Source organism: Ambystoma mexicanum, chromosome 3q (assembly GCF_040938575.1).
Source record: "Ambystoma mexicanum isolate Mex_15411 chromosome 3q, UKY_AmexF1_1, whole genome shotgun sequence".
NCBI lineage: Eukaryota > Metazoa > Chordata > Amphibia > Caudata > Ambystomatidae > Ambystoma > Ambystoma mexicanum.
The window spans coordinates 138,672,252-138,744,340 of record NC_090926.1 but is presented as its reverse complement, the minus strand read 5'-3'; the positions used below and the strand labels follow the sequence as shown (position 1 = coordinate 138,744,340).

The following is a 72,089-nucleotide window of genomic DNA, read 5'->3' as shown; positions in this document are numbered from 1 at the left end:
CCCTCTAGCGCCCCTGCGAGGGCCGGGCCAGCCTCTCACGAATCTGGTCCCTCTTATTCCATCTCATGCTGGCTTCAGAGCCTAGCCTTTCTTTGCCTTTGTTATTCTGAATGCAGAGCTGGACTCTGTTCCTTTCTCGTTTAACATTTGCTGCAAAGCCTGATCTATTTGATTCTCTCATATGTTACTAGGACGGCAGAGCATGGGTCCTCTGCCCTGTTACATTATTCAAAGAGCCCCTCTGGCCTTTTTTGCCTCTCCCTTGTATCACTGCTTGCTTGCTTAATACATACCTCCTTGCTTGAACACTCAACACATTCTCCCTAACACAGCAAAGACAGCTTCAGTCTCTCTTAACTTCTATTTGTTTTGTATCTTGAATTGGCCTCTTATTTCCGCTTTTCTGTCTGCAGGGGCAATGCATTTGCCAGTCACTGCCATGATGGTTCTACCTGGCCATAAGAGGGCAACAGCTAGCCAATATTGGAAGAACATGGGCATATTATGCCAGATATTATGCCTTTTTTTCTAACAGTAGTTCAGTGGATGAAGAAACGCGAGAGCACACATATTGCTTATAAAGGAAGGGGATGATGTCACACTTGGTTAAGACATTCTGATCACGCCAGGAGCCAATTTCCAACTGCAATTAAGCGATTTACCTTTTAGACTTCTGGCTTTAAATAACGTTAGTATCACCTGGAAAGCACAGAGGTTGCTCAACAGGGTTCCTGGAGCACGAGGGGTACCCTACTTGTGGGCATGGATGATTGGAAGGCATTCTTGCCCTATTTTGGAGCCTGGCCCCTACAGCCATGATGGGGGGAGGAGCCTATTACCTTTGGTTGTACGTACCCTTTGAGGGTGGGCAGACATTGCCTCCTGCTTTAGCCCACTACCAGCTCTGCTTTGCAACTTTATCACACATACCTGTCAGGTGGTATTTAACTCAATGCTACTAATGTTATAAGCCTCAGAAGTCTGGAATCCTTTGCCACATCAACTAGGGTACAGGTTTGCCACCTGAGATTTACCCATGTCTGACTCGGCATCTGTCGGCCTGTGGGGAAGACACACACAGAAAGAGCAGGGCACAGTGCCCTTGTAGGTTTTTCACACTTCTTCCTCGGGGTGGGCACAATTCACTCCGCAGAGAAAGTGGCACATGCTGGGCAACATTCTCCTACTTTGACAATGTCACCCAAAGAGCGGAATTGGCCATTTGAAATACCTTGGTCGACTTATTATTGCGCAATCCACACTGATGGGTTTCAGCACCTGCTTAACGCGAGATGGCAATTAAGGGCATTTGCCAATGCACTCAAGAAGCACAGGACACCCTCTTACCAGCGACATGCTATGCTCACTCATTCTGATCACGAATTGGCATTTATCTGGGGTCATGGTAAATGTATTTATTTATTTATTACATGTGTAGCATCACGCAAAACCCCCAAGCATCAAGGCGCAAAGTAAACTGCATGGAGTGGACCACTTCCATTGGCGCACATTTTTACTTTTCTGCCACAAAATGGAAGATTTTAGCGTAAAAGGCAGGTGAATTCACATTGATTTTCCACTTTGGAAGAGCGTAAATACCTCACGCAATTAGCGATTGCTGGCGGAATTGACAATGGCTTCCTCTGGACTCTGCCCGCTTTTACCAAGTTTCATTTCCAAGCAGATCCCAGAGGAATCCCTTTCCTTATTTCCAGCATGAGAATCAATGCTGGCAGTAAGGCTGCATTTGTCTGGTGGAGCGGGAAATACAGGGGGTCCTGGTGTGTCCACTCGGCTCCCGAACTCCATCCAGAAAATGCACGAAAATATAGGCAATTAGAAAAAGCGACAGTAATAGTGTTTTCCACCACTTTTTCTGAACCAATTGACCTGGAAAATACTGTGGTGCATCGGAAGCTGAATGCATTCACTCTGCCTGTTATCCCACCGGAAGATTAAGTCAGGTGCTGAACACAGGTGTTACATATTCCTGTGCACAATCTTCATTTGGAGAATTAATTAACTGAGCTACCTTACAAATGATATCTCCTCTGGGGCTTTACCGTGTTAACCCCTTAACTGCCATGGGTATTTCCCCCCAGTGCCAAGGCCTGTTTTGGTGATTTCGGTATGTCGCAATTCAATCCCTTGTAACTTCTTTGTTACATGAGATCTCGGCCAAAGTTGGCCTCTTTTTTCCCACATTCAGGCGGTCGTAACGCCACCCAGGAATCCTAGTTTGCTGTAGGGGGGTGAGAGAAAATAACCAAAAAGGAGAACATTTGTTTTTTTTTCAGAAAATGCCAATAAAATGTTGTACCAAGAAGCCTGTGGTGTTTTCCTTGTAAGAGCTAGGAACAAATGGTTTGCTGTGCTGGATTCGCCATTTTCCAGGCTTTCAAGAATGAACAGATTGAGTGGAAACCAAAATAACATATTTTGATATGCTAATCAGCCGTTTTGTGAGAGGTAGGCGATTTTTGTGTTTTTTGTCTAATAGGACATGCGTGGACGGAATGGAAGAAAAGGTTAGAAAAGCTGAATAGGAAGCCAGAAAGGCATACATTTCTGAAAAGTAGACAATATTCCACGTTTAGGAAGGGGTGATTTGCACAGGTCAGGCAACAACTATGTAGGGAAAGATTCCATAGTTAGGGGGGAAATTGGGAAAATGACAGAAAAAAAACTCAATTTCCGCACATTTCACTCTGGTCACCCACCGAAACACACAGCCACCAACACATGGCCTACCTTCCCGCGTTCCCACAGGTTTCCAGATGAAAATGGTACCTCACATGTGTGGGTTCACCCACCTGGGTGCAAAGGGAAAAGCCTAAAACACTGGTAACCCCAAGTCTTTTCGCACAGCAGATTTTCAGGAATTTTGCTCATGTGGACAACCTACAGATTTGGGCCTAGGGTGTCGAAGCCACGAAGGAAACAGGGAACACCATGCATTTCCGAAAAGAAGACACCCGTGGGAATCCACAGAGGTCTGACTTGCACGAATCGCCCCATAATTTATGACCCACAATCCCTGAGAAAGTCTGAAATTCAGTGGAAAAAACACAATTTGCACTTTGGGATTGTGGGTAATACATTCTGGGGCGATTCAATCAAGTCAGACCTCTGTGGATTCCCACGGTGTCTTCTTTTCAGAAATGCATGGGGTACTCTGTTTTCCTTTGTGGCTTCGACACCCTAGGCCCAAATCTGTAGGTTGTCTCCTCAAACCCTTTGGGGGTTAGCCTTTTCCCTTTGCACCCAGGTAGGTGCACCCACACATGTGAGGTACCGTTTACATCGGGACACCTGTGGGAACGCGGGAAGGTAGGACATGTGGTGTTGGCGGCGTGTTTCGGGGGATGGCAAGAGGGAAATGTCTGAAAATTGTTGTTTTTTCACCAAATTTCAGACTTTGCCAGGGATTGACCTCTGTGGATTCCCATGGGTGACCTCTTTTTGGAAATGCATGGGGTTCCCTGTTTTCCTTTGTGGCTTCAACACCCTAGGCCCAAATCTGTATGTTTTCCACATAAGCAAAATCTGCTCTGCCGAAAGGCTTGGGGTTACCAGTGGGTTAGCCTTTTCCCTTTGCGCCCAGGTAGGTGCACCCACACATGTGACGTACCGTTTTTGTCGGGACACCTGTGGGATCGCAGGATGGTAGGACATGTGGTGTTGGCGGCGTATTTCAGTGGGTGGCCAGAGTGAAATGTCTGAAAATTGTGGTTTTTTTACACCAAATTTCAGAGACATTTCCCTCTGGCCACCCACCGAAACACGCCGCCAACAACAGATGTCCTACATTCCCGCTTTCCCACAGGTGTCCCGACGAAAACGGTACCTCACATGTGTGGATGCACCTACCTCGGCGCAAAGGGAAAAGGCTAACCCACTGATAACCCCAAGCCTTTCGGCAAAGCAGATTTTGCTCATGTGGACAACCTACAGATTTGGGCCTAGGGTGTCGAAGCCACCAAGGAAAACAAAGAACCCCATGCATTTCCGAAAAGAAGACACCCGTGGGCACCCCCCTTTCCACTAAAAACATCCATGGTGGTTTAGTGACCCCCACACCCACACCCACCCAAAACAAGTTATCGTTTTTTTTAATTTTTGTTTTTGTTTTGCCTCTTTCCTAGGGGAAGATTGTGCTAGCAATCTGCCCCCAAGGAGGGCTACATGAGATGCCCCCCATCCATTTGGGGTGGGGGGAGGGGGCCACCCCCCCTTTCCACTAAAAACATCCATGGTGGTTCAATGGCACCCCACACCCACCCAAAACAAATTATAATTATTTTTTTTTTGCCCCTTTCCTAGGGGCAGATGGGCACATGGGTGTGGCCATCTGCCCCCGGGGAGGGCAAAACGTACTGCCCCCAGGCTTGGGGGGTGGCTCTGCCAATATTTGCAGTGGCCTCCCCACCACCCCAAATGGATGGGGGCATCTCATGTACCCCTTCCTAGGGACAGAAATCTACCCCCAGGGAAGACTACATAAGGTTCCCCCATCCACTTAGGGTGGGGGGAGAGGGCCACCGCCGCTTTCAAACACAAAAACTCCTGGTGGTCTAGTGGGCCCCCCACCCCACCCAAAACAAGTTATAATATATATATTTTTGTTTTGCCCTTCCCTAGGGGCAGATGAGCACATGTGTGTGGCCATCTGCCCCCAGAGGGGGTCAAAACATACTGCCCCAGGTTTGGGAGGGGTGGCTCTGCCAATATTTGCAGTGGCCTCTCCCCCCCACCCCAAATGGATGGAGGGCATCTCATGTACCTCTTCCTAGGGGCAGAAATCTGCCCCCAGGGAGGGCTACATAAAGTGCCCCCCATCCACTTAGGGTGGGGGGAGAGGGCCACCCCCCTTGCAAAAATCCCTGGTGGCTAGTGGACCCACCCACACCCACCCCACCCAAAACTAAGTTTTAAAAAAAACTCTTTTTTTCTTTTTGTTTGCCCCCCTTCTCTGGGGGCAGATGATCACCCATCTGCCACCATGGTATTGCCCCCATGCTTTGGGGGCTAGAGGGGAGAGGGCAGCTTACTTAGTAAGCAGTCCCTCCCCCCACTTCAAAAACAGATCCCTGCACGACACACCAGACACATATTCTGGGGGGGATAAATGACATTACATCCCCCCCACTTAAAATTGTGGGGGGGATTTGTCCCCCTTGTCGCCCCCATGTCCTACGCCCATGGTTTCGCTAGGAGTCAAGGTGCGAGAAAGATAGGCGATGGGGTGCTCTAACTTGTCATCCAACTCATGTTTCAGGACTGCCCCGAAGGCGTAGTTGGAGGGATCAGTTTCCACAAGAAAGGGTTGATCAATGTCAGGTTGGGCCAAAATGGGGGCTTGTGTGAACTCCGACTTCAACCGTTGAAAGGCCTTGTCTTGGGCTGCTGTCCAGGGAAAGGGAGTATCCTTTTTCAACAATGTAATGATCGGATGTACAGTCTCCGAAAAGGAGGGTATACATTTCCGGTAGAAGTTAGCAAGCCCCAGGAAGGATTGAATTTGTTTTACAGTAGTTGGAACAGGCCAGGATAGAATGGAATCTACTTTCGAGGGGTCCATTCCAATTCCTTTTGGGCTAAGGACAAATCCAAGATAGTGAACAGTAGATACGTGGAAAAGGCATTTCTCGGGTTTAGCCAGGAGTTCATGTTCACGTAGACGTTGTAAAACTGCCTTTACATGCTCTTCATGCTTCAGATGGTCCTTAGAGTATATCAGTATGTCGACCAGATATACAATGACGAAGAGGTATGCAATGACGAAGAGGAACTGCATATCGGAAAACACCCGGTCCATAAAACGTTGGAAGACCGCTGGGGCATTGGCAAGTCCGAAGGGCATAACCAAGTATTCAAAATGACCAAAGGGTGTTCTAAAGGCTGTTTTCCATTCGTCACCTTCCTTTATACGGATAAAATGGTAGGCACCTCTGAGATCTAATTTTGTGAACACTACAGCTCCTCTTACTGCTTCCAAGATATCCGAGCTGAGGGGCAACAGGTAGAGGTCCTTGAGGGTGTATTGATTAAGGCCACAGTAATCTAGACAGGGCCTAAGCTGCTTGGTATCCTTCTTGGGAACGAAAAACAACAAAGCTCCCGCCGGGGACTTGGATGGTCGTATGGTACCATTTTCCAAGTTAGTATCCAGGCATTCTCGGAGGGCTCTTTTCTCAGGTTCTGATAGAATGAACATCCTCCCAAAAGGAATCACCGCTGAGGATTCAGTATCAATGGTGCAGTCCTCAGGTCTGTGAGGGGGAAGAGCTTGAACTATGGCGGTCGAAAATACATCTGTATAAGTGTTACACTTCGGGCTTCCCCGCGGGCCTCCTTGCAGAATACAACTTCTTTACAAGCTCCTCTGTGGACCAGATACAGGTTGCCATGGCGCCTGTACAAACTACGACGGACTCCAGGTCAGCTGACACGTCCTGTACGTGGAAGACGTACGGCAAGACACGCCCCCTTACGACTATAAAACCACTGTCTTTCAAGGGGCTCGTTGATGCTAATTAGCGTTACAAGCTCAAGCGGTTACGTCCGTTACTTCTTCGTGTCTTCTCCACACGATTCCTCATCTGATTTCCTGGTTCTGACCCTTGCCTGACTACTGGATTGGCTTGCCTCCTCCTTTATTCCTGTCGTGCTCGTCTGGTTTTTTGACTCGGAACATTACTGGATCCGGCTCCCTTCTGTCTCTTGCGGTACTTCATTCCAGGTTGCCGCTTCTGCACACGGAACCAAAGCTGAGGACTTGCTGTCAACTATCCGGAACTTTTCTACATCTACTCTGGATGCATGTGTGCTCAGGTACATACTTAATTGGCAAATCCCGTCTCTGCTACTATTTTCTCTCCACGACTTGTTTGGATATTTGTCTCCTGTTGGATTCTGGGACATTGAGTGACTATCTTGTGAACTTGTCTTCAAGTGCATATAAACGCTCTGCTGAAACTGCACCAACCCGGCACTAGTGCGACCCTTGTGCCGTTCGGGGCTACTTCCCTATATTAACATTCCTGTTTGTTATTTTCTCCTTTCGTTGTCTTCTGTGTCCTGGATTCCTTTCCTCAAATTATCCTTATTCAGGTTAGTTGTTAACAATTCAATATACATATATAAGTTGGGACTGATACTTTAAAAGGCTCTTTAGAACATTCCCACTCATTGTGTTATATTTCTTGTAGATCCACCCCGAGGAAGCTCCACTCTAATACTTACCTAGGTAGTTTCCCATTAAATTCAACTGTTCTGATTACTTGCCTTAACTTCAACACTGTCTAATATCTTTGTATTCCTTTGCAGCATTGGTATTGGCGGTGTGTGTTCTCCACGCTCTTTTATTCAATTGACTCCTCTGTCTGTCCCAACTGAAACAGCAGAGAGGTACATTGTAGAAAAGAGCCCCTCTTTGAGGAAGCCTGAGTCTTGTACTCAGGGGAGCTGGGATGGAAGGCTGAATATCGATTCTTGTACCATCATCATCTCCAAGGTCACTCCTCCGCATCTTCGGCCTATTTCTGAGTGGTGAGTAACAATAAGCCTGATAGGCCCTGGGAATTTGGATGATATTAGAGACAGTGAGTGGGCCTTGCTGGTTTGCTTGCCAGTCTTCAGAGGATCTTGACAAGGAGTCTAGGTATAAACAGTGGGACATACAATGTTCTGAACCAAGAAACAGGGATCCTGCTGCCCAGTTGATGTAGGGGTTATGCTTCTGGAACCAAGGCATGCCTAGAACCATTGGGTATGATGTCGAATTTGGTTCTCTCTTGATGGTGGTTTATAGAAAGCAGGATCTCTTTGGTTTGAAGGGTTATGGGTCCTGAAGAGAGGGGTCTCCCATCAATAGCCTCTACAGGTTGCATGATCTCTCGAGTTTCATATGGAATATTATGAGTAGTGACCCAATCATGATCTATGAATATCCCCATGGCCCCGCAATCCACTAATGCCAAAATGCGGTAAGATTCTTTCATGGAAGGCGATAGAAAGGCCTGCAGAATCACAAGGTTGTTTTGTCCAGGAGAGTTCAAGGATGGAATAGATGTGGAGCAAACATCTCTCTCCCGAAACTGTGCTCCATCTAGGATTGGGAGCTGGCATTTCCTGAACGCTGTGGAGGAGCAATAGGACACTCTCTCACGAGATGTTTATCAGAGGCACAATACATGCACAGACCAGTGTGAATCCGTTGCATCCTCTCTTGCGGGGTTATGGGTCCACAGAAGGCTCCAAGTTGCATGGGTTCTGGGTCCGTGGTCGGAGAAGCTGAAGGCTCAGGTCTAGAAGGATAGTCAGTAGTGGTCTTTTGGAAGGGTGACTTAAATTTCTTCTTCTCCGCCTTTCTTTCCTGGATACGAAAGTCGACTTGCAAGGAAAGATCCATGAGAGTCTGGAAGGAACTTGGGCGAGCTACCCTGGCTAGCTCGTCCTTTATCTCTTCATTCAATCCTCTTCGAAAGAGGGTGACGCTGGCCTCTGGAGACCAGTCTGCTTCCTTGGCAAGTTATTTAAAGCGGGTCATATAGGTAAGCATATCCTGGGATCCTTGATGAAATTCTAGTAAACATTCTTGAGCACTGTAAACCTGCTCTGGGCGATCAAACATGGCCTTTAGCGCCTGCACGAAGCCATCATAATCATCCAGGAGGGCATCGCCTGAATTAACTAAAGGAGTTGCCCAGGTCAAGGCATTACCAGTGAGGTGTGAGATCATAAACCTTTGCTCTGGGAGTGGAGAAGTAGTAGGGCTTAAAGGTGAAGTGCACTAAACATGAATCGAGGAAGGCACGAAGGGTCTTCGAAGAACCATAATATTTATCCACTACTCCTCCCAATAACACGCTTTCTTTGGTTGCAGTGTCACGTGACAAGACCAGCTGTTTCAATGCAGCATTCTCAGCCTTAAGGTTTTGCACTTCTGTTGTTAACTCCTGCATGCCTCGCATGAGGTCTTGAACTGCGGCCTCCATTTCAGTAACTGTATCAATTTGTGGCGTTTCAATCTGTCACAAGTCTCTCCCCTTCTCACCTGTCTGTATTGTTTACTCGTGATCTTTGGAGATGTCTTCTTTCGCACAGTTCGGGATTTATATAACCCTGTGCGTAGATCCTCGGATTCCAGTGTGAGGTTCCTAACCCAACTCCAGGATACGTTCAGATGTCGGAGACCAGGAAATAACGAGGTTCGCACTCGGAGACCCGAATGTGATAGAAATCCAGGATATGCAAGGTAAGCATAAGGGGAAGGAAGGAAGAAGAGGAATTCAGGGAACCGGGAACCAGGAATCAAAAGTAAGTGCTGAATGAGCTCCGGTAACACACGTCCGACTACTGCAAGCGGTAGCGTTGCGACGTGCAGAGCCATGGGGGCGTGTCTGCTTTGTAGAACGTAGAGCATGTAACGCAGAGACTGGCAAACAGCGTTCTGTGCTCAGCGCCCATGTTGGGAGGACTACTGAATTCACTCCCCTATGGGTCAGGGACCACGAAGTCCAGAAGGGGTGCAAACGGCAGTTCATGACAGACAGGGGGTCTGGGAGAGAGAGTGCAGAGCGAGACACGGGGGGTGAGGTAGGGCAGAGGAGACACACACCATAGCGGGGGGCAGTGGGGGACACACAAACCATAGCGGGGCAGCGGGGAGACCCACGCCATAGCGGGGGTCAGAGGGGACACACTATAGCGGGGGCAGAGGGGACACTCACACACCATATCGGGGGGCAGAGGGGACACACACCATGGCAGAGGGGACACACACACACCATAGCAGGGGGCTGAGGACACACACACAATAGCGAAATCATTTATGAAATACAATTTTCAAATGGAGCCGAGAAGACCCACAGTGGTTTCAAATTGCTCCGTGGAACATTTTCTCTGGGAAAAGGGTTGGAGTATCCCCGATATGCAACATTTGTATGACAATAGGTCCGTGGTTCAAGGCTCTGGCGGTGACATGGTGATAAGCACTTCTCATGTGAACGGAGATGAGGCGACCAGGGCAGATGATTAAAGTTCAGCTGGTGGTCTTAAATGTTTCAAAGAACTAACTTTGTGCTGTGGGAATTGGGGGGGGTTGTTGTGACTTCAAGTTGTAATTGAGGGCAGTGTGGGAAGGTTCGTGGACCCCATTATTGAACGCAATGTATGCTTTTCTATAAGGGTTCAAAGCGCTTTGTGTGAGGAGATTTTTTTCATGTCGCACAATCACGAATACTAAGTATTTGTATGGTATAAAAGTTCTCAATTTAAGGGCGTTTCTTTGACAGCGCCTTTTCATGCATTTCTGTTGCGCAATTGGTTTCAATTTGCTGTCCCAGCTGCTTATGGGGCCCTGAAAAAAAAAAAAAAACACACTTCTTGCACCGGTGTACACTGACTATTTTTGTAACATTTCGGTGAGTTTTTCGAGGCGACCCCCGATCTGAGGAATGCATGGACCTATTAATGTGGAACATTGTGGACGGATTGAAGCAGCAACAGCGTTAACGCCAGAGAGGGGCAGCCAGTAGGAGCATGTATCCCGTACTTGGCGACAGTTTTAAAGCAATCAGACTGATCAGTAGAAAAGTAATTGTGTGGAACTAGAAAGGGGGGAGGGAAGGAATCACACCCCCCACGAAAAAGGGGGCATCTGTATGCTGAACAGCTATGGTGCCTTAAGGCAGTGGTCTTCAAACTGGGGGGGCCCGAAGGACAGCCACCCCCTCAGGTGATTGACAGCTCTAGGGCTGTCAATGAATGGGATTTTGCATAAAAAGCAAAGCCTTGGGACTACAGGCAGAGTCGACCACTGGAACAAGACATCAGACGAAGAGGAAGAACAGAGGCGCCATCAGCACCTTCCAGGGCCGCAGAAGCACCGGTGAAGCCTTGCAGCTGTACTAACCCAATTTCCGTTTCGACAGGGAAGATCAATGCAGGACGACTTCCTTCCTTGGGCTGGTGGGACCAACTAGCCTTGAGAACAGCTTCATTTTGGCTCATCCTCTCCCCCCCGACTTAGGACTTTCCTAGGCTGCAGAATCCCAATGCCTGTGCACCCCTGACCATCAAGTGCATCGTCTTCCAGAGAACGAATCCGGCCACGAATCTGGCCAAAACATTGTGGTCACCCTTGTGGATCTACAGAAGCAGGAAATCTTCATCCAGAGTCCTCTCGCCAGAGTCCAGGACTGAGGGTAAATCTAAGCGAAGCTATTCGTTCTTACTTGATGCTGAGAAAAAAGTGCCAAAACCACAAAAATACTCAATTGTGTGGAATCCATTGCTGCCGAGTCCCTCTGAACAGTGCTGCCACAGAAGCCCACCAGACATCCTCCCTTTCGTAATCCGTAACAATGACCAGGAACAAGGGTCTGCATCAGGAAGGCATCTAGCTGGAGACGCTTCTTCAATTCTAAGGTACTGTGTGGCTTGGGGTATAACTACCTTTTGCCATTTGTGGCGCTTGCTGCCCTGAGAAGTACTATTGTCACCCATCCACCTCAACTCACCTGTGCAGGCCTTCCAGCTTGTACTCAGGTAGGCTCCTCTTGAGCTCCTGTGATTTTTCAAAGAATGGACTGTTTGATTAATATTTTTTAAGAAAAGCTGCATCAGAACTGGAACTGTCCAATTGACTTTGGCGGTCCTGGTTTCCAAAGGCTGCTCTTCTGAACCCTATTGGCTTTGGCAGTGCTGGTTCTCTTACAGGTTTTAATTGTTGACACCATTATGGTTGGGACAAAAAGACTGCCTACATCCCTTTGGGATAAAACTATCTATTGAACCAGTTGAAAGTGTGTTCTACTTGGACTCTAACTATTTTCCCTCACAATCTCAATTTTGTAATGGTGACCAAATAAGTGCCAATACTGGCCTTGATTAATGTGCTGGAACATGTTTAGCATAGAAAGAAATGACACACCTGCATTACTGGTTCTTGTTTAAAAGAATTCTATCTTCCATTGAATGTTACTAGTAGCTGCTACTCTTTTAAATAATGCTTCATATATATATATGTGTGTGTGTGTTTGCTTGGTGCCTTGTGTTTACCGATTTCATTGTGCTACTCTACAGCTCACATTAAGCCTTCTAAGATAAGCCTGGCTGCCCAGCTACTCTACTGGCTTATGTACTGGCTTGTGTAGTACAGGCCTACATTAAGAGTTGGGCCCCTAAAACCAAGAGATAAGGCTTGTAAGGTCCCACACCAGTTGGGCTTTATCAAATCTTATCCAACTGGCAGGGGAGGGGGCACAAAGCTATTTAAAACAGAATTCCGTTGACTGTTTTTAATAGAAAATATAAGCATTTAATTGAAAATATAAGCATGTGTGGCTGGGGGGGGCAGAAACTATATTTTTACTCGGGGGAGTGGTGGGGGGAGAAATCAGCATAAAAATGTTTGAAGATCACTGCCTTTAGGGAATAAAGTGACCTCCCACTTTTAAATATCAAAGCAATTAAGAGAACTCCTTTCACGCCCAGGTCGGAAAAACGTCTGCTACTGTGCCAGTCCTGTGTTATACAAGGCTGCTGAAAAATCCCAAAAGCAAAAATAGCTCCAAGCTCCACAACATCGAATGAGAATGGACTGGTTCCAAAATTCGAGGAAATAAATGAAGAAAAAAAAAGCATAAAAAGCATTCATCCCAGATCATAAACCATGATAAAAAATAAAAAAAGATATTTACAAATGAATGACAATGATCACTACTAGCCCTGGCAAGCATTCAATAAATAAGTTATAAAGTTTACAGGCAAACTATCTTCAATTAACTGCTGTGGTACAATGGTTGAAAAAACAAAGCGCTTTGAAGGGGCAATAAAAACCCTCCAGGAACCTAATCAATCTATACAGAGAATGCGACACAAGTATAACTAGAACATGTAGTAATCTGTCTGAGTCCTTGAAACTTACATTTGTATTTATTAAATCATGTAGTGACTTCCTCAAAGTGTTGAGCATAAACTAGATGTAGATGTAGAGCACAAGTCATGGATGGAATTAGAACACTGTCCCCTGCGGCTAAAAGCTGGCACAACTTCACCCTACTGTGAACTGGGGTAAACAAGCTCTCTCTGTTCTTTAAAATAAACGGTGTAAAAGCAATACAACAGCTCTGCCTGACGGGTATAGCATCCGTAACTTCCAGCAGTGTAAAAATAATATTCAAAAGCATTACAATACAAAATGACAGTCTTTGAATGCCAGACAGTCTGCTTTTTATGAGGGCAGCTTTACAGAACCTCTTTAGGGGTGCTATGACCTTGAGAACAGTACCTGTCCTGTACACTTTTCACATTACACAAATCTCAAACTTATACATATACTGTAAACAATCTTTCCCAGCTTGAACGAGGTGGAAAAGGTGTGGCGGGGGGACGAGGGGTTGAGGCTCTCTGTTAATGCAAAACTCTTTCAGTTGCTGGACAATTAATGGATGCCACTTAGAGAGTGGCGTTCTGTGTTTTTACTTATTTTAGTTGGCTGGTGTTCAATGGCTTAAGTGAAAGCAATGATCAGGCCGCAATGTTAAGAGAAATAAATAGATTGGGGGTGGGAGGGTGCATCTGTCCACTGTTGGTTAGAGAAGCCGTGGAGGGTCGAAGTGCTCTTCCAAACTAGCAATCAAAATATGTTAATATAACGGTGCCAGCAAGATAGCAATTATGTTTTTCGCTTTTTAAAAATAAAAAATAAACATGTTATTTATAACAAGATAGTCACTCTGCAGCAGTGGTCTTCAAACTTTTTTGACCCCCCGAACCACTCCCCCCAACCCCCCAAGAAACATTTACCTGGCTTGGGCACCCCTATACACATGGACTCCAAAACGTTTATCGCACGCTGGTGTAGAAACAACAAGTACTTTCAAAAACATTGTTTGCAATAACTCAAATTAGATTAGAGGACAAATATTTGTAAACATAGCATTCAGAATTGTTCACTGCAATACAGAGGACTTGACTAAAAGTAATGTGATATTTCGTTCCCACAAAAGAAAAGCCAATATTGCTGTCCTACAGTATTGTTTGATATGCAACTGATGTAACAATTTGTTTCTTAAGTGCAACAACTTTGAGATTACTATCAATGCAGTCACTTGCAAGTTGGATAACTAGTGTGATGGATGGGCTTGTCTTTCAGCAGTCAGCCTGTAACTATTGGGTTCAGTTTTTCCACCTCCAGCTTTGATCGATATTTAGTCTTTAGGGCTGCAAGTACTGAGAATTCAATCTCGCAAAGGTATTAGGTGATGAAAGGTAACATTACATTGACTGCACATTTAGACAAAGTTGGAAACGCTGCAGACACATTTGGCCAAAATCCACCCAAAGACAATTTTCTGAATTGGCTCTCCAGTAGGCGATCGCTCTGAAGCTCCATTAGTTCCTCCTGGAGGTGTATTGGGAGTGGGCCCCTATGTCTGCTGGGAAAGGCTGACCCACCCAGTCATTGAAATTACAATTGCCCTCTGGTTTCCCATTTGTTCAGCAACACATGAAAGATCATACTCTGTCTCCTCAAGAGCATCTGCCAATAATGGAAACGCATAGTTAATACCGACATCAACCCTCCACCTTTAAACTCCAGCTTTTTCTTGAATACTGATTGTTTTGCGTTCATAGCAAATGTGGTTTCTGTGCCTTGCAGGGAGAGGTTTAGAAAATGTAGATTTTCAAAGATGTCGCCATGGTAAACTAGCAGTACAAGCCAGCATGAATCACACAGAGGCTCTTCTTGCATCTTGTCTCACTTTGTTCCGTTCATAAATGAGATTTGAAACCTTTCCCCTGGATAGCCACATGACCTCAGAATGACACAAAGCATCAGGTTCAGCTCCCATTTCAGCACATAATGTGGCAAACAGACAGGCTCTTTTGGGGGTGAATCTTTATAAAATGTACAATCTTTACAACAGAAGTCAGCACCTCCGAGTTAATTCCCCATATTGCGCACAGGCAAAGCTTCCCGGTGTATCATGCAGTGTGTCCACAATACATGTAGAGCTACTGCCAACACTTTTGACTTTAACCCAGCTCTAGCAGCACACATTGAAGGAGCAGCATCCATGCACATACCAGCACACGCCTCCCACTTTAAGCAGTGGGAACTTTTGTTAACAATGTCAGAGTCCAGATGCAGTTGCTCTGCCCTGAACTAGTTTACAAAATCGTTCAATCAGTACCTTGCATACTTATTTATTTATTTATTTTATTTGAAGCGCGCACCAGACCCGAAGGCATTAGGGCGCGGGAACAAGAATACTTTAGGCTTACAAGTTGCTTATAGTTACCTAGGTTACAAAGGCAAAAATGCAGATTAGTACAAATACAGCAGGTAATACATATGCATTACAAATGAATATTCAATACAATAGGTAGTCGAAGTGCAGTGCAGGTGCGGGTCACGCACAAAGGTAAAAAAGTCCAATTTGTTTGCTAGGTCAACTAGGTCGTGTGGCTGGGCTATCGGTCATTTTCTTTAAGCCACTTAATCACATTTGTTCTAAAATGTGGGTATGATTGGTCCATCCTTAATGAGGGTAGGAGAGAGTTCCACAACTGGGCAGCTTTGACGGAGAAGCTGTTTCCTCCAGTTGTGGTCATTTTAAACAGGGGAACTGATAAGCAGTTTGTATAGGCAGCTCCCGTGGGTCTAGGTGTTACTCTTCTTTTAAATCTCTCTGTTAGGTAGCTTGGTGCTAGGTTGTTGAGACACTTGAAAGTTAGAGAAGCAGTTTTTAATTTGATTTTGTCGACTGTGGAAAGCCAGTTAGATTGTCTTCTAGTCGATGATATATGAGCTCTCTTGGAGATTCCTAGTGCCGCTCTAAGGGCATTGTTTTGCAGTATTTGGATTTTTTACGCAATCAAGTGAGCTTCTTTTTAAAGGTCAGTGGCCTCATCCAACTGTAGGGCAGATTGCCTGTTTCGTAGTGAAAAAAATGCACCTGCTTTCAATCTTATACGCAAGCTCCTAATTTTAAGCTTACAGTTTGTACCGAATGCTCTCTGTGGCTGCAAGTTAATAGGTTCATTGAGGTTGCCCAATGGTTGGAAAAATGAGAGTATATGAAAATTACCTTTGGGTTGCACCTTTGGATTCTGAATAGTCTATATATCAAACAAATAGGCAGGGTATCATTAATTGTTTTTTAATGTTAACATCACATTAAATGACATGCATTGTTGATTCAAATAGTTTTCACAGTATTTAGTTCAAGATAGATAGTTTAATTGTTGATCCTTAGTGATACTCCATATTAAGAGAATTGCATAAGAGATTGTCCAAGAAGTTCATTTTTAAGTTCTTAATGTTGCTTCACATTAAGTGATTATGTCGCCTTTATGGGTATTGGTACTTAATGTTGCTTTACATTAAAAAATTACTTGTTTGATCCTTGATGTTGATTGGCATCAGGATAGTTCCAATTTTCGATGGCAGTTGTTGATTTTTGATAGGTATATTTGTAGTTTAAAGGTTTCCTCTTATGGGTAAATTGGCGTAAGTTAATTAAAGTTTGATTTCCCACAGACTGCCTGTTTAAACTGCAATATCAATTCTGTACTGATATCGGAGGACAGGTCAGTAATGCGGTGGAAAATTGTGGTGTCAGAAATAAGGATACTTTTGCATTTCTCTGCTGCATAATCACCAAGCATTACCCGGTTCACAGCGAGACTCTGTAAAAGGCTTTGTTTTTGCCCAGATAGTATGCAATGTGGTAAAAAGTTTCCAAAGCATTTGCAGGTACTGAGCCACATTTTGAAAAGTGTCTTTTTGCTTTTTTTATGCCTTGCAGCTGCCATACAAAGAAATCCCTGGTCTTCTTTGCTAAATCGGCATGTTTTGTTTCCAAATGCCGCCTTAATTTTGTTGGCTTCAGGCTGTCAGTTGCTAATGTAACCACACACTGCGGCTTAACTTCTCCAGCAACTGCGATCCATGTAATTCCCAAAGTCCAAATAAGAGTCCTGATATTTCTGTATTTTTGCATTTCTTTTGTCTGTTTCCACCTCTCCGTTTCGTTTGAGATTCCTATCTTCTTTGGGCACTAGGAAACAATTCATCTGAATCTCTGAAAACATTGCAAACCTGTACGTCAAATTAGTTTAAAAAATACATTTAAAGTTTTAAAAAATAAAAATGTCTAAAAAAAGCGAACTTATTTTTTTAAAGAGTTAAAATGGCAAACACCACATGCAAAGATGTTACACAAACCATGTGAAAAGGTTGGAGGGAAAAAAATCCCCATGCAAAAATGGGTCCGAAATACTGCGTGGGAAAAAAATAAGAGAAAAAGTCCCCAAAAGTTTTAAACAATGGCAATCGCCACATGCAAAGATTCAAAAGGAACCATGTGAAAAGCTCTGGGGGCATGGGGTGTGAAGAGAAGCCCCTAGAAAAGAAACGGGTCAAAAATACTAAAATACTGGTTGGATTAAAAAAAAGTCTCAGAAGACTCCCTGTTCAGATCGTGAAGTCCTAGCTTGAATTTCTTTTTGAACTGTGGTCCTGGAATAGGCCACAGACCACAGATGCAGCGAAGACCACACTTGGATGCACATTGAGCAGGGCCGATAAAAACCTTCAGCACTTCTACTCAACCAATGGTTTAACATCTTTATTTGTCATTTTCAAAACAAGTACATGCAAGATATTACAACACAAAGTAAACATATAATTTAAAAAAAGTTGCTTATCTTAGAATATACATCTATAAAATGTCAACCATGCCCCAACATTTTATTTATAAACTGAATATATACTCATCGGGACAACAATAACAAATCTTATTAACATTAATTCAACTATAAAAGTATTGTCCATATTACCAAACATTTAGACAAAAGACAAACAAAAAAAAAGACAAAAAAACAAACACTTACACACACAAACAAACAAAAACTATACCTCACCTTTGCCATTATCTGACCACTCAGATCAATGAGTCAATCATTCGGATGAATAGATCCAATAAGCTTCTTCCTTAACCTTCCTCTGAAACATGACCAATTCAAAATCAGATAATATCAGTGTATCATTAATCCAATCCTCAACTTGCGGTTTCTTCCTGGATTTCCACACTTTCTGTTTCACTGCTATTACTAAAATCCGGTCTATCCAAGACCCATACAGCCGAACCGTTAAACAACGTCCACTACTTGCTAACATTAAGACCTGCAACGTTCCTCTTGGGAATTTGATAGACAAGATCATATCCAGTCTGTCTAACACCTCACACCAAAAGGTTAGGACTCTGGGACAATACCACAGCACATGAAGTAACGTCCCCTTCTCTTTTCCACATCCCCAACATATATCATCAGCTACTAACGCTAATTTACACATGCGCTCAGGTGTCCAATATAATCGTCCCAATATTTTTTGGTGAATAAGTCGCAGTTTGAGATCCAGTTTACTCCTGTGCCCAATCCGCCACACATGCCTCCAAACTTCATCAGTGATAATAAAACTTAAGTCCACTTCCCATTTCCATTTCAGGTTACTCCATGATTCAAACATTGAATCATTCTCTGGCATGAGTTTCAAGTACGTAGAGACTCTACGCGGTGACAAACAAAAATATGGTCCATCCTGCAGGTTCCTTCTCCATTGGTGCAGATAACATACTAAAAACCCGGGTCAAGAGACATTCTAATTCCCCAAACCTACTTCTTTCCCTCCCACCTAAATGGAAACGCCTTTGAAGCTCCTCACAGGACATCAAGTGTCCATCCCGCATTAAATCCCCTAATGTCAAAATCCCCTTTGAAATCCAGCTACGCCAGTACAGAGTTTTGTTCCCCAGCTGTAATGCAGGATTATGCCAAATAGATGATCTGTGATTAAAAAAACACATTCCCACTAAAATTAATTAGCCACCATGACATCAAGTTTTTAGACACCTTGACAACTGGTAATTTAACAGTCCCTTTAGGAAGCTTTGCCATTGAATAGAGACTGTAACAAAGCATCTCTCCCAATTGCCAACCAGAATGGTTCCTGTGCCGTGCCCGCTCTCACATATAGAGCTGCCTTCTTCAGAATGAATCCCCTGTAGTAATTTTCCAAGTTTGGGTATCCAAACCTCCCTCTTTCATGCCTTGTGGTAAAATAAACTTTGGAATTTTAGGAGCCTTTTTCTCTCCCCAGAAAAAATCTTGAAAAACCTGATCAATTTCATAGGGAAAATAAATCCTTACCTGCCTGCGTGACTGGGTCAAGTGCTTCACTGGATTTTTCTTGCTGGGACACAGGTGGTTAGGTTGATACACCGATGCTTGGAGCAATGCTGATGCAATGAAAACTAACAATTAATCAATCAAGGATAAATGGGTCCCCACCTGAGACTTCAAAATTAAGATTAGATGAGCAGGGGCTAAAACCAGCTATTGGGTGTTATGCATCAGCTAGTAAGTAGGACCGAATGCTAGGAAACTAGGAGAGAGTACACAGTGCACTGTAAAACTCCCACATGAGACGTGAACTTTCATTACCCCGCTCCCCCAAACTGGACATGAGAAAGGAACAGCCTCAAAAATAGGTTTGAAATCACCAATTGTGACTCCCAACTATACATTTAAAATTTCTCAATCTTCACCCACTCCACAGCAAATATATATATATATATATATATATATATATATATATATATATATATATATATAAGAAAACAACTGATATGCCAAAATAGTGCTCAGCCTACTTGTAGCTGGCGCTAGGGAACAAAATCTTGGCCGGATTTCTAAATATACAAAAATACACACGTCTGGAGGAAGGTTGTAGCACTTCAAAAAACCCTCAACAACAACATGTAGCACAATAATCCCTGCACACAAGACCAAGCCGCTTGCTCAAAAAAGTATTTTTATTTCATTACAAAAAATCTGGTGCAACCAACACTGCCTAATGGCTTAAAAAGGGTAGGGATCTCTCCTGCCTCCCTTACTGACAAACAGGTTATAAAGACACTCACCCCACCAGGGTGGAAACCGCCACGCGTTCCGCTTGTGTACCAAGCTTCCTCAGGCTTTTTTTCCTTTTATACGTGAGAACACCTTCCTTTTATAAAAACAGGCGCAGGACCGGCATTGCTATTAGGCTCCTCCCCCTTGCTTTCGTTTTAACGATCATGTGATCGCAAGAAGCTGGGATTGCTAACGTGCACAGCCGCGGCCATCTATGAAAGGATTCAGAATCCATATATCTAAGCTAGTACTATCCCCATATCAGCTAAATACCGTGCTGGAGAAATACAAAAGCAAAGGGGAGAGTCTGCCTACCATACGCCAGAACCTGCCTCCTGACACCATATTAAAATTGTAATAATGTGTTCATGTGCGCCAGTGCGCAAAATTATATAAAAATGGTTCGGTTTCATCCTACATGATGAAACGATCGACCATTTCACCCCATGGCTTAGAATGCCTTAAGCAAAAGCCAGAGATGAGCGCAGCGCATTTCCTTTCTTAAGTATCTAGTTACATGACCTGCCTCTAAATATATTGTACCTTAAAGGCGCCTCATCCTTATTTTTAGACAAGGCAAACAACATCAATCTGCAGAGACCTCGGCATATTCTAAACACAATAGTCCCACGAAATGCCATATTAGACAACAGGCAGATAAGTGCATAGTGCATCTATTGCAGTAATATCTCCATAATTAGAGCATAAATTGTAGTAAAGTGCCAGTGCAAAATCATAGAATCAAACATGTCTCACATCAATATATGATTCAGCCATACAGGTTGATTAAAGTGCAAGTGCAACATCACATCGTCTCAAATGTCCTTTTGTAAATTCATTGTAAAAACACAAACATTTCCGGGTCGATATTTAGTCCCAGGGGTCTCAATGTGTCAAGTTTGCAAATTAATGTGGCTTCTACCTATCGCAGTTTCAGTTCTCGATTGCCCAGTCTCTTATGAAGTGGAATATGGGCAAGCCCCAAAAATGACATAGCTTTTACATCACCTTTGTGTTTTTCAATAAAATGTCCCATCAGGGGGTTGGTGAGGTCCCCATTTTTGATCGCTCTGTAGTGCTGAAATATGCATAGTTTGAGAGCTCCTATTGTCGATCCAATGTAATGTAACCCACATTCACATGTAATAGCATATACTACAAACTTGGTGGTACAAGTGATTTTGTGTTTATGTCTCCATTTTAAGCCATTACAGCTAATAAAGGATTTCTTGGAAACAAAATTACACATTTTATAATTTGCACATTTCCGAAACCCTCCAGCTTCTTGTTTCATAAAATGACTATCAGGCATGATTTTTTCTGTAATCACCATGCTGGGGGACAGAATAGTTTTCAAAGTGGGAGCTTTATGATAAGCAACACTGGGGACAGTGTTCAGTACTTTTGTGAGATCTGGATCTGTAAGAAGTACATTCCAATGTTTACTCATTATTTTTTTGATGTTACTAGCCTGATGGTTAAAGTTGGTGACAAATCTGATGTCATCTTTCTCAACAACTTTATGTACTTTAAACAGTTCCGTTCTTTTAATATCTTTAGCTTTGTCAAAGCAATCAGCCACAACCTTCCTCTTGTACCCACGATTAACAAATCTTTGGCCTATATATTGGGCTTCCTCTAGGTAATTCAATTCAGTGCTGCAGGCCCTCTTAGCTCTCAGGAACTCTCCATAAGGGATTGAGTTCTTGAGGGCTATTGGGTGGTGACTAAGAGCATGAAGTGTGGAATTGGAACTGGTTTCTTTACGAAAAAGTTTAGTAGTCAATATATTATTGACAACGGTGAATTTCACATCCAGAAAGACTAATTCCTTTCTATCATGAACTGATGTGAGTTCAAGATTCAAGTTGTTCTCATTCAGCATGTTAACATAGGCATGTAATAGTTCTTCTGACCCATCCCATATTAGAAAGAGGTCATCTATAAAGCGGTACCAAACCACTATATGTTTAGTGAACTCTTCTCTTTCTTCAGCCCATGCTATCTGTGACTCCCACCACCCCATATATAAATTGGCGTAGGTGGGGGCCATACATGACCCCATAGCCGTGCCTTGGGTTTGTTTGTATGTCGAAGCCTCATGCAAAAAGTTATTGTGTTCCAGACAAAACTGCAGCATTTCCAAAAGCATGTCATTGTGTTGTCTATGACTAATGGATTTCGTGTCAAGATAGAATTTGCACGCCTTAATGCCACGTAGGGCTAAAGGATAGGCCTAAAGATAGTAGTGAAGTTTTGTGTGCAGGGATTATTGTGCTACATGTTGTTGTTGAGGGTTTTTTTAAGTGCTACAACCTTCCTCCAGACGTGTGTATTTATATATATATATATATATATATATATATATATATATATATATATATATATATATATATATATATATATATGTATATTATTATTATTTTTTTTAAAGGCATCCTTACCTTCGCCATGTAGTATTGCAGATGTCATGATTGATGGTGCCACTGCTGCCGGGGACTTTGCTGTCCTAGATGGGATGAGAGAGTCAATTTGTGTTCCTGCAAGAGAAAAAAATACAACCAAAAAAATTATTATACACCTATCACCAGATTGACCTTGCCAATATTTGCGCACTACACTCTGCCAGTCAGAGCACATACTCCCCCCGCCCCCACACACAAAAGGGACCTAGGGTGCAGAGTCCTACTGGGAAATCTCCAAAGTTCCTTAGAGGCAAGTCCACCCCAGATGGCAAAGAAAACAGAGCAGTCAGAGCACATACCCGAAAACGTGACCATACTCACAGACAAAACAAATGACAGGGAGAGCATCAGCTTGTTATATTTTACCCTTTCTATTCCCTGCCTAGAATAGTTGAGAAGTCCAGCCTGCTAGCATTCCAATCATTCATCTACATATCTTACATAGAATCCGACACAGTAGTGCTTAGCCCACCAAGCTAACTTTTGGAAACATCGAGTAATAGCCATTTAACTGTTACTGCAGTTCAATGACAGCGTTGAAGTAGCAGCAGACTGCCGTGGCTGTCGTGCCAGACACGAGGGCCCCCGGCTTCTCTGCAGCATATGGTGCCCATCCAGCATAAGGCCTGGCACCCACAGCAGGAAGATGACATTAATTCCATTTTAAAATCACTTCTATGGCAGTGGTGCACCCAAGTACTGTTGGCAATGCAGGGATTTTTAGTACATCAAGGGATGCATATTGCATATCGCTCTATAGTAGATGGCTACCGTGGTAGCGCGGCAGGTTGATGGACCGTTGCTGAGAGGTTATATATGCAAAACGTGTTAATCAAATGACTGTTTGCAATTAATTAGAAAAAAGAAAGTGCTATAAAATGTGTTTGACCAGGGGATGGGTTGGGGATTTCTGCCTCTGTAGTGAAAATCAAAAGTTGGCACCCATCAACCCACAGTTTAATTTCCTAACTGCTGCCAGCACAAGGGAAGCATTTATTTGTGATTAATCTTTATAAATATAACCTGCGATAAAACACAAAGCAAGGAGCACGCAAACTACAGAGTATTGGTGTGGTGCTCCAACAAAACAAAAAAAACTATTTCAAAGAATACTAGTCAATGCAAGTTTCAGCAGCATTTTTGAGTTTGGAAAATACTTTTTTACTATGAATGTGTAAAATGCACATTTGAACAATAATAGACATCAGATGCCGGATCTCGGACCCGGGAAGAGCCGGCCCATTGACCAGAGGGGTGACGAGGCAGAGCGGCAGCCAAAGCAGGGGGACCAGGGTTATATGATATCCAGCACCCCGAGAAGCACCATCCCGTACCAGGCAAGAAGAGGCTAGTGGCAGCAGCAGGAAGTAACAACGCACCCTAGACGCGCAATTCAAATGCAGGAAATCTGGTGTCCAGGCTGCGTTAATTTCCTGTTTTGTGGAGACGCCCCCATCATGTCACACTGACTGAGCATGTGCAAAGGGGGGCCAGTGGCTCGACATGCAAAGAAGTGCAGCAAAACAAATAATTCTCTTTTCTCGCCATCCTGCATCGCGCGCCCCACAGATTGAAGACTTCTGCCTAAAGCATGGCTAGTTTTAAGGCAAAATACTCAATTGTTGTTATCTTGCTGGCAAGACTATTTACGAGTCTGCATTTTCACTGTATACTAGTATAAAATAACATGAATATGCAGGCATCTAGTCAGTGAGACAACACAGAGAAATTATGTCCTACATGAGCACAGTTGAGCACAGGCTACCCCACTTTTCCACACAGCATGGTACAGGTACCAACAACAGCCAGACCGGAGTACACATTACCTTGTCAGTTTGATCAGAAAACAGTCATATAGACTATTAAAACAAAATGTATTCACAATTAATATCACAAATGTTAGCATATCTTAAAAAACACACGATAATTAATGTGATAACATAACCCATATAATAGGTGTTATTCTAAATAAATCTGTCATATGTAGAACGAATGTCAGTGTAGTTAGTAAACAGTGTGATTGAGTTCACTAGATTGGTCGACACACTAATGTTTCCAGCCCAAAAGTAAACTTCCTTCAATTCCAGTTTACATTCAAATTGTTCCCTCTGGGCTTTCTTCATGACACTTGGCCCAATTCTATGCAGTCTACCTTTAAACTCCAAAACCAGTGTGGAGATTTCCCAAATCTACATTCAAAGACAAGTGAAATATTATAACTATTAGTGTTGAAAAACAAAATTCTAAAAAACGGATCAACTAGGGAACCTCCAAGTGTTCTCTGTATGCTTAGGTTGCCTACCCACCCTGGATTGCTTCTTTTGTCTTGGGCCACTTAATGTTGCACTCTCACCAGTTCAGTTATCATCTTTCTTAGTTCTCTAATCAATATTGTAGAGAGGAGAGAAAAAGGGGAACATATTCCATTACTCAACGACCTATACTAATGGCCTCTAGGTTGGTGAGTAACAGGGAATATAAGTGGCCCAAGACACAAAAGAAGCAATCCAAGGTGGGTAGGCAAACTTAGCATACAGAGAACACTTAGAGGTTCCCTAGTTGATCAGATTTTCAGAGTTTTATGTTTGCTTTTTAACACTAATAGTTACATGAGCTGGAAACACTAGTGTGTCGACCAATATAGTGTACTCAATCACACTGTTTACTAACTACACTGATATGCGTTGTACATATGACAGCTTTTTTTAGCATAACACCCATTATATGGGTTGCGTTATTACATTAACTATCATGTTTTTAAGATATGCTAATATTTGCGATATTAATTGTGAATACATTTTGTTTCAATAGTCTATGACTCTTTTCTGATCAAACTGACCGGGAAATTTACACTCCGGTTAGGCTGTTGGTTGGTACCTGTACCATACTGTGTGGAAGGGTTGGGTAGCCTGTGCTCAACTGTGCTCATGTAAGAATCTATCAATCCCTCATGAGTCAGGCCTCCCTGTAACAAAACAAAAAAAAGGGCCATACCCAATACTTGTATTTGGAACTCTGTCCTATACAGACGGAGGAAGAAATGCAAGGGGGGTGGGGCGAGAAATCAAGAAAGACATCTTGTGGCACGGACAGACTCTGGGCCGGTACAGCTCAATGCACTGCCTGGCAGCACAGAGTGGTAAAGGTAGGCACATCTCTCTACAATGTTTAAATCAGAACCTCTCAACTTGTAAAGGCAGTAAAGTTACAGAAGCCATGGCAAGGGAACTTCATGCCGTAGCACTCCAGCCCCCCCTCCCTCCCCACTGCTCTTCATCCAGAACTCTGGTCTGCCGCTGCACTCGTCACCCATACATCACCCCCGGTGCAGCAGTGTTCGGCAGCCCCAGAGGCAGCCTCAGCAGTGCAGAAAAAGCAGCAAGCATGTGCAAAATGGGATCGACATGGGGCTTAATTTCCAACTGTGTGAGTTCATTGCTGTTCAAACAGTGAAAATGATGTTGCGCAGATAAGGGTGCAGAAAGACGGTGTATACACTGTACAGTTTTGTAGAAAGCCTGTGATGCAAGCCTGTGAATACAGCAAAAAGCCAGGCATTTGGAGTTGGAAAACATGATGCTGTGCGCCTGCATGTCATGTATGTGCTCAAAGTGGTCCCAGTTAAAATGGTTATGTGAAGCTGTGGTCCTGCATTTTGTCAGCCTGCTTTAGTTGGTGCCAGCAGCTGGCAATGGTATCATTCAGTGGTTAAAGTTCTACTTGCTCCAGGTTAATAAAGGGTCTCTTAATATGTGGCAGTACTACCAACATGCCACCAGCAGCCCACCAACCCTGACCGTCACCCTGCGCATGTACAGAATGCTCAGTATATGTTTTATGTTTGTAACTGTCCAAGTGTCAGTAATTATTTGCTCCAAACAAGGGATCCCTAAATGGACCAAGAAGTATTGTTTTTGACTGTTGGTTTTGTTTCGTTATGGAAAAGGAAAAGTGTGATGTGCTGCCTCTTTAAGGACGAGTCCCTGCTAAGGGCTTGTGCATACGTCACATGGCTGTGACCATGTGAATAAAAAGGATATGGCGACTGGCGAAGAGTGGACGTCTGTACAGTCCGTACTACCTGTGGAGAGTGGAGGTAGCAGACACCAGACGCTAGCTGTGTGTCAAGTATGGATCCTAAAGCACCTGCTCATCAACGTACCAGAAGCCAGGTCCACCTACTCTCGAGGCATGGCGAAGCACAATCGTCGACAGCAACTACAATAACCGCAACCTATTACTGCAGATAACGTTTTGTAAAAATCATTTATTTGATTAAAAAAAATAAAAATAAAAATTTAAAAAAGTAAGACTTTGTCAGTGTCAGAGCATTTTAATGACTGCCCGCGGTCTGTTATAACAACAAATCATACGAGCTTAGTCGGCTCCCCGGCACACATTGTACACCATGCGCATGCTGACAGTGCCCGCGAGTCAGAGCAACTCCCAGCTAATTGCAACCAAAAACAGAAGCACAGTGGAGTGTCATGGTACTAACCTGATCCCAGGAAACTCCACAAGAGAAACTTTAATCTCCACAATGTTATCTCCACCATCGATAGACCTGCTTGGGGCTGCGAGTGAGCCGGGGCCGCAGCTCATAAACCAGTCTAATGTGTGCACAGCGGCTGGAGTGGGAGTGATGTCCGGTGATGTGGGTGAGCCTGAGAGGTTTGCCACTGGGAATCATTCACGATTTCAAACTTTCTGTGAGCCCTTGTCTCTGACACTACAACACCCACAACCCCCTTCTGTCTGCTCCACATACCGCTGTATGGCCGGAAGACTACACTTCAGAAAGCATCCCAGCTGTAGAGCATCAAGCTGACGTGGAGCTTTCTTCGCATAAAAAAGGCAACATGCACCAACACCTTCACCCCGATCTCCAGAATCACTAGGACACTAAAGAAAGTGAAAGGCGACTCGCTCGCAATGCATCCTGGGATGAACAGGTGTACAGCGAGCACCCCGGTCCTGGCCTTTATCATTGCCTAAGTGCCGAATGTTCCTCGCAATCCGGTGCAACAACAGCAGAAGGAGAACTAAAGTCAATGAGCGAACCCGAGAAAATCACGGGTTACGCACCCAAGTCTGCAGTAATTTCACTGGGCACGTGTGCACTCAGAAATATTGGCAAAACCAGTGGACAAGGTGAAGAACAACTCAATCAAAGGCTTATGACCACATCTCAGTTGAGACGTACCCCCTTTTATTCTTGCCAGGGCCCCTTCCACCCCCTGATTTTGAGCAGCCCTACGTGTACAAATCCGAGGAGACAGAAAGTCTCCCAAAAATCTATGCAGCTAATTTCAGCCAACAGGACACTTCAAACCAGGAACCTCCTTCCCCCTCCCAGTTTGGTTCACTACAAATAGTACAACATGAGAGAATTAACTGCACAAGTCATGGCAAAACACTAAAGGTGGACGGTCACCAGCGTAACACCTTGTAGCTCTCATTATCAACTAAAGCGAACCTGTGTGTGTCAAAAACCTGACTAGCACTGACTCAGACAGCGAGCTTCTTGACGATTCACCCGTTCCCTACTCGGTACAGAGGCAGGAGACAAAGAAGCAAAAGGGAAAAACAGCATGATGTTCATCAAAGTACAACTAGCTACGAAACCAACTCTAGACTTATGTCAGCACTAACAATTTCCCTAGCACTGTTCCTCAAATTGTAGGAGTCCATTAGTGAAAACTATAAGGACCAAGCCACTCTGTTGGCAATGACACACTCCAAACGTATAGATATTGAATCTTTCATATAAACAATGCAAAGAAAATTAGAAGAAGCCAATTCTGAATTCAACTAGAAGAAGCAAAAGACATTTTGAAATGGGGAAAGGATACTGCTAAACGAACATATCTGAACCCTATGGTAGTCATCAAAGAGGCCTGCCTTTCAACAACAGCTGCTTACTCAATCAAATCCAAACATCTTCCAAGGCGAAGTTGAAGGTGTATCAAAAACTCCAGAGACAGACACAAATGAGCCCTCACTGCAGGGATATACAAATTCCATCTAAATCAGTAGAGTTGTCAGTAAAAGAACCTATGAAGCTTGATGCTACAAGCCAAACTGACAGCGAGATATTGAGTCCATTGAGTGAGGCTCCAAGTGCTGATGTATCTGTGCCAGCATGCCACCCTAACCAAACCAACGACAAACCTGCTTCTGAAACCTCAGATGGCAAGCGTGACAAGTCATGCAGAAGTATCAACTGCTGATCTAACAATGGATGTGTCCATACAAGAAGACTCTTCCAATGACAATTATGAAATCTTTTATTCAAGGAAAATGAAAGCAACTCATAAGGAATAACAAACGAGTTAATCAACAGCAACAATAAACAACATAAAAAGACAAAAAAAACATACCTTCAAATAACACGCCCACGGTAAATGGTTTGAGAGGATTCATTTGAAACCTAAAAGACCATCTCTCCAACACAGAGCATTCCAAACCCAGCACGAAAAGCTAAATGTGCAGCACGCCTCTTATGATCCGAGACAGAATAATGGAACTTCCTTCTGTCGAAGAGACAGAGCACCAATCGACACCTACCTCCAGCAATGATGTAGATTAAATCTCTGTCTATGATGAACATGATGGAGAGGTAATTGTTCCACTAACATCTTCAAACACAACTGGGGCAGGCTCAGTCGCATAGGAAAATACAGTGACGTTGGCGTGAAGCTTGACCTGCCCCGCCCGCTTCAGCCACCCCGTCAAAAAACCTCATGCCACAAACAGCTTCAAATATAAAAATCGCAGTTCCTGTAGTACTGGTAAACACGAGCCCATTGGCATCAAGCATGAATGGATCTGCTCCAGTTGCTCAGCTACAAAACAACATTCTGACTCTTGGAGATAGAAAGACCCTGCTCCTGGCCACAAAAAGAGCCCCTGCCGTTGGAGAAGAACCACAGACCAGAGGAGAAGATCCGGTTCAGCTGAACCCATGGGCACTAACATACCCACAGGCTTCTAAGATTTTAGAAGAGAGGCTGTACACCACGAGCACAACCACCTCAGATGTCCACAGTCAATAAGATAATACATGCTATACAAAGATAACATAAAAAAATAAAAAAAATAAAATAAACATTCTTTTTTAAAAATCAAGAAAACTGGGCTATAAATTTATCCCAAACCATTAAGCCAGCACTCATCTGTAATTCAAAGAACAAACCGCTGAGACAAGAGCACTGTTGACAACTTGCATATAATGCTGGAAAGAATACCCTCAGTGGATTACAGCCTGAGGATGAATCGTTCCAACGTATTTAGGCTGTTGCAGCATATAGATACCGAAACTACAAGATCTGGAGTCTAGTGACATTTCAGCCATCGACTTCCCAGTACCAAACTGATTTGATTGTGTCCAGTTACTCATTAACTCAAAAATCGTTCATTCACTAATTCTAGAATCTCTTGAGCTCTTTTGGCCAATGGGGTTGGATCTACTTGAAGACTGTCTCACCTAGAGGAAACAACAGGAACCCCCAGCGATTCGCAAGCCCCAAAGTTGCTTGTGAGAAACAAGACGATTCGAGGCCCTGGAAGTGCCTTATCACAAAAGATCTGCAATCCTCAACCAGATTCAGACTCAGTTTTACCATACGAGAAGGTGGTGTTTAAAATTGTGATTAACCGACAGAAAGATGCCAAAAGGGAATTCACAATCACAGACTCCAAGTCCCAACCCCTTCGAGACAAGCTAAATTGGGGATGGTTAGCTGAGACATTGAAGGCAAATAGTGTGCAATAACAGCCATTGTACCGGCAAGATGAGATTATCACTACATGCAGCTGGAACAGCAGAGGATTTAAGCATCTTTTTCACAATGAAAAATCTTTGACTAAATTTGACATCTGTCTCCAGGAAACATGGTTATCCCCTCCACCTGTGTTATATGGATATTCTTTGTTTCTAAATCCCGCGAGCAAAGGCTTAAAAGGCAGACTGACCTCGGATCTAACTACATTAATAACAAACAGCTCAGGACTAAATGGTGTACATAAAAATCTCAATCATCACATACAAATCATGATTTTGGAGCTTCCAAAAGACACCGCTATGACACCATTCCGCTTAGTTACCATGAACTTTTACTGGAATCCATTTGGAAAAAGGAATGCTTGGACAAAAAAGTTGACGTGATTAACAATAGCATCCTCAATTATTACGATCCTTTGATTATTTTAAGCAGAGACCTTAATATAAATCGGAAAATCGATGTATAACCTAAGAACACAGATTGAGGTCAAAACTAACATCGAGAGCTTGAATGCCAGAACATGGAAAAGGGAAATTGAAGAGCAGAATTTCCACTTATTGAATGGCCTGACTAATTGCGACACTCCAGCTGCTCCAACATGGAAGCAAGGTGATCAAGCTTCAATCCTGGACTATTTCTTTGTGTAGTCCAAAAAGCTGGCGCTTGGTCCACGTATGGTATGCCTGTATGTGAGCAGATCGCCCATTGGGTCCTCTTCGTTTTGGCGTGAAGGAGATTCTGGATAAGAGAAGCCCCCAAACACCCATACCATGTCGATCTCTGGAGTTCTCACTGAACGAAGGATAGGACCCAAGTATGCTGAAGCTAAGAAGCCAAGTCGAGGAACCACTAGTGACTGCTGGAAGGTTTGGCACCCTGAGCCCGCTGTCGTCCCTTGGGTTCCCTCTGCATCTGGTCATCCTAGAAGGTCTGCGAAGACGCTTCGACCCATTGGAATAGTGGGACTAACTATTCTCGGCACCTTCATCAAACCCTGCAAGTAAGCCTTCTCGGAAGTGTCCCTGGGCCAACCAGTGGGCTGACCAGCTTACGCAGGACCTTTGCTCCGTCTCTGGTGCCGTTTTGAGGAGGCCCTCGAAACTTGGTATATCACTAGCTCTGTGTTCACGGCACCCTCACACCGAACTTCGTACACTTGGCATTCCCAGGTCTGAAGTGAGACGAGTGAGCCAGAACCGGAGCATACGCAGTACCGTGTAGCCCAGCCTTCGTGACTACCTTTGCAGGTGCGCTGCATTTGTGACCCTCTTGTCCCTGAAGCCCGCTGCAGTGAAACTGGCCTGATCCATCCACCAGGAGCTGAGAAATCGCCACTGTCCTCTTTGGGAATCATTGCTGTATCTTTGTCGCTGAAAGCTGCAGAGCCGCCAAATTGCTGCACTTGAACCTGCAACCAAAGTGGACTCGACTGCCAAAGTTTGGTCCAGAGTGCGCCGGTGAGTAATCGCAACCCTAGCCGGTGGCCCCTAGCCCCTCCATCCATTTTTCCACTGCTAGTGCGAACTAGCAAACTATTCACAACTCTTGGAATCGACTCTGCCCTCAAGTGGAGACCCTCCTCGAATAGTGGGAAACTATTCTTCATCGCCTCACCCACCTTCCTGAGTTGCTACAGACCCTTGAAGAGACCCTGTTTTGCCCATTTGAACTAACGCGTGCGCTTGCATTGCATGTACATTTGAGCATTAGGCTCCCCTCTTCTTAAGGATTGGATTAGTTAGGAGTGTGTTGGATGCAGAAGGGACTAAAGACTATTTGTACTGCCCGTTTCCTTCCCCTTTTAGGCTGTGGACCCATTTCGTGCATCAACCCTTTAGACCCATTGGTCTTGTATAAATGTAGTTAGATAGGATTGTGTTGGCCTCATAAGTATTACTGTGATTTGAGTGTTTGAAACTCAAACGGCCTTGAAATAAATGTATATGTATTTTTAATATATCTACACCCGACTGGGAGTGATTTCTAAGTGTCCTTTATTCTGTGTGCTCATTGAGGTCTTTCAGTCCCCCTGACCCCTCCTGAGACCTAGTCTTGACCACTGCCAAGCTACCTTGATTGGTTTTGCTTGTACAGAAGGTTACCCTGTTCCAGGCTGGCCTCCTGAACCTCTGCCCACCAGGTCAGAGTTCACAAATTCATCTTAACACTCCTCGTCGTAGATCAAACACTGATCGACATACAGAGAAAACTGAATAATCTTCACACTTATATCGAAGCTAACGGGCTCAAGATCAATGCTTCCAAATCAGTGGTTTTGATTTTCCAAAGACCAGAGGGGAGAAAGGTACAACAAATCTTCCAATGGCGGATTGGAAGAGAAACAATAACCCAGGTTCCTAGTATGAGATACCTTGGTGTCAACATAAACATGAGCATAAATGACAACACAATCAAGTGAACTTAAGTCCAAAAAAAAGAACCTGGCGACACAAGGTGCAATTATCCACAGAAGAATTGGCAAATTCTCCCTGTTGCCAGTAATAAAATTCTATAAACAAAGAGTAATCCCCATCCTGACCTATGGTTCCGAAACGTCACAGTGCCTGCCATGGGATGGGAGGTGTGGAGCACTTTGGAAGGGAATAACATTACTGGGAATAACATTATAGTGTCCAAGGATGCTAAAACGCTTGGAGCCTACCTCGATTCCACTCTCTCCCTATCAGGACAAGTAAACCGAACAGCGTCTTCAACTGCATATACCTCTAAATTAATAAATTCATGCAGACCCTTTTTATCTGCCACCAGCTGTATCACTTTGGCCAGAGCTCTTATACTTTCCAAACTGGACTATTGCAACACCCTGTATTTAGTCAACAGCAAACAAAACCTTTACAAGCTTCAAGTACTGCAAAACAACACACTCAGAGTGGCAGTAAACATACCGCGGGCCAACCACATCGCAAGCTAGGCGCAACATCAAATGCCTCCCCATACAAGACAGAATTACCTTCAGAACCCTTATGATCACACACAAATGCCTTTCCAACACAGCCCCCAAATACACGGCCGATAAAGTCTCCTGAAAAATATCTGCTAGACCAACCAGAGCCAATATCCGCTAGACCAACCAGAGCCAACTACACACACTGCCTCAATATCCCCAAGTTTAAGCTGCAAAATTATGGTGGCTCCAGCTTCCCAGTGTTGGCAGCTAAGACCTGGAACGCTTTGCATCCTTTCTCTGAGAGATGATCCTTCTTTTCCAGCCTTCAGATGCAAAGTCAAATCCTGGCTCTTCCCACTGATCCCCCAATGATGCATACCCCATCTCCAACCTCACATTGGCGACCTCCGAGGTCATGTGTCCAGATGATTCGTAATGATATGTAATACTGAAGTACTACTTGAACTCTCCATATCCTTAGCTGTATTGTATAAACTTGACTGTTTGACAGTTTTTCTTCTGACAATTTTAACTAATTAGTCAACCTTGTAAATTAAAACTCTGTATCTGTATCTGTATATATGTTAGAACACTGCGTGTTCATGTAATCAAAATGCAATGACATAACAACTGTTGTCCACTAAGTTAAGCGCCTAGATACCTCCAGGTTCAGTGCGCTATATAAGTAAATAAAACGAACAAACCAAACAAGGACTATTTTAGAAGAAAATTTAAGGTTGCCGAGATGTGTACCTATATCCATCATAAGACATGAATTAGGACGGTTTGCGGCCGTTGGATGGAAATCTTTCACACTGCTCAGAAAGTTGACCTTGGAAAACAAACCGATTCAATACAATATACTTCCATCTAGACAACTCTCGGAATCAAGAATGGGCTCTCACCCAGTGGTCTGAACAATGATTAGCAGTCTTGGCAGAAGCTGATATAAATCTAGATTTTCTACTCAAAAATCCGGACTCAACAAAAAAAGAAAATTATGGAACTGGATAAAAACAGAAGATAAAACCCAAGAACAAGCTCTATGACCACCTTATAAAAAGACACCAAAGCAAGAAATGTGTGGCCGAAATACCTGATTAAATTTCCAGGCTACTACCATAGAAACCTGCTACTGCGCATCAGACTGAACCTTCTTCCAACATCAAGACACATGGGTATTGGTGATACAGATGCTTGTAGACAATGTAAAATACAAAGAGAAACATTAATGCATCTGGTCCTCTGTTGGCCGGAACTGAAAGACCACCGAACGAGGTTTAGAAGCGCTTTAGTAAATGAGTCATACACACGGGATGGCAAAAATTGTCGGGTTGCACTATGTAAGGGTGACAACTCCAGACTGTCTTTTGCCTTAACGAGTTTTGTAAAAGATCTGCTCAGTACAATTTTATTAAAGGATAGTTCCGGGACTTTTTTTTATTGTTCCTATGGTTCGGCCATGTGTTTTTAAGCATAAATCGGTAGATCGTAGAAAACTTTCCTATGGACCTTACCCGACTTTTCGTCCATTAACGCACTCGAAAACATCCGCCATTTTATGATAATCCTCTCACTTGCCGCATCGCCCTGGCTCACCTGCTTTTGCGGCACTAAATCAAATCCCCCGCCCCTGAGCCTGACATCAGCAGACGCGTACCGCCCATTTCCCGTTTCGTGTCAACAATCTCTGCGCCTCAGCTAATGAAGTGTCGCCATGGAAATGGCAGGACGCCTCTTTCCTCAATAAGTATAAACAGACCGTTTCACAACACACAGCAGCAGATTTTCGAATCCATTCCTCTCTCTGTGTTACTTTGAGTATTCTGTGACTCGTTTCTGTGCTCTGGTCAGCTACCTCGTTGATTGTAGCCCGTGTGAACAGATACCAGTACCACCGCTATAAATTATTTTACTTTCTTTACCACATAATGGCTACAATAATGCAGTATATGTACGAGCCCGAGTACACCGAGGAAGAACTACTGGAAAGGCAAGCACGCGAAAACGATGGGGATTCGGACGGCAGTTGGGAGGACCAGTCAACGGATGAAGAGCCTGGACCATGTCGCATGGACGGCGTCTCCACCTGGTGCACGTGCAATCGGTGCGAGCTAATGCCAACTGAGGAGGAGAACTGCTGCTGCCGAGAAAACTCGGGATGCCTGGCCTACATTTCGGAAGGCGAGCAAAGTCTGCAGGAAGGCGAGCAAAGTCCGCAATGCATCACCGAGCTGCCAGAGTTCAGGGAAGCCTGCCTCTCACGGACCGTGTTGAGGATGATGATGGTGCTTATGCACGAACTTCGCGGCACTGTTCGTCCGCGTAATCCGAGTAACGAGTAAGTATACTCTGGTTGTGATGTCAGTGATGCCACTACTATGTCATGGTCGTCTCCCACATATAAAATTACATCTACATATCATTCGAATGCATGTAAATTGGTTCCATATTGTGCATTTTCTAGATAGAATTTTTTTCAAAGCAGAATGACATTTTTTACCTGAATCGACAGTGATAAGAAAGTTTTGTCATTTTAATACAGTTTGCATCTTTCATTTTCACAGGTGGTACAGGCTGGTGGCCTATCGTTGCTTCACTTGGTGGCTTCACGGGAGGCTCGGACACCGCGTTCGGAGAGTAATACCTGCCTGTGCGGTACTTGCCATTAGACAACATTTCCCCAGCGACAGTGGACAATACAGCGGATTTTCCCTGGATGTGCTGCAACCGCAAATTTACAATGTGTAATGTTTATTATTTATGTTCAATTGAAATTAAGATCCAAAATAAAACCCAATATATATTTTAACAATGGTTGTTTTGATTTGTTCAAGCGTTGGCAATAAAAGGAAGGCTGTTGTATTTTATTGATACAAAACATGGTTATAGGTAAATATGGTTGATCATAATAAATCATCCTTTTGGTCACCGGGAACAGAGATGACCACCTCTGGCCCGTGCCGCCTTGCCACCACAGGCCAGCCTGCTGCTGACTAACTGCCTAGGCATCCAGGGTCTCCAGGGTGAACTGCACCCATATATTCTCCTGGGAGGGTGAGGTATTTATAAACTCACCCCCCTGCCTTCCATGTACTAGATCCTGCAGCCAGCCTCTTACATGCAGTTAGATGGCCTCTCCTTGGTGAGGCCCTGCGGCAAACGAGTCTTGTCTGCACGACCACCGCCCCAATCCACCCCCCGCCCTATCAAAGGCAGTTCGCACCGGGGTACTTGTGCTGGCAACTGGAGCAGTCAGGGAGCGATAAAGGGCAAGAGGTGCCAAAGACCATGTACACTTCAAAGTGGTCTACAGAGCATGGGTTGTTGTTCCCATGTCTACCTCCAGACCCCGTGTCTCCTGCCAAGCATCCCCCCTCACGCTGGACGGCCCCCTGCAATCCACATAAGTGTGTCTCCATTCACGAGTCTTCCTGTGTCTTGTCTGCACGACCACCGCCCCAATCCACCCCCCGCCCTATCAAAGGCAGTTCGCACCGGGGTACTTGTGCTGGTAACTGGAGCAGTCAGGGAGCGATAAAGGCCAAGAGGTGCCAAAGACCATGTACACTTCAAAGTGGTCTACAGAGCATGGGTTGTTGTTCCCATGTCTACCTCCAGACCCCGTGTCTCCTGCCAAGCATCCCCCCTCACGCTGGACGGCCCCCTGCAATCCACATAATGCCACGACATATACACGTCATTCATTCACAAACACACCCCTGTTTCGAATTCTTTATAACCCACTTCATATTTCTAATGAGCACTTCTTTGCGCTTTGCTAGTCAACCCGTGAAGGTGCTGGTTATCTGCTCTTCGTCTCTGTGAACTTCCGTGACCACTTCGAGGAAACTCGTCAGTTTGCAACCTGTGAACTGCTCCCTGTTCTACGACAAGAAACTACTCTGATCCCTGCATCTAACTGTTTGTTCGTCAAGGTAAGGCCATGTACCATAATCATTTTGCGTCCAATTTCTTTTCGTTCAAGACAGTACATGCAAGGAACTAGTCACATGTTCTGAGTTTACATTGGTATTCATAGAGAATTGTTGATCTTTTCTTTTCAGAACTTTCCACAATGCCTGCCTGTTCCATTGGCGGTTGTCCTTCGAAGACCCATAATAAATCAGAAGGTACTATAATGCATGTTTTCCCTAAGACAATAGATCAGATAAGAGAATGGGTCCGATATTGCGGATATCCACCGTCTGAGCTTGAAAGTAGAGTCCTAGAGGTCTTTGCGGACAAGAGGGGTGATCGATACCGCATCTGCAGCAGGCACTTTACCTCTGACATGTACTCCACATCATTGCTAATAAAGAAGAACACACCGCGAGCGAGGCGAAAATTGCTCTCAACCGCTATTCCCACTCTATTCGTCCACATCCCTCCACTGGTGAGTCAAGTTTACGTATTTATCTCTTGGCCTTGCGGTAGTGTGTAGCATTAGCTAACAATAATTTCCCCATTTATGTATCCACTCAATATGAAGGCGGAAGATTCTCCATCCGTGTCATTATTGCAGTCATCAGCCACTTCAAGCGCCTATCGGGTAATCTTACTTGGCTATTCTGCCACTGACTTGTTTTAGGCATGTAAATCAATAGTTTTAATTTATCGTGTAATTATGTTACCTAATGGTACACCCTTGTACTCGTCCTCTAGTCTTTGTTTTCAGTTATAATTATTGTTATCCAAAATAACGCAAGTACTGTCTTTCAGGGAGATGCTGAGGAGTCCAACGTATTGACGACTACCGTTGATGTCACTCAGATGCTCGAGGTACGTTTCAGGACAGTTCCGTCGCCCTCCTATGTGTCTTCTTTTTTCAATTTTGTGTTCATTACTAATGAAAGTCCTATGTTTCAGGGAGTCGATGGAGCATTAGTCCAAGAAGAAGGGGGAGCATGCAGTTACGGGTCGGCGCAACAGCTTGCAGAAGTGTGCACCGCAGTTACATCGTCCCTTGATGTTCTTATGCATTTCGAGGTATGGATACTGACAGTTCGATCAAGCGAAATCATATGACGTGATTACATCCGCTATACTTCCTTCTTTATTAACGCTAGTACTATGTTTCAGGGAGATGACGGAGCTTCTTCTACAAGAACATCACCCCTAGTAGTTGATGCAGATCTCTGGGTGGTGACACTTCCAACGATCAAGCAAATCGAATCATATTTACATATCCATTATTTATTTTAGACAACTGATCATTTGTGCAGGTCTATTTAGATGAGCCGTTCACGCCTGCACAAACTTTCTGTTCTTTTTATCAAAATAGAAAACCATACTAATGCAATTACTGTGTTTCAGGGAGTCACTGAAGCATCATCTTCAATAATATCATCAATGGAAGTCTATGAGGAGCCCGAGGTATGGATCTTGCCAGTTCCATCTAACTAGATCAACAATGCGTGAATAATTGTCGTTTGAATGTTCTACACAAAGCGTTCATTCGTGTTTTGCTATTGAGATGTACGTGGGTATTGGTCCCCAAGTACATTTTGTGTTTTCAATATTATTATACATACTAATGAAAGTTCTATGTTTCAGGGAGTCGATGGAGCGTCAGTGCGTGATGGATGTGCTTATCATGAAAATGTAGTCGTTGCAGCGCAAGAGGAAGTGGAGACATGCACACACGAGTCGGAGCAACAGCGTCCTGATGTTGAAGTTCGAGGCAAGAAAGTTTCAAAGAAAAGAAAGCAAAAGAAGGTTAGTGTCCTGGTCACTATATTATGTTGTTTGTCACTGTTAATAGTTCAATACTGTAAGTTGTGTTTAAACTGAACATCCCTTTTCCAATCTGTCCTCTAGTTGCGAGTGGGTGTACGAACTAGATCTACACAGACAGTGAAGCGAACGAGAGATGTTGCTTGTCAAACCTTTTGGCAGGGACTTGAGACTGGAGATGCATCGTGCCAATGGGAAGAATATGAAGTGATTGACAACGGAGCTATACCACCACCAGCCATTGATAGTGAATGTCCTCCTGGTAGTTCGGATGCAGTTGGAGATAAATTCACAGAATCCACACCCGCAAAAACTAAGACCGCGAGAAAGTTGAAGAAATTGTCCTATTCACCCATTGCCGGAGAAGGAACAGATGTTGCAATGGAAGAGAATGAAGTGGACTACAATGAAACACCTTCAATATCACTGAACATAGCGGAAGACGATATCAGAGATTCTACCTTTCATGTGAGTGACATGTCCTCAACGTTACAGGCCGAACCAGCTGGGATGCAGAGTGACACTATAAGGAAAGAGGCCAAATTCATTGTATTCGATAGTTGTTTGATTGATATCATTATTCGGTTGAAATGTGGGCATTCGGTAGGTGGGGAAGTATGTGGGGAGCCATTGATTAATGTGACTCGTGCAATTCGAGGCACTAACCTTAAAATACATGCCACCTGTACAAAATATCATCCTTTCTCATGGTCTGCACAACCCATGCTGGGACAACTGCCAGCAGGCAATCTACTTTGTGCAGCGGCTGCACTTTTTAGTGGTTCAAGTTTTAAAAAATTAGAGTCTTTCTTTCAGTTTGTGGGAATCCGTTTCATTGCGAAAACTCAGTTCTACAAATACCAAACCGATTATCTATTTCCAGCCATTAGCGAAGCTTGGAGAATGGAAAAAATGTCTATTGATAGTACATTCGCGGGCAAACGGTTCAGGCTAGCCGGTGATGGACAGTGCGACAGCCCAGGATTTTCAGCCAAGTACTGCACCTACCACTTTCAGGACATGGAAAGTAAGAAAATTGTGAGTTTGGTGGTTGTGCAGGTGTCACAAAGTACATCCTCAGTGGCCATGGAGAAAGTTGGCTTTGTAGCATCATTGCAAGAACTACAATCGCGGGGAATGGTGATCGACCTGATAGCCACGGACAGACACGTTTCAATTGCCAAGACAATGAGAGAAGAGTACAAAAATATAAATCACCAATTTGACGTTTGGCATCTTGCAAAAACAATCAATAAAAAAATGTCTGCTGCAGGTAAAAAAAAAGAAACGCAAGGTATTTCACAGTGGTCCAAGTCAATCAGCAACCATCTTTGGTGGAGCTCAAAAACATGTGGAGGGTCATTGGAAATTCTACTGGAAAAATGGCGGTCAGTAATGCCACACTGCACAAACGTTCATCGTTGGAACACAAACCGACATTTCCACAATTGTGAACATGGCCATTTGTCCACAGAGGAGGCACGGAAGAAAAAGTGGTTGATTCCTTCATCACCCACTCACAAAGCCATTGAAAAGATTGTATTTGATAAAACTATAACAAGAGATTTGAGGGGACTCACGGAATTCTGCCACACAGGAGATTTGGAGGTGTTCCACAATATGTGCCTAAAGTACAGGCCAAAACGATTGCATTTTGGCATGGAGGGCATGATAAATCGGACTCTTCTAGCGGTCTTGGCACATAACCATAACGTTGGACGTCAACAAAGTAGGACGACCGGAACTTTAGGGACGCTTCGCTACAATAAGGCCTTCACTAAAAGAAGTAAACAATGGGTGATCAAGGGTGATCAAACCAGTGTTTGAGGATATGCAATATGAGTTTATTGAGAGACTTATTGTTGACGTCCTAGATAGGCACATAAATGGAGTTGTGAACGAACCTGTGCAGGTGACAACTGCATTGCCACCCAACATTGCCTCTGTTCCATGTCCACCTAAAGAAGAGCTCATTGAGAAATACACATCACGGTTTAAATGATTGTAATTTGATTGTCTGTTCTCTCGAGTCTCCTCATGTCGCAGGCCCATTGAATATGTTTATATATCGAACCTTGTTCATTTGCGCATTAAATTAAACCAAACAGTAATATAAATTATTTTTCCAAAAATATAGAATGTCTCCGTATTTATGGTTCTGTGGGGCAGCAAAGCAAGCAGACAAAATGCAAAGATGGAGTGTAAATTTCAAGTCCTGTAAAACGGCCGTACACTGAATTTAGCTAACTAGGAATGTGTGTTCGTTCAAAGTGAAGGTCAGCTGCTTTGATTTTTTCTCGAGTGCCAGAATGGCCCACGACTCAGTATAAGGTTCTATTGTTATTTGACCTTGACAGGCCGGGACCACGTAAGAAACGATAATGAATATAATTTCAGAAACGAAAGCCATTTCATGTTCGTTCATTAGAAGAAATAAAACGTCGGCATAGAAGGAGTGGTATTTCGGGGCTGCCCTACGCACAGACACAATGGAAAATGCAAATATAATGTAAGTAACTCTTTAGATGAGTTTATACCGCAATTTAATTACTATACAGTAGCTTTAAAGACGGGTTAAGTTGTACTTGTTCATTCTATGTGGCATATTGTTTTGTACCGCGCACTATCTTGGGGAGAACCGTCTCCTTTTACGGAAGCACCTCCAAACCTTCCTCTTTGCTTCTGCTTTCTCTCTCCCTCTCCCCTGCTACAACTTGTCCACTATCTGCGACCTCGGTCCTGGGCCCTTCCACTCTCCACCTGCACTCCGTCAACCCCTGCACTGGGGGACTGTCTCAGTATCCTACAGCCCCCCTTGACGTATAAAACCCAGTTGCACTGTCCTAGCTATGAAATAATTTCCAGACCTAATATATAAAATGAATAATTTTAATAAAGATCTGATGGTGAGACTAATTTCCTTTTTTTATGTTTTTCAAATAGATACATCGTGCATTACTGCATGTGTCACGAGTACCAGACACCGGCGGATGGCTTTTTCAATCGCCAGTTGCTTCTCCGCGTGAACAACGAAACAAACTTTTCGGAACGTGAGCAAATAAAAATGCAAATCGCTGAATATTCTCAAAACATTTTATGTCAAATAAATGTACTTTACCAAATTTACAATCTTGCGGTTTAATTTAAAAGTACAGTTTCATATTCCCAATTGTGGCGCACTGTGTTGTTTGAGCTCATCTGTGTTGATTTCCTGGTTCTGTGTGGAGTCGCGTAGAAGACGCCTGGGCGCGTTTGCCTACGCAGCTCAGTCACGTCACGGATAGAGGCGGGGAATATGAATGTTTTGATCAAGTCTGTTTCAGGGGCGGGGGATTTGATTTAGTGCCGCAAAAGCAGGTGAGCCAGGGCGATGCGGCAAGTGAGAGGATTATCATAAAATGGCGGATGTTTTCGAGTGCGTTAATGGACGAAAAGTCGGGTAAGGTCCATAGGAAAGTTTTCTACGATCTACCGATTTATGCTTAAAAACACATGGCCGAACCATAGGAACAATGAAAAAAAAGTCCCGGAACTATCCTTTAACAAATGGCTGAGAATCTAGCCTCGGACAATAAGAACATTAACTAATGATTTAGTGTTCTTTCTTTTTTTGACTTTCTTGCTCTTTTTTTCTCATGTAACGTATTAGTGAAAACATGCCAAATAAAAATTTTTAAAAAATGGATACGCGGTTTCCGGCTCATCAGTTAGTTACAAGACTCTTGCCTGATGTGTCGTCATTTGCAGCGCGGTCCTGGTGTTCCGTTTGCAACCGAGGGCCTGCCCTGCAAGTAGGGTGACCAGATTTATTTTAAAAAGCACAGACAGAGGTAGGACTACGATAAAACAGTAGTCTTACTTATATTTCGCTGGCCTGTTGCAGTGGGCATGTAGGGGGTGTGCGCAATGGCACACTCCTCTCATTGGAGGAGAGCGCAGGGGAGGGCAAGGGGGAGGAAATAGGGCGTGAAAAACATTCACGCACCCATTTACAGGCAGGAAGAGTCGCGCCAGGGCCCGATTTTGGCATTAGAAATCAGGTCCCAGCCAGCCTTGCAATCCCTGGACCCTCTAGCGATTTCTCCGGACTGTCCCGGGACGTCTGGTCACCGTACCTGCAAGGCCCTCTGCCATGACCATGCCCCTGCTGGGCAACACTGTCCTTGGTCAACGGTGTCTAGCAGAGCCTCTGCCGGGCCACTCTGCAGCTATGTGCCGGAGCCCCTAATCCAGCTGCGTTGGCGTGGATGCCCCCAGGCCATGGTCCAGGTCCGTGTGATCACAGCCATGCAGGGTAACCCCTGCAACTGTGTGTGTTGGGTGCCCCTAACACCAGGGCTTTAAGTGGGGTAAGGACTCGAGAGGGGGGGCCTCGTTTGAGGGCATGGCTTGGATGGGCATGGCCTAACAACGTACACAAACCATAGTAAGTCACGCAAATAAATATATAAATGCATTTAAGCATTTATATATGCGTATGCTTACCTTACTATGGTTTGTGTAGTATGCAAGCCATCTTTTATAAACATAGAAATATAGAACATATTTCTAGGTTTATACAAGCCATAGTAAGGTACGCACATAAATATAAAAATGCATACATTTATATATTTGTTTTCGTGCCTTACTATGGTTTGTGTACTTCAAGATCGTTTGAAAAATACACAAACAACAATAAGGTATGCACACAAATATATAACATTTATATATCTGTGTGCATATCTTATGGTTTGCGTACTTTTTCAAACCATCTTTTTAAAATATTTTCCTGTTTATAAAAGATGGGTTGAAAAGTACACAATTCAAGCCATCGTTTATAAAGCTTTGATGACGGACAAAGCCCGAGGCGTCTTTATCTGTCGGCAAAGCTTTATAAAAGATGGCTTGAATTGTGCACTTCTCAACCCATCTTTTATAAAGACAGAAACACAGGAATCCCCAGGTTCGCTGAGGGTGAAAGACGCCTCGGCGACCTGGGGAAACAAAAGGGACTGTAACTTCCTTTGGTGACCCAAGGGGTCACCATAGGAATTTACAGTGACTGACGGAAGTGCCAGCCAGTCACAGCAACGCTGTGCCTAGCTGGCACTTCTGTCAGCTCGCTTGACATTAAAAGGGAGGGCGCATCTCCCGTTGCGGCTGCAGCCACTGCAGGATAATGCATCTGGCCAATGTTGTGTGCGACCGGGCCCGGCTCAGCCCCACTTTTTGGAGACTGCGGACCCTGGCAGGCCCAGGCCCACTTAAAGAACTCCTAACACTCCACGAGCTGGCTTGTGTGGCAGTTAGCCAGCCCAATATGTGCACCAGTGATGAGTGCGCTGGGTACCCCCAGAAAACAATCGTGAGCCTGGACCCAGACACAACGCTGCTGGCGGCCGAATTTGCAAAACACATCTGCCTATGGCAGGAGGGATTGGGGAGGGCTTGGATGAGGTTAATGCCAGCCAAGAAAACACACAAAGACCTGCTGTTCCTGCGACCAAAATACAAATAGGAAAAACAAACCCACCGGCACCTAAAAAAATACCGGGCTCTTCGAAACACTTCTGAGACATAAATACACAATAAATAAATACCAGCAAGTAAACGTGCTACGTGAAACGTCATGACGACTTAACGGCATTTCAGAAATACGTGAAGACGTCTTCAAATCCGAAAGGCATTTTATAAAGTGTCGGCAAACTTTTAAAGAGACACATAATGCGATCGTGTCTCATAGGGACTTTAAATGTGTGTTTCGATTGATAATGAAAGCAACGTAAGGCCTTCCTTTACCAAACACACCCTTTCAGGTTCCGGGCAGCGTCAGGTGAGTGCTCGCGATCAGCTCTTGTAGTGAATTTTGTAATTATTTTTTTTTTTAGCATCCATTAACTTAGATCGAGTTCACCCCTTTGTTGTTACAACGATAAGAGGGACCCCTTTTGCAACCTCTGGAAATGCACGTTGGAGTAAGAGGTTGCACCTAAAGGTGTTATTCGTTGTATTTTACTTATCACATGTTAAAATAAAAAATTGTAAGTACGTGACTTTCTAAACCTTTGGTTTTGAAATTCCACAGGGCAGCCTGTAGTAGTTGGTATCGTAGATACAGTGGCTGCTCCGAAGCTCATTTACGGTACAGTTCAGGCTCTGGAATGCTTGCAGGCGCAGTAACTGCTGTGCAACTACAACACAGACTGTGGTCTGGTGTAAGGGACTATATGTTGGACCTCGTTCATACGTACGCTCTCAGGCCTACAAATGACACGGAGCCAAATTCACTACGAACCAACTTTATTCACCTCTCAGCTCTAACTAACTTTTCCTCCCTCTAGCCCCTCCCTTTCCGTCTCTCTTCCCGCTCTTTCTCCTTGGCTGCCCTTAAAGGGGCAGTGTCCTTTTCCCATGTGTAACACCTCCCCCGTGCTTATCATAACAGTCCGGCTACATCTGTTCGATGAGCCTCATCGGTTTCTTTATCGTCCTCGGGGGTCTCCCTGGTGATTCTCTGCTCTCGCCGCTTGACTCTATTGGGGGTTCCGTTTCCTCTTCCTCATTGAGGCTCTCGTCGGGTATCTCTGGTGGTTCAGGTTCTTCCAAATACAGCTTCTTGAAGAATGAGGAGTTACCGGTAATGTCCCCTAGTTCTCCGGTTGCTGTGACCATGGGCCCTTTGATAGCTGTGATGATTCTTGGCTCTGGATGGTATCGAGTGTCCGTTTTCTTGCGCTGTGTTTGTCGGACCAGTACTGTTTGTCCAACTTCCAGCTGTTGTTCCTTTGCTCTCCTTCTTGTGTCAGCCCATTGCTTGGCTTTCCTTCGTTTCTCAGCGTCGCGTTCCCTGATGGCTAGGTCTTCTTCCGGTGTATAGTCCTCCCATCGTGGGATACGCGTCCTGGGTTGGTATCTCACCATGAGTTCAGCGGGTGGCTTTGCAGTTGCGTCATGTTGAGTGTTCCGGTAGCTTCGGAGCATGCTGCAGATGGCTTTCGGATGGGGTGTCTGTTCCGCTACTGCCTTTTGTCGGGTCAATTTGATCGTGGCCATAAACCGTTCGACCATCCCATTGGCTTGGGGCCAGAGTGGTGTGATCTTTTGATGGGAGAAGCCTAGGTGCTTTGCGAAGTTTGCGAACTCCCGTCCCTGGAAAGGGGACCCGTTGTCGGTCTTCACGACGTTGGGGATGCCCCATTCGCTGAAAAGTTCGTCCACTATGGGCGCATTGTCAGCGAAGGATGTCGAGGGTGTTTGCTTCACAAACGGGAATCTCGAGTACTCATCTATTATTACTAATAGATACCCTCCCTCTTCTACGGGTCCATAAAAGTCCATTGCGACCTTTTGCCAGGGTCTCGTTGGCAGCGTGGTGAGTTGGAGGGGGTTTGGGTTTTGTCCTTGGGCTGCCAGTTGGCAGGGTCTGCAGTGTCTGAGCATGTCCTCCACTATCATGTCCATATATGGGAACCAGACATAGTTCCTGAGGAACCTTTTGGTGTTGTCCATTCCCCTGTGCCCTTCGTGCGCCAGCATTGCTAGTGTCTTTCTTAGGTCTCTTGGTGCTACTAACCTCTTTCCTCGTAGTAGCAGCCCTTGGTCAGTTGCTATAAGTTCATCTTTTACTTTGGCTAGCCGGTCTAATTCTTTCTGGTCCACGTCTCCTTCTTCAGTTCTATTTGAGTGGCGTTCCCTCCATTTGTTGGAGCGGGTGAGGTTGATAGCGGCCCTGATCGTTGGGTCGGCTTTGCTCCTTTCCTCGAACGTCGTGGTCGAGATGGTGGGCGGCATGGCATTTGACGATAGGTATAAGACATATTCAGTGGCTTCATGTGCCAAAGTGTCATCTTTGTCTGGTAGAGGGTGTCTGGATAAGTAGTCCGCTGGGTTTGCGTCTCGTCCTGGTTTATGGATGATGGTGTAATCGTATTCCTGTAGTCTTATCCCCCATCGCTCTATGCGGGGTGGCATCTTCGTCCTGGGGTTCCCAAAGATAGATAGGAGGGCTTGGTGGTCTGTCACTAGGGTAAATTTTCGGCCAATGATGAAGTGGTGGTATTTTTCACACGCCCATACCGCGGCCAGGCTTTCTCTCTCTGCTTGAGAGTAGGCCTTTTCCGTGTGTGACAGGGCTCGGCTGGCGTAGGCGACTATTGCATGGTGGCCGTTGTCTGCGGAGTCAGTTTGTGCTAGGATGGCTCCCAGCCCCACCGGGCTCGCGTCAACTGTGATGATGGTGTGCCAGTTAGGATCAAAATATGCCAGTTGTTTGTTGTTGGTGAGTCCCTCTTTTATCGCTGTGAATGCCTCCTGGCAGGGTGCGTCCCATGTGAATGGTTGGTTCTTCTTCAGGAGGTTGCGGAGCGGGTCAGTCGTTGTGGCGTAGTTTGGAAGGTATCGCGCACAATATCCCGCCATTCCCAATAGCGAGCGTAACTCTGCTGTGTTCGTCGGCGCTCGAAGATCAGTGATGGCCTTTATTTTGTCTGGGTCTGCAGATATGCCGTTGTTGGAGAATGTGTGTCCGAAGAACTTGAGACTTGTTCTGTTAATGACGCACTTGCACTCATTCAGTGTTAGCCCTGCATCTTGTAGGATGGAGCAGATGTTCCTGAGAGCCTTATCGTGCTGGTCTTGATCTTTCCCAAATATCAGAATGTCATCACTGTAGTTTAATGCATTCGTCTCTGATGCTATGAGACGCCTGATGGTCTCTTGGAATATTTCTGCGGCAGATGAGATGCCGAAATGTAATCTTTTGTATCGGAACAGGCCGTCGTGCGTTGCAAATGTGGTTATGGGCCGTGATTCTGGATCCAGGACGAGTTGATGGTAGCCCTGGTTGAGGTCAAGTTTTGAGAAAAATCTCGCCTGGTTTAACCTGATTAGCATGTCCTCCAATCCTGGTCCTGGGTGCCTTTCTCTCTGGATGGCAGTATTCGGGATGCGCATGTCTATGCATATGCGAAGGCGACCATTGTCCTTGGGGACAATTACTATCGGTGACACCCAGGGTGTTGGCCCTTCCGCTTTCTCTATGATGTCGTTCTGGAGGAGAAGTTGTATTTCCTTTGATACTTGTTCCTGGATGTGGAAACCCACTTTCCGTGGGTGTTGTGGAACTGGCCTGACGTTTTTGTCTATGTGTAGTTTGATGCATGGCCCTTTTAGCATTCCTACTCCTTCGAACAGTTTGGGGAAAGTGTTCTTGAGTTCTCTTTTTGCCAATGGTCTGTCTATGATTGCCCTGACGGATTCGCATGGTAGTGGTAGTCCTTCAATGACCTCCGACTGGTCATAGTGTAGGTCAATCAGGGCAAGTGCGTTAGCTGTCCTATAACTGAGAAGGCAGCGGCCAATAGCTGGGCTTCTTATCACATGTATCGTGGCGGTTACTGTGATGTCTCTGTGTCGTAGGTCGCATTGAAATTTCCCTTTTGATGTCATGGGTTGGGCTGCTCCCCATTGGAAGATGTGTGTCCTAGACTCTTGGATGGGGTATGTTGAAGCTATTTCACGATAGATGTCTTCATTCATGACGTTGACCGTCGCTCCTGTATCAACAATAAATCTGTTTTGGGTTCTTCCCATCTGAATTGTTACTCTGGGAGCCGCAGTGTCCTCCTCCTCCACGCTGAGAAGGCATACATACTCTCGGTCGTAGCCGTCTTGCAGGTATTGAGGCTGTTCGTTTCCACTTAGTGGATAGTGTGGTGGGGGGTAAGGGTATGGCTCCCTGTCACGTTCCCGGGTGTCTGGTGCTTCCGCTCTGCGGGTGTCTTCACGTTCCAGTTCCCGCATGAAGTCATCCTGATAGGCATCGTATAATTCGTGGTCTTTCCTGTCTGGTTCAATCTGAAGTCCTTCCAAAGCTCTCACTGTGTTTGGGCGTTGATATGATGGCGCGAGAGGTGCGTTCCTGTCTACGTGGTGATGCTGTTCTTTATGTGCGTCCATCGTGCGAGGGGCAGATCGTGGGCGTGCTGATCCTCCTTCCGGTAGTAGTTCTTTGCACATCACTTGGAAGTGGTTCTCCATTCCGCATCTCATGCATCGTTGCCCAATGGCGGGGCACGGTCCTCTGTGTGGATATTCGAATCCGCAGCGATAGCATTGGCGGTCACCCTGTGCTCGTTGTGTCGGGTACCTCTGGTTGGTCCTTGGTTGGGTGTTTGGCTGGCGGGCGTAGGGATGTATTGCGGCTATGGTTTCTCCCTTTTTTGGGTTCTCAATGGCTGCTGCTTGAATGTCCACTCTTTCGTATACCCTGGCTAGGTCTAGCACCTCTTTTAGGGATAGGGGTTTCTTGAGGAGGTGCTTCCGGAACATCGAGGATACACACCCTTCTATGATGAGTAATCTAATGGCTTCTTCGTCATTAAAGTTAGCAAAGTCACATTTGGATATTTTCCTCTGAAGACGTATTACGAACTCCCCTATTGATTCGTGAGGTAGCTGGCCACATTGGTTGAAAGTGTACCTTTCATAGTCCCGGTTAGGTGAGATGACCAGTTTTTCGTTAATGGCTTGCAGGAGTCTTGCATCTGTGGTGCGATCTTGTGGAGGGATCGTGCGTATAATGTTTTTGATTTCTCTCCCGGCGACATTTGCAAATATGCTCAGTATGTTGGGAGGTTCTTGTGTGCCAATGGCACCCACGAAGTCGTCAAATTCCTCCATCCATTCTTCCCATCTCTGCCCCTGGTCATGGTGTGGGTTTAGCGTGAACGGGGCAGGTCTCCTCATTAGGCTTGCATGAGAGGAGGGAGCTCCCTGTGGTGGTGGTGGTGGTGCATTAGGGTCTGCCGCGTCTGCAGATGACATGGCGGTATCTTGGTGTGCAGCGTGGAGTGCTGCGTCGCGGATGCTCGGGGTGCTCTGGTAGGCTTTTGCACAGTGGTTCTCTTGAACTGCTGCGGTGTATGTTCGCCCACTGGGGCACGTTGTTCACCCTCTGCTTTTTGTGTGCAGGGTGGCGTTCTGGCAATGTCACCTTCGGGTTCTGGCAACAAAATTTTTCAGGTGTGTTCACCGGTGTGTCACGTAGGTGGGAGACTCGGGGTTCCCCTTTGCAAATGTTACCTTTGGGTGTGTCTGCTGGTGTGTCACGTGGGTGGGAGACTCGGGGTTTCCCCTTTCAAATGTCACCTTCGGGTGTCTCTACAGATGTGCCACGTGGGTGGGAGACTCGGGGTTCCCCTTTGCAGGTGTCACCTTTAGGTGATTTCACTGGTTCCCTGATGTGTCACGTGGGTGGGAGACTCGGGGTTCCCTTTTCGCTACCCCTTTCCGACTCCTTACTTGAGGGTGGATGCCGCGAGCCTGCGGGTCTCCTCTTCCGTGACGTGTGGGCCTGCTGTGTTTCCTCGTGGTCTCCTTCCTCTTGTGGGCCTCTTCTGGTCCGCGGGCTCCGCTCGTTGTTGGCGTCCACGGTCCTCTTCTTGTCGAGGGGCGCGGGACCTCCTCTGCTGGGCGCTGCGGTCCCGGTCGGCTGGGCTGCTGTCGGTGGGCCTCCGCTGCTGGGCTCTTCGCTGCTGGGCTCTGCAGTTGGGGCGTACGGGCCTCTCGATCTTCCGGTCGGCTGGTTAGCTGCCGGTAGGCCTCCGCTGCTGGGCTCTTCGCTGCTGGGTTCTTCAGTTGGGGCGTCCGGGCCTCTCGATCTCCCGGTCGGCTGGTTTGTAGCTGGTAGTCCTCCGCTGTCGGGCTCCTCGCCACCGGGCTCTCCAGTCTTGGGCGCACGGGCCCCCCCCGATCTTCTGGTCGGCTGGTCTGCTGCTGGCAGGCCACCACTGCTGGGCTCTCCGGTCCTGATACGCTGCAGGGCACACAGGCCCACCTGGTCTGCTGGTCTGCTGGGCTCACGAGCCCTCCTTAACTGCTGGGCACACGGGCCCTCCCTGAACGCTGCTGGGCTCACAGGCCCTCCTCGCACTGCTGGGCTCACAGGACCTCCAAACTGCTGCCGGCACGCAAAGGGTCGTATCGGCTTCGTCGCCAGTGTTGGACCTCGTTCATACGTACGCTCTCAGGCCTACAAATGACACGGAGCCAAATTCACTACGAACCAACTTTATTCACCTCTCAGCTCTAACTAACTTTTCCTCCCTCTAGCCCCTCCCTTTCCGTCTCTCTTCCCGCTCTTTCTCCTTGGCTGCCCTTAAAGGGGCAGTGTCCTTTTCCCATGTGTAACACTATATATGTATATACCTTCGCCAGCAAATAATTGCACACGTGTACTGTCTCCGAAAGTAATGATCAGATCCGGCATTTCTCTTGAGTCTAATAACCCTTGTGTGGATAATAACTGCAGGCACAGTGTCTGTTCTAGGAGTAATGGCTGCAGACACAGAAACCACACCCCGATAACCCGTGCATCCGTCCATTTTTGGACACATAACAATAGCTCATTCCCCTTTTCCCCTCAGAAATGTGTAGAATGAGTCTTGCTTTGTTTTTGGCATAAAAAGGCAGCAGATTTATTTTCCACAATATCATAAAAACCACACTGCACACATTAGCGGAAATAACTCAGAAGATGAGATGCGGCAACTGCTCCTTGTCCAAATAACCTGCTTCCCCCTTCTTTCCAAAAAGAGTCCAGAGTAGGCCCAACTCTCCCAACCCTTTGCGTCCGAGCCTCTCCTGCCTCTGCAGGTGTTCCTGGGTGGGGAGAGCGCCGTTTCCTTGGGGGAAGCTGAGCCCTTGTTGTCCCCCCCCCCCAGACGCCCCTGCCGCTTAGGCTCCCAAGGGGCGCTGTTCTGAGAAGAGCGAAGACCCTTCCGGCTTTCTCCTGGCTCATCCGGAGTCTGTCTCTTGTGCTTGGTTGCCCAAACACCGCCACACCGCCTGTTGTCTTGCGACCTCGACAACCAGGCCTCTGCTTTGCCCTGTTTGTAGGGTGGGTGGATGGGAAAACAAAGTCCTCTTCCCGGTTGGCGGGCGGGCGTCCCACTGCCAAGGCTGGGTGCTGCTTGCAGTGAGGAGCCTGCCCGCTGTTATAAAGGGGTAGCCCCTCCCCTTTCCATGGTTGTCCTTCGCAGGCTTTTCCTTACTTTCGCCGCGCTTTCTTGCCGGCGCCTCCCCTTCGTCCTGAGGAGGGGGGAGGACAGGAGGAGGACACTGCCCGGGTTATCGGGGTGCCTCCTCCATTTTTTGTTGCTGTCGTCGTCACTGGCATGAACAGCAGTAGACACTGCCTTCTCTAGCACTAATGCTTCATGCCCATCACAATGCTTCAGGCCCATCACACCCTCTAGCTGGAGAAAATTAGTGCAGACACAATACCTGCTCTGAATCTAATGACTTACGATACAGTATATACCTGCACATCCGCTACATCTGCCAATACCTGCCCTGGGGCAAATAATTACAGACACACTACCGGATCGGGGATACCTGCTCTGCGAGAATGATGGCATGCCCAGTTTCTACTCTGGGGTTAACGATTCCAGTCACAGTATCTGCTCTGGAGCTAATGGTATTTAAAACAATACTGGCTCCTGAGCAAATTTGGGGGTTAATGGCTGCAGAAACAGTAAAAACACCATGCCCCGTTCCTTCCCGTATGCCCTTTCCCATTCCTAATTCCCCTCTGACACCTCGAACCACACTCTCCGAAATGAGCATACAGCGTAAAGAAGAGATCAGTAGGGATAAACCATCGTGCTACGATTTTCAAAACATGTTTGGTGCAACTGATGGGATGCTCATTGACTTCACTTGCGCCAAAACGGTGGTGAACCGTGCACCACGTACATTTAAATGTGTGCATCATAGTTGTGCACATTGAGGTGCTCTTTTCCCTCCAAATGCACAACTTTGCAGTGCTGAGGGTTAAAAGTGGGTTCTGGGCATTTTCAAGTAAATCCCGATTTTCTAAAGGGCTGCACTTTTCAATTCCCAGAAAAAAAAAAATGTGCCTGTGCCTATTTGGAACAGGTGCATGAGGATATAAAATGTATGTAAAGGTCACTTCTGATACTCTAATGAAATGAGTGAGTGAATGCTGTATGTGAATAAGCAAGTGAATATTGAGTCAAGGAATGTGTGTTTGTGCTGAGCCATGGAGCTGATTTTGGCTGGTAGAGGGCAGCACAGTAACAATGCACTTTAAAAAAAATATATATATTTTATCTGCATTTTCAACAGTAAGAACACTTGTAACCACCCGTCTCGCCCCCACCTTCTCCCCCCCTCGATCTCAGCACATGCCTGTCCCCCTGACCCCTCCCAAAAGTCCTTAAACTCTGTAGATGGCTCCCAGTCTCAGGTTTCTGTGAGTGATGAGTGATCAGCTCTCTCAGCAGCCGGTGTACAGGCCCTTGCACCATTTGAGACACTCCCTCTTCCCCATAGTCCTCGCCTCCTCTAGAAACTTTAGCCGTATCTCCTCCCGGCAAAGGCGCCCTCCCCAAGTGGAGCAAGTACTCGCACCAGCCACCTCATTTTCCTCGGGCACCATCCAGTTCATGACTCCCGCTGCAGGTGATGCAGGACAATGTCCCAGTCTGAGAAAAACCTTTGGTGATCCCCTTGAATCGAATAGGTCACCCACTCCGGTGCCACAAAGTTCCAGATTTTACTAACCCATTCGTGTTCTGTGGGGGCAGCTTTTTGTTTCCATATGTGTGCTGCCACTATCGGGATGACGAATGTCTTCCTTTCAGCTTTCGAGGGTAGATTTTCCAGAACCCTGCTCATTCCCAGAATGGCCATCCCTATGGTGTCCGGCATCTGAGTCCCAATAATACTATTCATTGCTGCACGGACCATGTCCCAAAAAGGCTGTATGACCGGGCATTCCCACGAGACATGTTTCCACAATCCCAGTTCCCCACATCCCCTCTAGCACAGCGCTGGTGCAGTTGCGTAGAATTTATGTAGTTTTTCTGGTGTGAGATGCCATTGGACCATTTTCTTAACCCACATCTCCTGAATCTGGATGGCCTGCGTGAGCTTGTGGATATCTGCCCATAACATAGTCCAAAGTTACCCCTCCAGAGCTGTCCCACTGCAGTTTTCCACTGCTCCATATAGTGCCATGCCTGGCTCCTTGCCCCTTCTGCTATAATCCCATATAATGCTCCTACCAAGTGCCGTTCCCAGTGTCAATCCTTACGAACCGTTCAAAGGGCGTTGGATCCATGTTGGCCGCTGACCTGACCATTGGGTTCGTAAGCCAGGGCCTCAGTTGAGAGTAGCGATACTTCTACTCATTGAATTGATATTTTATTTCTATTGCGCTTATACACAAGTGTTTCTCATCCATCCTGATGTCCTGCTTGCACTGTGCAAAGGATTTAATGTCCTGACCCGAGAACATGTTGTGTAGTTTGTGCAATGCTGCCGTCACCCACCCATTGAAGGCACCCCGTCCTATACCCGGTGTGAACTGGGGATTCCTAAACAGCAACATCAGCGGGGAGGGTATGGTGGTAAAGTTCACCCTCCTCACCAGCTCATCCCATGAGTCCTCCACTAGGGCCCTTATACGGCTACTGTACATGATTGCAGGTCTATCCCCCTTGTGTCGCGACAACACCTCATCGAGCGGTGAGCCCATCACCGCTTTGTCCCTTCGACACAAGATCGTCCCGCAATCGCCCCTGAACCAATCCTGGATCGCTCTGATTTGAGCCACAAGAAAATGGCGGCAGAAGTTTGGTGCTCACAGCCCTCCAATGCTTCTGGGAGATATTAGCATCTGCATAGCTACCCTGGGTCTCTTGCGGTTCCAAATAAATGACCCCACATGTTTTTGAAGGGTCATCAAGAAACCTTGGGTTACCTCCACTGGTAGGGCCGTGAAATAGTACAGGGTTTCTGGCAAAATCACCATTTTAAGGGCATTCATCCTCCCCATCCAGGATATAGATAAGGATAGCCAGCAGCTGGTGTGGTTTTTCCTCTAAAAGCGGGTTGTTGGCACAGTAAAGAGCACACAGAGAACTAGTAATCTTGACCCCCAAATATCTAATGCTGGTTGCACCCATCGGTAGGGTACTATACCACGCAATTCCTGAACCTTTTCTGAGTGGGCGGTCAAGTTTAATAACTGACTTGTGGGCATTTATTTTTAACCCTGCCACCTCCCCAAAGAGAAGAAGTTCCTGCAAGATCCGAGGGAATGAGGTTTCTAGCTCTGCGATCAAGAGGGGCATGTCCTCGGCAAACGCTGCGACTCTAGGCTCCTCATCCCCAAAGGGAATCCCCCTAATATCCGGGGAGGCCCTAATGCTGGCCAAGAGCAGCTACAGGTGGATGGCCCCTAAGAGTGGGGAGAGAGGGCAACCCTGCTTAGTGCCTCGTTAGACCATGATCTTCTGGGAAAGTTGCCCGTTGATTGCCAGGCGCAAGGAGAGAGTTTGGTAGTTGGCTCTGACCATTTAGAGGAAATAAGAACCAAGTCCCATAACCTCCATGATATGGAAGAGGAATGGCCATTCGACCCGGTGGAATGCCTTCTCGGTATCGAACGCTAGTATAAGTGCAGGGGTTCTAGATTTATTTACTTTTTCTGTCAGTTGACCGACCCGCCGAATATTATCAGAGGTCTGCCTATGCCTAATAAATCACGACTGGTCGGGATCAGTCAGTTTGGGGAGAAGCTTATCCAGGCGTGACGCCAGAACCGTGGTGTAAATCTTATTGTCTAGATTAATAAGGGCAATCGGCCGGTATGAACCGCATAGTGACATCCTTACCCAGCTTTAGGAGCAGCACAATCTTGGCTTTTTCCATTGTCGGGGTGATGTACCCGACCTCCCCTAAAAGAGTTGAAGAGCTGGACTAAGTGCAGTATCTGTGCCTCTCTAAAGGTTTTGTAGAAACGCGCTGGAAAGCCATCCGGGCCCTTTCCTGATGGCAAGGCAGCTATAGCCACCCTTACTATTTCAGGAGTAATGTCTCCCTCAAGTTCTTCCTGTTCTTGAGGAGTGATCTTAGGGCGAGGGCACCGGGACAAGTATTCCCTTTGGGCTCCCTCCTCAGGGGAATCTGATGTGTATAGGGATGAATAATATTCTATGAAGACCGAAATGATGTCGGGTAGAGCAGTGCTTTCTTGGCCCCGCACCCTGCCTTTATTTTAAGGATTGTCCTCAACACTTCTGTTTTTCCTAATCAACCTCGCTGACAGGCTATCCGCATCATTGTCTTTGATATAATACCTCTGTTGGAGGTAGAGTATTGAACGCTCTGCAGTTCTAGTCTGCAAAACATCTAATTGCCCCCCTAATCAGCTGATATCCCCTTTGTAGCGTACTCCCCACGTTACTTGCCATTTGAGCCTTTATTTAAGTTTAGCTTCCAATTCCTACTGTAAGAGACCTAGTCGTTTGTCCCTCTGGAACTTCATCATGATGAACTCCACCCTCAGTGTAGCCTTAAACACGTCCCACACCACCTGGTCGCGTACACCCTATGTTGCCTTAAGTGCAAAGTAATCCAAGTTTGTTTTCTTTATGTCCTCACATAGGACTCCATCCTTAAGGATGTGGCTAGGGAACTTTACGCCTTGTTCGTTCTGCCCCATATTTAAGGTAATTGTTATGGGCTCATGATCTGACAGTGCAATCACTCCTAGCTCTATCCCTGCGACCCTAACCAATAGTGACATCGAAATCCAGGATATTCTATCCTTGAGAAGGATCTATAAGGGTTGGAATAAAATGTGTAGCCCCCTCCGTTCCCTCCATCTACCAATGACAGTTGGGCCATGTGTTGGTTCAAGCAGGCAGATAACACCACCTGGTTGTAGAACACCCTTGCGCTCCAGTCTTCTCTTGGGTCCCACGCCAGATAAGTCACCTACCAATATTATCTGCCCTTTGGCCAAAGTCTCCAATTTGGTCAGTGTCACCTGCAAGAACCCATCTTGCCCCATATTGGGGGCGTAGATTGCTGCCACTGTATATGTCCCCCTCTCCCATTGTAAAGAGGCCGCCAGATACCTGCCCTCTGTAGCTTTGACCTGGAAGCATGGCAGGTCCTGAATAGCGATTAACACAACACCCGGCAGCCATTGTAGCCGATTGATCTGGCTTTCCCGGCAGCCACCAGCACCTTCTCCTTCTGCCTGTAATTGTGTAAGGCCATCGCTACATCTCTGGGTCTGGCCCCTGGCTCTCCCCTCTTTGGCCCCACTCTGTATTGCGGTCCAGCTCTATCCCCGACCAGTCTTCCACCTCCAGCAGGTCCTTGAACACATGCTGCACTATCGTGCATAGATCCTTGTCCGTCAGCGCCTCAGCAAGGACCTTTATTCTGAAGTTAGGTCTTCTCGAGCGGTTTTCAAGGTCTTTGCTCTGGGTCTCGAGGTTCTGCGTGATCCTTGCTAATTGCTCTGCCAGCTCATCGGTCTTCTATGTGACCTCTGCAACCTCTTGTATGGCGCTCTCCACTGCATCGGTCCGTTCCTCTAGTTCGTTATGTCCCTCTTCACCTCTTGCAACGATTGGGACAGTTCCGCTTGTATCATGCTCAACTGCGATCAAATGGTGTTTTGCTCTCTTGTCCCCAAAATCCTGAAAGCACTGGCAAAGGACCTCCTGTGTGACCGCTTAATCTTTTGCAGTGCTTGCCAGCGTCCCCAAATCCTCTCCTGCCCCGGTCCCCTGACCTCCCCCACCCGGTACCTCGCTGTCTCTGCGTCAGAGTCTCTGCAGATTGCACTCCTGTGGTTTCTTCATCGATTTGGGGGCAGCTTGCACTCCTGTGGTTTCTTCACCGATTTTGGGGGCAGCTTGCATGTCCTTCCTGTTGTTTGTGGACAGGCAGGTCTGGTGGGGGAGCCCTGCCCCCTCCCCTTTACCCTGATATCATGTTGCACCCTTCAGACCTCTTCTGGCCATTTTCAGGGTGTAGGAACCTCCTCCCTATGCTGCTTTTTGGGTGCGCCCTTGACTGTGCTGGGGGTTGGAACTCCCCTCTAACTGTGCGCAGGTGACCCACTGTTTGTCTTCCTTGGGTTTCAAATGACCCTCCTCCTGGCCCTGGTGCCAGGATCACTCTGTCCGGAGCCTGTCCAAGTGGCCTCTCCCTTATTCTTCCTTGCCCACCACGGATGTAGATGGACTCTTTAGCCCTCTATTTGGCCTCGATATTGGCCCGGAGAAGCCAGAGCCCCACCGGTCACTATCTCCTATGTGTGTTGCACCTCTTTCTCCCTTGCTGTGCTTCTGGGTGGGGGTGCATTGGCCGATGCACTATATGCAGCTAAAATATTTACCTCAAATGGGCCTGCAGCTGCCCCAGCTATAACACCACAGGGCCTCCCCAGGTCTTCTGCAAAGTGCCGGCTTCAAAGCTTGGGCAGGGGCCCTCCTACCGCGCTCCCCCACTCCTCACTGTCGCTCTGCGCAAAGCAGGTGATCACTGCCTGCACTGGGCAGCCTTTGCCTGCTTGCACCCTTTCCTTGGGCCAGGGCGCAGCTGACCTGTGATAGTTCTCCCCAAAGGGGGGAGGGTGGAAGTCGAGTCGCTGCCTTCCTGCCTCTTGACTTTCGCTGTGTGGCCCCTCCCTGGCCTCTTCGCTGCTCCGGGTGTTCTTCTCAGTTGCACAGCTCTCAGAAATGGGCTACGAGTATGGCCCCTCCGGATCCTCCTGATATCTCCAAAGAGACGGTGCTTCTCTGGCGTGTCGGACGGCTCAGTCCCGCCTGATCTTCCCGCTGGCGCTCGCCAGGAGGGGAGCTCACGCTCTATGAAATCCAGCCCTGGTAGGCCTCCAATATCGCAGACATCTCCTTCCTGACTGGCTCCTCTGCCATCCGACAGCAGCTGCTTTCCGCCAACCCGCCTCGCAGCCACACTGGGTCCTCGGCCGCCCCGGGTCTCCCTGAGTGGTTCTTCTTGTTCGCGGTCTGCAACCCTGTCTCTCAGCTCGGCCTGCCCCGGCAGCAGGCGCAGTGCATCCGCACCTCAGACACTGCAGACATGAAGGCTGCACACTGCCTCTGCCGAAGTCCCCACACGATCCGGGCTGCTGCACTCCACCACCTACATCGATAAATTGCTGCTTGGGGAAGGCTCTTTTAATCTGTCTTTGGACCCGAGGGGTGAGAGCTCCACGATGACACTGCTCTCTCCTCAGTGGCCATCTTGGAATACCAATGACTATGCACTTTTTAATGGGTATCCAACATAGATGCCAGTACAAAATGCAGTGCTTTTATGTGGCTGCACTGGCGGGGCACCCAGTCTAGCCATTCTTTGCTGTGGCATGACTTTTTTTACTGGTATTCTATGACGAAGCAAGCATGATAAGTGTTATGTCTAGACTGGCATTTAGGGAAACCTTTAAGTCATTGGTGTGGCTTTTTTCACTGGGCATCAAGGGAAAAGCAAACATGACAAGCATTATTAGGAGAGAGAGTGGGAGGGCTCCGACCCCATTACCCCTTACATTACAAGAACAGAGGGACAACACTGATTCCCACTACGCCCTGCACAATACAGCGAAGTACCAACAACCAGCAACGCCACCCCCCACCCAACAATCGGACCCAATGAAGAAACCACCGCTGATCTTCATCCGAGTAGCATCACAGCAGAAACACCAAGTCTAATCAGCCCAGTTATCAACTTACTAGACCGCTTCAATGAAGAAGCAGCTGTCGCGTTCTTCATCCTACCGACATCAACGCAGAAACTCCACGAACAGACAATTACAAACTCGAACAACAAATAAACTCAAAACAAAATCTCACCCAGAGAATCCACTGTAACCTAATAAACGCAAGATCAATGTCCAAACACTCAACGGAAATATACAACATGCTGTCAGAAGGAGGCATAGACATCCTATTTGTAACCGAAACATGGCTAGACGACAACTACAAGATCACCCTCAACAACTGCCGGCCTGAAGACTTCATCGAAACAAACAGAAAATCCAAAATAGGGGGGTGGGACTAGCGATCATCCACAAGGAACAACTGGCCATCAAATTGGAAGATCCACTAAGCATCGACAAATGCGAATCCTTAACACTACGACTTTCAGTAAACCCCAAAACCAACCTGAAATTCATACTGATATACAGACCACCAACCTACGATGCGACTTTCATAGATGCTTTCACAGAAGCAATCACTACCCTAGCCATCAAGTACAATCATCTGATCATCCTCGGAGATTTCAACATCTGGTTTGACGAAGAAACCACAACCACACAAAAATCCTTAACCGCCCAACTAGCAACCATGAACCTACAACAACTAGTCAAAGGAGCAACCCACTCAGCAGGGCACACACTTGACGCAATCTTCGCCAACAAGGATCTCATCACCACGGCATCCCCAAAAAACAACCCATCATGATGAAAAGAAATTGAAGAACCACAAAAAACTCCAACTTAACCGAGCTCCTAGAACTCAGCAAACCACAAGCATCAACCATGGAAGAAGCAGACCTAAACAAAAAAGTTGCCCTACTTCATACCTGGATCGCAACAACCCTTGACGACATTGCCAAAGAAAAGCCCTTCACCCCATCACGCAAGAAAACTACAGCAAAATGGTTCACACCACTACTCGACGCCATGAAAAGGAAAAACCGAAAACTAGAAGCTGAATGGAGGACCAACAACACCACCGCAAACAAATTGAAATTCCTACAACAGATCCACGCATATAAAAAGGAAATACAAAAAGCGAAGAGGAAACATTACGACAACCGAATCTCCAGAGCACCAAACGGTCAAAAAGAACTATTCAAAATCATAAACGAAATAAAAAACCCACCGGCCTGCAACAACACGCCAATCCCATCGACAAAACTTTGCGAGGACCTCGGAGACCACTTCAAAAACAAAATAACCTCCATCCAACACACCATACAAAACAAACCAAGCGTTCACAGCTCAAACCCCACCGACACAGACGAGGAACACACAAACAAGCTACGAAACTTCCCAGAAATATCAGTTGAGGCTTTCGTCAAACTGGTAAACCAAAGCAACAAATCGGGCTCTCCTGAAGACCCTTGCCCCCCGGACATATACAAAACAATTCTCAAACAAGGAACCCCCATGGAATACCACAGAAATCTCCTCAACCTCTCAATCTCAACAGGCAAAGTACCACAGGCCTTCAAATCCGCTTACATCAAGCCACTGCTTAAAGACACAACAGGAAACGTGGAGGACCCATCTAACTACAGACCCATCTCCAACATACCCTACATAGCCAAACTGCTAGAAACGTACGTCTACCAAAGAACCCAAGAATTCATAGAAGAGCATTGCCTACTAGACCAGGCACAAGTTGGCTTCAGACCTATGAGAGGAACAGAATCGGCTCTCCTCTCAACATGGGACGACCTAAAAACAAACGCAGACTCAGACAACAGCACCGCCCTGATTCTCCTTGATCTGTCCGCAGCCTTCGACACTGTTAACCACGCCATCCTCATAAAGAGATTAGAAGGACTAGGGATAACAGACACTGCCCTACTATGGATCAAATCTTTCCTAACAAACAAAACAGAAACAATATGGATTAAACCTTGTAAATCCAAACCTAGAGTCTCCACGTACGGAGTACCACAAGGATCATCCTTCTCCCTGCTTCTATTCAACATCTACATGTACCTATTAATCAAACTCATCAAAAAACACTGCCTCACATGCTACAACTACGCCGACGATACTCAAATAATCTTCAACATACAAGACACCCGAGAAGAAAACACCACACTAGAGAATTGCCTTCGTGACATTCAACTGGATGAACCTCAACCATCTCAAAATCAACCCAGGCAAAACGGAGATAATGATTGTTTCAAAAAAAGGGAGGAGACATCAACTACATCCCCTGGCCAAGAGAGCTCGGCACCACACCAGAACCATCATCAACTGTAAAAAACCTAGGGGTCCTGATGGATAACCACCTCACCCTAGAGCCACAAGTAAACTTGGTAATCAAGAAATGTTTCTTCCTCCTGCGAGCAGCAAAAAGGATCCTACCGTTCCTGTCGTTCGCCAACAAAACACTTACCATCATCGCTCTGATCATGTCCAGAGTAGACTATGCCAATAGCCTATACCTGGGCATGCCCGAACGACTTCTAAAAAAACTGCAACGCATACAAAATGAAGCAGCCAGACTCCTCCTCAAGCTACCCAGAAGAGAACACATCACACCCGCGCTAAAAATACTACACTGGCTACCGCTGAAACAGCAAATAAAGTTCAAGGCCATGTGCATCACGCACAGAGCAATACACAAACAAGGCGCAGAATTCCTAAGCAACAAACTACGCCTACATCAACCGACAAGAACACTAAGATCAAGCACCGACATACGCCTGGAACCAAAACCCTACAACTGAAAAAAAACGCGGAGGATCGTCTTTCTCTCACCAGGCACCAAAAACTTGGAACGACCTACCTAAGAATATACGGAATACAACAAACCACCTAGCATTCAGGAAACTCCTAAAATCATGGCTCTTCAAAGCGTAACTACTACGGAGACGCATTAGAATGCCCATACATTAAAACAATGATGAAAATAACTCCAACCTCGGCCACTCTCAAATTGGACAAGCACTCAAGCCAAAGAACCAACCACTCGACAGAGCATAAGACATCATGGAAAACAGCCACAAAGAAAGGCTACAGAGACTGACCACATACCTAGACCCAGACGAAATCTAGACTCTCCCGCTCGTACGTACCCGACGAACACACCCAGACCGGCAGACGCATCTAGATGGACGTTGGCCTGCGTCGCATCTGGATAGGATCGATTGAAGGATAACATGCCCACGCCCAGAAAAAACGTGAATGCTAGCATGTGCCACACTCAGAGCCGTGAACACCAACCTGCGTGGCGTTCGGATGGAGTTGTTAATGTTAGCTTGCCCACACCTGGACTGATCTCTAAACACTAGCCTGCGCCGCGTCTAGATAAGTGTGAATGTCGGCACGACCACACCTGTATGGAGCCCTAAACATTGGCCTGCGCCGCGTCTAGATGGGAATGTGAGGGCCAACAAGTGCCACACTCCTCAGAATTACGAGTGCTAGGATTCGTAAAGGTCAGGTAACCCACTAACCCATATAAGCTCTTCACAACACTGCAACAACACATAAGCCGGAACAACAGCACACGCGGACTGACTCCGATCCGATACCCGCACCAAAGCTCAGCACCCGGTGTATACTGAGTTGAAGCTGCCAACAGCACACCACTCCTCTCACTATCCTACTCCCTTCTTCAACCTACTAACCCATCCCACCTTTATCGTTTACAGATCCGCCTGAGCGCCTGGGGACCAATTCCGTTGGTGACGGTGTGCGGTACAAATACCTTTTAACATTTAACATCTAGACTTGCCTGCATTGTGCAGCCAGTTTGGATGTGTTTTTTGTTGTGACAAGACATAAAGGCAAAGCCAACAGGAGTGTGTGGCAGAGCCATGGTGGCCATGTTTTCTTATAGTATCATGACTGCCATTATGTTAAATTGATTTGTACGTGCACTGTTACCACCCAGGGGCAGTCTCCTGGCGCTCTGCAAAAAAGGGGGGCTAGTGGGGAAAAGGGTGAGATAAGTTCAGAACTTGGAGGAACTGGTGTCTGTGTGTTTTGCACGTGGTCATTTGTGACAGGCCTCGCACATTGTCACCGTATGGGTAAGTTTCCATGCATCAGGTGTGTGGTAGTGTTTTGTGTCAGTGTTGTGTGGTTACGATGGGTTGGTCGTGTGCACTGGTTAGTTTCCATAAGGGATCCAGAGTCGCAGGTGGTCGTAGCTGTACAGATAGTTCGGCATCTTGGTGTGTTGCATTTTAGATGGTATTGGGCTATGTGGGTGGTTCACTCTGAAAGTCGGCATAGTAATGGTTCTCTGGATGTTTGTGTGGCTAGTCCAAGATCTGGTTTAGAGGCGTCAGTTATGTAGGAGGAGCAGGAAGGTAAGAGGGTTAGTAAAGTCGGTCAGTTTGTTGTGTCTCTCTCTGTGGCGGGCATTTGGATGCTGCTTGACTGTGTCTATCCACGTTGTTGTTTGGGGTTCTTTGGCCCCTCTCGTCTCCTCTCTAGTTGTTTGTCTGCAGTGTTTTTTGTTTCCGGTGTCCCTTCTAGGTTGAGGTGTTAAGCAGTTTCCTGAAGGTGATGTGGTCTTCTGCATTTCTAATTACTTTGGGCATGTTGTTCCAGTTGTTAGCAATTAGACGAGAGAACACTGTTCCACCAAAGTTTCTTTTTTCGTATTGTTTTGCCCCTATTTGTAGGTAGTTGCTGGATCTTAGTTCCCTTCCTGGGCGACACCGGCTAATCTTGTCTTGAAGGAATTATGCTTCTTGTCTGTGCAAGGCTTTGTGGGCGTTGCAGAGTGCTTTCATTTTGATGCACTTTTTTACTGGTAACCAGTGTAGGTTTTATAGTGCTGGAGTGATGTAGTCTGTTCTGTTTAGTTTTAGTAGGATCCTGGCTGCTGCATTTTTCACCCTTTTTGGAGTTTCTTGGTGAGTCTTTCTGCCATTCCTAGGTAGAGGCTGTTTGCATAGTCAATTCTTGAGTATCAGGGATATGATTGTGAGGGTTCTGTGGGGGAAGGAGAGGTAGTGGAGTAATCCTCGGAGTAGTCGTAGAAGGAAGAAGCATTTTTTGGCGATTGCGTTGACTTGTGGTTCCAGTGATAGTCCGTTGTCCATGAGTATTCATAGGTTGTTTACTACATTGGTGGTCTCTGGTTGCGTTCCCATGCCGATTGGCCAGTCCAGTTGTGGGTTCCCTCCGTCCAATCTTGCTGGTAAGGGCAGTATTTCTGTTTTTGCCGGGTTCAGTTTGAAGTTGTTTGTTGTCCTCTAGTTGTATGTCTGTGAGGCAGTTGTGAGGTTGTTTTTTTGTTCTTGTGTGTGTTGTGTGGCGTTTGTGTAATTGTAGGCATGAAGTCCGTGGGATCGAATGATTTTCATCAGTGTGGGCACATGTAGAGGGAAGAGGCTGGAACCCTGTGGACCTCTGCATGATATATTTTTGGTGTTTGAGGTGAACGGTGGTAGGTAGGTTGTTTGGGTTTGGTTTGGCAGCAATGAGGTAAGCCACCTTAGTGCGGATTCCTGTATGCCACATTTCATCAATCTTTTTATTAGTGTTGCGTGGTTGATTGTGTCAAAAGCTGCTGATATGTCCAATCGAATGAGGGCCAATTGGGTGTCGTCTGTGTTTATTTTCAGGTGTATCAATCGTCCCATATCGATAGAAGTGCTGATTCTGTCGGCCTGAAGCCAACTTGTGATTGGTCAAATATTCTGTTTGTTTCAACGTGTTTAAGAAGGATTTTGTAGACATGGCTCTCCAGGATTTTCGCTGGGTAGGGCAGGTTGGATATTTGGTCTTTAGTTGCCTGTGCCTCCTGCGCTTTCTGATTCCTTTTTTATCCGTAGTTTGATGTATGCTGATTTGGAGGAGGATGGTACTATTCCTCTTTTGAGTGATAGATTCATTAGGTTCTGGAAGCGTGTCGCTGGGGTTCTGTGGTTGAGGATTCCTTTGAAGACATCTAGGGGCGGGGGTCCATTGGAGATCCTGCAAGGTTGGTGTCCTTATCAGGGTGGCAAAAGTTTCCTCTGTGATTGGTTCTAGGCAGATGAGTTTTGCTGTAATCTGTTTCGTCTATGGTCTGGTGGTCGCAGTTGTATTTGCCCTGGCTAGGTTGATGGTTTCCTCTAATGTCTATTTTTGCTCTCAGATGGTTGTTGTCACAAAGTATGTGTGATGGGGTGATGGAGGTTTTGCAGGAAGAGGGTTTTTTATCTCTGATTTTGAAGAGTTCTTTCTGTGGATTGTTTGCTGATTCTTTTCTTGTGGCGTAGAGGTTTTTTTGTAGCTTTGTGGACTGTTGCTTTGTACAGTTTGAGTTGTTTTTGGTATTTTATTTTATCTTGTCTGGTGTATTGTTCCCTCCATTTTGTATCCATTTAGCAGTTGGTTTTTTTGAGTTCTTCTCTGAAGCATTTTGCTGCCATGTTTTTGGGTGTTGCTTTGAATGTTTTAGCTGGTGCTGATTGGTCAAGGGCCTTGATCCAATTGAGTGTGTCTTCTGTTGTATCTGTGTTTGTATCAGTGGGATCTCTTTCGCTTGGGACGGTTGCGTCTAGAAGGTTTGTTAGGGCCTCTAAGTCCAAGTACTTCAAGTTTCTTAACTTGCTGGGGTGGAATACCTCCTACCCGGCTGCTAGGCGGGTTTGGCGTGTGATGTAGAATGGTATCCAGTAGTGGTCACTCCACACCATTGGTGTAGGTGGCGCAGATGTGCATAGTCCTTCCTGCAGAAAATTGCATCCATGGGGTGTCTGGCGTTGTGGGTGGGTCCATTTACTATTTGCTTGAACTGCAAGGTTTCCAGGAGGGCGCAGAGTGAGTTTGCTGTGTACTTGTTTTCTTTAACGGGTCATATGTTGAAATCTCCCAGTATACTAGGTTGTCGTTGTAGGAAGATAGCATGGCGGCCTCGTCCGCTAATTTTGTTGCAAAGTTGGGGTTGAAAGAAGGTGGTCTGTAGATCAGGAGGAATACTATGTGGGATCGGTTGTTGAGTCCTATCTTGATGAGGAGGGATTTATAGTCTTCTGCATTGGTGGTGGTGATTCGAGATCCTCGGATGTGGTGTTTGTGTATAATTGTGATTCCGCTTCCTTTTAGATTTACTCTGTTGGTGTGTATTCATTTATAATTGTCTGGTATTGCTTCATTCGCAATGGATTTATACTTGTCTGATAGCCAGATTTTTGTAAGAAAGAGCCACGTCTGTCCCTCCTTCGCTTAGGAGGTCATGTGAGTGTTTTTCCATGGATCGAACGTTGAGGAGGCTGCAGTGTAGTTTGCTTGATTTCCCTTTCGGTTTGTTGTTGGTATTGTTTGTTCTGACCGGTGTGTTAGTTGGGTTTCTGTTCCAGGTGGGTTTTCCCCAGTTGAATCTGTTGGGTGGGTGGTTCTTTGTTGGTCAGTCTCTTCGTCGAGTAGACCGATATGGTTTATGGCGGGATTGGTTGGTTCCGGTTTGTTCCGGGTGATAAATAGGGTAGCTACCCCTCTGTTGTTCCAGTCTTGGTGATGTAGAGGTGTATAGTGTGATGGATTCCAACTTGTCCCTTGTTCTGGTTGGGGTATTGTCCATGGTGGAGACCAGTTTGGGATGGCTTATTCCGTTTGGTGTCCTGGTTGGGTCTGTATTTGTGACGCTTGTTGGCTGTCAGTTTGTTGTTGCTGTGCTGTTTTTGTTTACCACGTTGTCATATGTGGACAGGTAGCAAGCAATATAGTCGGTCTTTGCTCTGTTATTTGTATGTCTCCTTGGGCCATCTGGGATGTTTATTGTCAAGGTTTTTGGGGTTGTGGCTCATGCTGGTCGGTGCCTTCTCGAGTGGTTTGGGTTTTCTTATTATTTCTGTCTGTTCTGGCTTCTTTGTCTTAATTGTGGCGAGGCATGATGTGTGGTTTGTGTTCTTTGAGTGGGCATCCTCTTTCGATTAGTATTTTTCCTGGTATTTTGGGTTTAGTCTTTGCTGTTTGTGGTTTGTTGTTGCTTGTACTTGTTAGGTAGAGGGTAGTTGAGACCTCGGTTGATGGGACTTTGTGGTTCTGTTTGTTTATTGCTTCTTTCTTTTCTGAATCCTATGTGTTTTTTTTTTTTTTTTTAATCCTGGTGGGCCTTTATGGTTATGGTTGTTGGATTATGCGCAAAGCAAACATGAATACTGTGTGAATGAATAGATGTGAATACTGGCATATATTTGTGCAGTCAGCATGGAAATGTATTGATTGTAAGGGTGCTGTGTTCGTGCTTTTGATTCTTATCCAGGTGGTGAATGCTATGTTTAGGCCTCTGGCTTCCACTTTGGCCCAACATAGTCTAAGGCTTTACCCATGCCACATTGGGGATTGTGAGGGTCCTGGGTGCCTGCTTTTGACTCGGATGGCAAAGGATTCTCACACAGGGGGGTGCATGCTATGTTTAGGCCTATTGCTTCCGCTTTGGCCCAATATAGTTTCAAGGTTTACCCTTGCCACATTGGGGGTCATTCAGCACAAGTGCAACTAAGCATAAGCAAAATCTATATTGGTCCGCATATCATCCTACAAACTGATGTTCTGAAGTAATCAGTAAGTCATCCCCAAATCATCAAGAACAAACATGTTTCATGGTGATGCTCTTGAAGTAATCAGCAAGTCATCCTAAAATCATAAGGAACAAACAGTTTTCTAAAATAGGGATGATGTTAGCATATTCATTAATTCATCCTAAACTCATCCCCAACTCATCACCCACCATTTGGTGGAGACATTTGTGGATGACTTTAACAGCATGATGACGTCTGATGATGTGGAAATGACTTCTAGTGTAGTTTGATGATAATCAGATGACTCCAGGGTGGTCTCTAAAGTCATCCTTTTAGACCAGGGATGTGTTGAGCCACGGGCCAAATGGAGAATTTGAGCCGATGGGTAAATGTTTGGTGAAGCCTAAAGGTTTCTGGACACCTAGGATGGAGAATTGCAGTGGAAAAAGGGAATTTCCTGGTGAAGACATCTCAACTCGCACTCTCTTGGCGAGTGTCACCCACCATGTAATTGGTTCACTCACCCGCCAAGCCCCTTACATGTCAACACACTTCAATAGGCTCTCACTGGCAAAAACAAATTCAGCTGTTTTCACCCACCCTGGGGACATAAAAGATTGAGAGGATGAAGAACATGCCTAGTTCTGGGTAGGATGACCAGATTTTCAAAATAAAAAAGGTTCTGGTAGCAGACATAAAAGGAGGACTACAACCAACAGTGACTACACTTTAGTAGTGGGAAAATGGGAGTGCATGCAAATAAACTGGGGGATTTGGATGTGCGCAAAAGCATGTTACAAAATAAAATTACAAAAAAAAGGAGCTGCTACTTGGATTGCTATTGAAAGCCTTGCTACGAAATCTTTTCCCCAAGGATTCTCTGTAGCATTGTTAGGTAGTGCATGTGGCTGTTAGCTGAAAGATTGGGGGTTTGAGCCAACCCCTGCGACGGTAAGATCTGACTTAAGTGTTAATTTACATTTACCAAACAATAACATTGACAATGTATGATGAATTGTTGGTAAACAAGTATTTTGGATGGAGATGTGAGGATGTATACCTTCCTTTCAGTCACAGCTTAGATTCATCCTCCATCTCGGCAAAGCCGGGACCGTTTTTTGTTTTTGTTTTTTTAAATTAAAAAAGAAAACCTCAGGACATTGGCCCCAATTTTGGGACAGTCCTAGCAAAATGAGACGTAAGTCACCCTAGCTCTGTGATGAAGCACTGAATGTCTGTGTAGTGCTGGTGGATTGATGACTACCTGGGCGCGAGATGGTGGGATGTGGAGGTTTAGTGATTTGCATAGCACAAGTTAGCAGAATACTCGGGATGTGGGGCTCCGGCACGGCAGAAGGGTAGAGTTTGGAACTCTGTGGTTGCCAGAAGTTAGTGGATTCTGGTAGGCAGTGTGCAGGGAACCCTTTGGAGACAGGTTGGGGTACTCTGGGATTTTAAAGATTAAAAGCCATGAGGCGGCAGACATTGCATGGTGAAAAGTATTAGTGAAGTGAACTATAGTGGTGGATATTAATGAAAGAGACCAGAAAACAAGTGTGAACCTGTGGGAAAGCATCGTGGTAATCAGTAGGCCAAGATGCTTCAAGGGCACTTATTTTAAAATAGGTGTGGGGGCCATCTCAGACGATGGATGCCAGAGACACAATTAATTAGGGTTCATACAGGGCTCTTTGTGGGATACAGGAACTGAGGCACAGATTTGGGACTGATGCAGGAGCAGATATTTGATCACTGGCACTCACTTGTCTTTGGTTTTCTTTCAGCCTTGAAGTGGCGACTAGCCACAGAATGTGGGAGTGAAACAGGATGCTTATCACTGCGTATATCGCCTTCGTGGCTCTGCTTGCAATATGTGTGGGCCTAGAACTGTCTGCCTGCAGGTCCAAAGTATCCAGCAGGCCCTGCACCAATCCTGCATTTCTGCGCTTCCAGTTGGACTACTATCAGGTGTACTTCTTGGCTCTTGCAGCAGACTGGCTCCAAGGCCCCTATTTGTACAAACTCTACCAGCACTACCACTTTTTGGAAGGCCAGATTGCCATCATCTACGTGTGCGGCTTTGCCTCCAGCATCCTTTTCGGACTTTTCTCCAATTCCTTGGCTGACAGACTGGGACGGAAGAAATCATGTATTCTCTTTTCTTTGACATACTCTATCTGTTGTCTCACAAAGCTCTCAAGGGACTACTTTGTACTCATTGTTGGAAGAATCCTCGGCGGTCTGTCCACCGCATTGCTCTTCACTGCTTTTGAAGTTTGGTATGTGCATGAACATGTGGAGAAGCATGACTTTCCACCAGAGTGGGTTGCAGACACCTTCTCCAGGGCTTCGGTCTGGAACAGCGTGATTGCCATCTGTGCTGGGGTGGTTGCAAATACCTGTGCTGAATGGCTCAGCTTTGGTCCTGTGGCACCGTTTATGGTCTCTATCCCATTTCTTGCACTAGCTGGGTTTTTTCTCATGAAGAACTGGGATGAGAACTATGGCCGAAAGAGCTCCTTTTCTCGGTCTTGTATGGAAGGCCTCCGGTGCCTGTTGGCAGATAGACGTGTACTTCTTTTGGGCACTATCCAGGCTTTGTTTGAAAGTGTCATCTATATTTTCATCTTTCTCTGGACTCCTGTTCTTGATCCATATAGTGCCCCTCTAGGAATTGTTTTCTCCAGCTTCATGGCAGCCAGCATGATTGGGGGTTCCTTGTACCGGGTAGCCACATCCAAAAGATACCACCTGCAGCCTATGCATATCTTGTCTCTTTCGGTCCTCATGGTGTTTTTCTCTCTTTTCATGCTGACTTTTTCCACATATCCAGGCCAAGAAAATCCATCTGAATCCTTTCTCGCCTTCCTGCTAATAGAGTTGGCCTGTGGCCTCTACTTTCCATCCATGGGCTTTCTCCGTCAGAAGGTCATCCCAGAAAAGGACCAGGTGGGAGTTCTGAACTGGTTCCGGGTGCCCCTGAATCTTTTGGCTTGCCTAGGAATGCTTATTCTCCATGATAGTGACAATAAGACTGGCACCAGGAACATGTTTGGTATCTGTGCCATGTTGATGGTCATGGCCTTGCTAGCTGTTGTTAGCCTCTTCACAGTGGTGCGAAATGATGCTGAGCTGCGCGTGATGCCTGCTGCTGGAGAGAGCCAGACATCTACATCAAGCCCTCCCTCTCCAGACCTCTAGTACAGTCTTTCCAAGGTAACAAAGTGGCTCACAGACGTTTTCCCAATGGCAGAGCCACGGCTAGTGTTTGGACAGAGTGAAAGATTTGACACTTTGGGCACAGGTTAATAAAGATCTTCAGATGCTTGCTGCGCCATCATTCTCTTGTTTCTGTATGATATAATGCTCCTTGATGTGGGCACTGGATTGTGACATGATTCGCCTTCTTGTGCCGTACGTTTATTCAATAAAATGTTTGGCAAACGTCCGGAAGTGTCGTATTTATAAAGATGCACCGGATTTACAAGTATGATGTGGAGGTTGCATAGGAGCTGGAATGGGGGAAGAGGGGAGCAATGAAAGTGAGTTCTATTGTCATTCGCACAGGAGTGGAAAAAGGAGAAAAATCAAGATGTCTTTGCTGTTGTGTTATTGGGAGTTCTACCGTGTACCACTGCTGTTGACTTGCAAATTAATGTTTTACATGTGTATCCCAAGCCTCTTATTCTTGCCAATAGCTTCTTAATTTTGTTTTATCTCACAAGTCTCCTGGTCTTTCGAAAAACTATTTTAAAGCAGCTGTACAAATGTTTGTATTTGAAAAAAAGTTCAGAAAGCAGAAACGGATATATTTTGGCTAGAACTGAATCGGCCCATTTATTGTAATTCACCACAAGAGCAAAGATATTTCTCCTTCCATCCCGACAAGATATGATTAGTGGCCAGGCTCCCATCCTGAAAAGGAGCATTACGGATTGTCAAAAGAAGCCAAACATATGAAAAAGTCAATAGCATTTGGTTACAAAAGTAATGCGAAGATATTGGAAACACAGCAGACTCTGTATTTGGCTAAATTCTGTTTATTAAGTTGCCCCTTTGTGTCCATCTTCTGCCCGTCTCTTTGTATCCCTTTGTTCGTTCAAAATGTGACAGTGCTCCGTTTGCGAATGAATGGCAATGCTGCAACCCTAT

The 72,089-nt window shown here is 45.8% G+C and overlaps 1 protein-coding gene across 1 annotated transcript; it reads left to right on the top strand.

Moving 5' to 3' along the window:
• The first annotated feature begins 44,564 nt into the window (after positions 1 to 44,564).
• MFSD5 (major facilitator superfamily domain containing 5) lies at positions 44,565 to 71,385 on the top strand. The gene is made up of 2 exons (XM_069653329.1): positions 44,565 to 44,697; positions 69,722 to 71,385. The coding sequence occupies exon 2, from the start codon at positions 69,765 to 69,767 to the stop codon at positions 71,136 to 71,138; it is 1,374 nt and encodes a 457-aa protein (XP_069509430.1). The 5' UTR covers positions 44,565 to 44,697; positions 69,722 to 69,764; the 3' UTR covers positions 71,139 to 71,385.
• Positions 71,386 to 72,089: the final 704 nt, after the last annotated feature.

Excerpts from the sequence above, each read along its gene's own strand:
- MFSD5 (XM_069653329.1), top strand. The coding sequence starts at position 69,765 with ATGCTTATCACTGCGTATATCGCCTTCGTGGCTCTGCTTGCAATATGT.